This window comes from Cornus florida, unplaced genomic scaffold (genome assembly GCF_030987335.1).
Source record: "Cornus florida cultivar Cherokee Brave unplaced genomic scaffold, ASM3098733v1 CherokeeBrave_3.0.0_Hap2_Chr04, whole genome shotgun sequence".
In the NCBI taxonomy this organism is placed as follows: Eukaryota; Viridiplantae; Streptophyta; class Magnoliopsida; order Cornales; family Cornaceae; genus Cornus; species Cornus florida.
Genome location: NW_026775574.1, coordinates 666,314 through 738,402, shown reverse-complemented (window position 1 = coordinate 738,402; position 72,089 = coordinate 666,314). Strand labels below are relative to the sequence as shown.

The following is a 72,089-nucleotide window of genomic DNA, read 5'->3' as shown; positions in this document are numbered from 1 at the left end:
TGGGTGGGGCATAGGGTTTGGCATTCCTGCATTGTTTATGGGCATTGCTGTTGCAAGTTTTTTTTCAGGCACAGCTCTCTATAGATTTGAAAAACCAGGGGGAAGCCCTCTTACAAGAATGTGCCAGGTCTTGGTTGCATCAATTCGCAAGTGGAGTTTTGAGGTCCCTACTGACAGTAGTATCCTGTATGAGACACCAGACAAATTCTCAGCAATTGAAGGAAGCCGGAAACTGGAACATACTGATGAGTTGAAGTGATTTTCTTTTATATTTCGTTGATTTTAAATTCTGCCATCTATTCTTACCCAATTATTTTTAATCCACTGGATGTATACTTTGAGTCTTGATGATCCCAATAGCTAATTTATTAATAATTTTTCATGTTACATAGTTCAGGGATCTTTTGGTCGTTCTTTACATAGGTAATTCTAACAGGGTCATGATTATAGTTACTACTGTACTGTTAGTAATGAAATTATTAGATGGACTTATAGACTCACTTATTATCAACAAAAGTAGTAGGTTCATTTTAATTGCTACATAAAGTGAAAATGGAAATTCTAATCTCCATCAGATGTTCAAATAACCTCACTTTTTTTGTTTCTTCCAAATAATTCCTTTATGGTTATGTAACCTTAAGCTGAAAAAACGCCTTTCATTCAAGTGTTGCTGTGTTTAATACAGACACCTATCTTCTTAAACTTCTACGTTCATTTTTTATTTTTTGTTTTTTTGTTTTCTTTTGTTTTTGTTTTTTTTTTTTTTTTTTGTTTATATATATATATTCTATTATTGTAGTTATGTACTGAGTTACTAACATCATTATTTCCTAAAGAATTAATTTCATATTTAGCTAGGAGGGAACTACAACATTGACGTTCCATTTAGTTTGATGTGTCTGAACATCAAATGATTTTATTAAGGTGGAGGACTTCTGTAATTTTGTGGTCAATTGGAGAAGAAAATTGAAGGACTTTTGATTGTGTGGTCTTTGTAGACTTCAGTTAAATGTGTACTTAGCTCTTGTATGAATGAATTCCTTTTTGGTCCAACACAACACCATACAGAAGTTCATAGAGCTTGTAATTGTGTTTGTTTACCCTATATAATTTTAAATAAATATGGTATTTTAGTTTTTGTCTCTTGTATTTACGGGTTCTTCTCTAATGAGAATTGTGCTGGCTGTTTTGACCCCTGTATGCTTGTAATTGAAAGTGCCCCCTTTTGTTTCTTCATTCTTGGGCTCGTGTTCAATAGCAGAACAAATTCTGTCCAAGAAAAATGTGCAGTTATTTTTATTTCTTCTACAGGTACCTTGATAAAGCTGCTGTCGTCTCGTGTGCTGAAAGCAAAACTGGGGACTTCTCCAATCCTTGGAGGCTTTGCACTGTAACACAGGTGGAGGAACTGAAGATTTTGATCCGCATGTTTCCTGTCTGGGCTACTGGAATTGTCTATGCTGCTGTTCATGCCCAAACCACAATGTTTGTGGAGCAAGGGCTGATGATGGATAAAAGAGTTGGTTCCTTCACTGTTCCTGCTGCTTCTCTTTCAACCTTTGACATAGTCAGTGTTATGTTGTGGGTTCCAGTCTACGATAGGGTCCTTGTTCCAATTGCACGGAATTTTACTGGCAAAGAGAGGGGCTTCACTGAGTTGCAACGGATGGGAATCGGCCTCTTCATTTCGGTCTTGTGTTTGTCGGCCGCTGCTTTGGTGGAGATGAAGCGACTGGAGCTTGCAACAGACCTTGGTTTGGTAGATAGAGATATTGCAGTACCACTCAGTATCTTGTGGCAAATACCCCAATATTTCTTCTTGGGGGTGTCGGAGGTATTTATTTCTATTGGGCAACTGGAGTTCTTCTATGAGCAATCACCAGATGGTATGCGGAGCTTGTGTAGTGCATTGTCACTTCTGACAAGTTCCCTGGGCAGTTACTTGAGCTCTTTTATTCTGACTACAGGGACATCTATAACGGCTACACCGGAAAAGGCTGGGTGGATAAGTGAGTGTTGGGATTTATATGCCCTGGCATAGCAAATTCCTATCTGGGTTATAGTGACATATGTTCCTGACATATCTGAAATATTTATGATTTATATAATTGGTGAATTCAATGTATTATGTTTCGATTCACTATGAAATTGATAGTGTCCATGTAATTACAAGAAATATTTATATATATGTATGTGATGGCAATCAATGCATGATATATAAATAATAATTATAAATTGTTCATAGTCGGTAATTATGGATGGACTCATAATTAATTAAGACTTGAACTGGATCCGCGTTAGGTTGAGATATATTGCGAGAGCCGTCGTATGCAATTACTCCCTATCACCGTCATGGCATTTGACTCTTAAGCATGAGAAAAGTATAGACTCTTTTATTAATTAATAATTACTTTGATTTGTTCGGCGGATTCTTCGGGATCCTTAGACCGACACTTTGGGTAGTTATGTAATTAATAGTTAGAGGGTTATATTTTCAATATTTGCATCATTGCTACTTGTATTTATTTTGTATTGATTATGGTTGATCACAAAGTAAATTCGAAGGCCTTCGTGTGTTTTTAGACAAAATGATTTATTATATATTTATTTATTTAAATTATTATTTTTGTCAAACAAATGTTTTATTGTGATCGAGCCAGAAATAATCAGAGGTACCAAAATAGATATATTAATTAAGTAGTCGGATTGATGGCTTTATTTATCCGATAACTAATTATGCATAGAGGGGTCAAAGTGCAATATTGACTTAGAGGTTATTTATTATTTAATTGGAGTTCAATTAATTTCTTTTAGTGGAGTAGAAATTAATTTATGAATTAATTGAATTGGGTCCATGGACCGGGCCAATTATTAATTCATTATAGCCAATAAAATAATAGGCCCAATGGATTCTCACTCATAGCCCAACTTGATATTGGAATCATATTAGATTTGAGACATATGAAATAGAGATGGAGAAGGATTTGTTGTTTCCTTTTCTTTACCTTTATGTTGCCTATAAATATACATGGTCTATGTATATTTTGGGGGTGATTTTGATGAGAAAAAAAAAAAAGGAATAAATTTTCTCTCTCTAGAAAATTAGGGTTTATGTTCTCATCTAATAGAGGCTCCCACAAGCCTAGTTTTCCAAGGTAATTCATGGAGGCTTATGAGTGATTCCTAAAGGCAAAATAATTACCAAGAAGATGGAGATCCAAGGAGAAGGCATCTTGCTAAGGGATGTACAATAAGTGAGAACATTCACTTTAGAGGAAAGTTTTAAAGGTTTACTCAGACCTTTGATGTAAGTATTCAATCCATTAATTGAATGATATATCATATTTTTATTTTTGCATGAAACTTGTCTCTATGTAATGAATCAAGATTTATGAATTTAAATCCCTCGAAAAGTTTTTTTAAAACTAGCACGTTTCCCAACAGTGGTATCAGAGCATGGTTTGATTCATTACTAGAGATCATGTTTTTATCAAAATTCATCATTCATGGATCCAAAATTATATTCATATATATTTTTATTGATGTATGTTGATGTATGATTTAATATGTTGATATATATTGATACATGATGATGTATGGATAATTGTGAATGAATGATGATGTATGGTTGGGCCATGGATGAGACTTATAGGAATATTGAATGTAATTTTATCTTTGGATGAATGTAATTAAGGCTTTGATTTAGCCGTTTGAAAGTTCAATGATGTAATTTATTTTTCCCATTGTATTTCAAGTTGTAAATATTTTTAAAGCCATGTAATATTCATCAAAGGATGCTATGAAGCTTCAAGAAGGTCCAAAAGGGTTAAATTATGCTTCAGTAATTTTCTGAAATTTTTCCGAATTTTTTGGAATTTTTCTGGAATTTTTTGAGGCTTAATTTAATTTTCTGGGAATTTTTCGGATTTTTTGGACTTTTTTCGGCGTTTTTCCGGTGGCCGGAGCTTCGCCGACGGCGAGAAGAGGCGTCGGAGGTGGCCCGGATCAGGTGTGGCAGCGGTTAGGTGAGCCTGGCGCGTGTTCCACACGCGCCAGGAGTGGACTAGTCAATGGGCAAGCTGGCGCGTGGATCTCACGCGCCAGCCATGGAGGTTTTGTCCTCCACGCGCGTGAAGGCGCGTGGAGGCGCGTCCCACTCGCCCCAGGCGCGTGGGAGCGCGTGAGGGCGCGTCCCACGCGCCCCAAGCGCGTGTCGGCGCGTGGGGACGCGTGGGAGCGCGTGCACAGACCTGCAGCATGCCCCAAGCGCGTGTGAGCGCGTGTGGGGCCCTCCAGGCGCGTTCCAAGCGGTGTTTTGCTTCTCCTGGTGCGTACCAGCCTTATGTGGGTGTTTGCAAGCTGATGGAAGATCTTCGCGCAGTGATTAGAGCAATTAAATGTTAAAAGCTGATTCCATTGGCCATTTTATTTGCTTTATCTGTCATTTATTTATTTATGCGATGTATGAAATGCAAGGAATATATAATTGTTAATTAATTATTATTCATGCATTGGATCCATGATATTTATTTAAATGGCTTGATTTATATTAGTTAAATTATGAAAATTAATTGGATTTGATTACTAATTAATTAGAGGGCACTTATTGGGAAACGAAAAATTATTTTTATAAATTATTTTTGAAGTGTGCCTCAAGTTAAATATTAGTGAATCGTTTAAAGTCCAAATATTTTCTAAATTTAATTGGATTAAAATCAAGACGTTTTGCATGCATTATATCATGTAAATGAATAAAATGAAAACCCTAATTATGAATGATTAAAAATTGAGTGGAAGCGGGGATTTTTATACATTGCCCCATGGCCTTCGTTATTAAAACCATTGTAATTAGATCTTCAAAATAAGGCCCCACGCATGATTTGAAGAGTCTTAATATTACAAGAATGGTTGTCTCATGAAAATAAAAATATTAAATGTTCATTGTAATTAGATCTTTAAAAATAAGGCCCTACGCATGATTTAAAGAGTCTAGATTATAATGACAACATATTTAATGTTTTATTTTTCATTAGAGCATTAATAATGTTATACACTCAATCTAAAATCAATAGTGTTAGCTCCCCAACGGAGTGGTCTACACTAGGTGATTTTAGAAAGGCTAAACATAATCGGGAGTCATTTCATATAGATAGACAAGGCATTGTCTTAAGAGATATGGAGATGATGGGATTTGCCCGCCAATAGCAATAATGAACTTCGCCAACCGAATAAGTTATTGGTGTATTGGTTATCCGATTTTTCATGCAGTGGTTAAGGGACCCATATACTATTTTAATGGAAGTGCTCACCTAAGAGTAAATGAATCTCAACAATAGTAATAATGAACTCCTCCAACAGGATAAGTTATTGACATATTGATTAGTTGATTTATTTTGTTACAGAGTTGAGGGACCCGCATTAATTAAAAGGGATTGTTTACCAATAATGATAATGATCTCTTGTTCAATTGAGATTTATTATATTATGTGGTTAACAAACTCATTTTAATTTTAAATATGCATGACAGTATTAACAATTCACCTTGCATATTGTATGAATGCATTTATATTCAGATTAATTATGTCTAATCCAGTTTATCTGTTTGCTTACATATTCAATGATATTGGACCTTATTTATAATGACTGGAAAATGAACTTAGATATTTTATTCACAATGTAAGGGTACAAATGTGTTTATTACTCCTATACCTATCTCTTTTACTTTGAGATACCAAATTTGACATTAATGCGTTTAATAAATTAGATAAGGCAAATGATATGACTTGGTGCAATATTCTAGAGTTTAGCTCGAATACACTCCAAAGCTAACATTTACATTATTTTATTTTCTTCAAGCATCATATTAAAATTTAATAAGATGTTTTAGTGAGATTAGATAGAGAATATGCCAAAGTACTATGTCAGACTTGAATAGCATCAAGATAGCCTAAGGAACTCCAGTATGAAATCGAATTTTGAAAAATGATTGCTTATTATTTAAAAATTAGCTGGAGATCAATAAGCCTGACTTGGGTGGTAAGTTTCAAGTTAACATGATTATTGCCTTGTTACCAAACTCATTCGACTCTGTTAGAGTGAACTAAATAAGGAATCAGTTTGAGTTCACACTCGCTGATATTCTTATAGAATTGGTAACAGATGAAGGGATAATCAAGAGTATGGGCGTTCATATCAATCTAACCTAGTCTATACCATCTTCTTCTAGGCCCAAGTGGACGAGCAAAGCAAAGAAGAAGGATGATAATAGAACTAGACTAGCACAAAACATGGGTATTCAAAAAGGTTAAAGGGAATAAGGCAGTGTATGTTGAGGGCGAAGAAAACTGTTTCTTTTGTCGCTAACTAAAACACTAAAGGACGAACTGTTTAAGCAATGACGTGGCATAGGAAAATATATATTTAATCATTGAGCCATGTTATATGGTTGTGTCTATTAATTCCTGATGGATAGATTCTGGAGCCACTAAACATGTTTGCAATTTATTGTAAGGATTTCAGGATTCCAGAAGCCTCGATGATATGGAATATATTTGTACTTAACCTGATGTCAAGGTTGTAGCTAAGTCAGTGGGAGTATTACATCTGAAAATAGAGAGTATGAGGATATTAGTATTAGAGAACTATTTTTATGCACAGAAGTTAGACGCTATCTTATTCTTGTTTCACTTGTGGTTTATAAAAACTGTGTTGTTATTTTGTAAAACTGGTTTTATAAAATTGAATAGATATGCGATTGCTTCTGGTGCGTTGAAAGATGGTTAATATACTATAATCACAAACTCTTAAGATTTGCAGGATGTAGAAACTAATGTTGCATCTTCTAGATTGAATGTTAAGAGAAAATTTGTTAGTCCTGACTTATTGTATTTTTGGTGTCTATTTTTGGGTTATAATCAATCAAAATGAGATTTAAAAATTGGTTAAAGAAGGTTTATTACCTAGTGAGGCAGAGGAGCCTAAACCAAACTTGTGAACCCTGTTTTGAAGGATAGATAACTCTTAGGGCTTAATCGGCCAGATGAAATAGACATAAAGGACAATTGGAGTCGGTACACACTGACACGTGTGGTCTTATGAACATCCAAGCAAGATTACTCACGTTTTGGATAAGTTTATCTGATGCAACACAAGTCTTAAACTCTTGGTATTTTCTGAGAAGGTTAAGACTGATGTGGAGCACAGATTAGGTAAACTTATCAAGACACTTCGATCTGATCGAGTATTTGAGTATTTCTTGGGATAATGCAAAGACTATATGGTCAATGAGGGTGTTGTGTACCAGTTTTCCGCAATTGACGCTAAATTAATTTAGGTGTCAAATAGGAATAACAGAATTCCACTTAACATGGTTAGATGTATGATCAGTAATGCCATATTATCTCTTTCATTTAAGAGTTTAGCGTTAATGACATCGATACGCATTATGAACTGCATTCCATCTTAGTCTGTCTCAAGGATATCGTTGAGCTGTGTTTTTGACTAAATATTAGTTTGAATCATATGCACATATGGGGTAGTCTTGCACATGTGCGTTTGATATGGACAAGTAAGTTGGAATCAGATCGTAGGCATGCTAGATTTGATAGCTACTCTAAATGTCACTAGGATGGATTATTTTATAATCTCAAAGATAAAAGTTGATTGTTTTCACTCACTGTTTATCTATAGGAGAATCATATTATGAATCACATACCTAGTAGCATAATGTTAGAGAATTTGGTATGAGTACCAGATGTACCACATGTGAACACACTTATTATAGAGATTGAGAATAATATATGAATTCCCTATTGATGCGTTAGCATCATCTACTACACAGATTATTGCATCGGTACATTGATGTAGTGGGAGGATTATCATCCAATTCGACAGAATCATGTTTTTAGGTGAGACCATTATGGACATCCCTGTTAAACATGAGTTGGACCCAGTAAGCTACACGGAAGCGTGAACCGATGTGGATACAGATCGTTTTGGTGAGTTACTATGAAATCAGAGTTGGAATCTATGTATTCTAATAAATACTGGGATCTTGTAGAACTTTCTAGTAGGGTGATTCCTATGGAAGGCAAGTTAATCTACAAAAAGATACCAGAAGATTTCTTAGTGAATAAATCATGAGTGTACAAGGGAATGTCATTATTTTTCTAATTCTATATATATTGATGACATCCTACTCATTTAGAATGATGTGGAAGTTTTGTCATTAATAAAGAGGTAGTTGTTCAATTACTTTTAAATGAAGGATTTTCAGGATGTAAGCTAGATTCCTAGGATCAAGCTTTTGCAAGATCAGGTTAAAAGGAAAATAGGCTTATCTTAATAATCCTACATTGATAAAGTTTTGACCAGGTTTGGTATGCATAACTCAAAGAATGAGTTCTTGCTTTATTGATATGGATGGCTCTCTCTAGTAAGTAGTTTTTCAAGACTATCAAAGGAGATTGAGCAAATGAGACTGGAACAATATGTTTCGGCATATGAGAGTCTCATATATGCCATGGTCTATACCAAACAGGACATCCACTACATAGTAGGGATAGTCAGTAGAGATCAGTCCAATACTGGACTTGACAACTGGTTTATTGTGAAAAATATCATTAAGTACCTAAGGAGAACCAATGATATCATATTCATTTATGGATGTGATGATATGATCCTAGTCAGGTATGCTAGTTCTGATTTTCAATCAGAAGTAGATACTATGAGGTTCATGACTTAGTGTATGTTCACTTAATGGAAGGGAGATCAGTTGGTAGATTGTTAAGCAGATTTCAACTGCTGACTCAAACCTGTAGGTGGAAGATATTGCAGCCTTAAAGGCGGCAAAGGAAGCCTATTAGTTTGATCTCACTGATTTAGAGGTTGTGGAGTATACTAGCCTGCCTATTGAGCTATGTTATGAAAATAGTGCAGAAGTAGTCCAAACCAATGACCCAAGGTTCCATAGAGGAACAAGATACACTGAGAGGAAGTATCATGTTCTACATGATGTTGTCCGGCAAGAAAATGCACTTATAGTTAGAACATTGCATTGGAACACAACTTTGTTGATCCATTATCAAATGTGTCATTGATCAATAATTTTGATCATTATCTAGATAACATTGGAGTTAGGTGCAATTTGAATTGGCTATGAGGGCAAGTGGGAGCTGTTGGGATTTATATGCCCTGGCATAGCAAATTCCTATCTGGGTTATAGTGACATATGTTCCTGACATATCTGAAATATTTATGATTTATATAATTGGTGAATTCAATGTATTATGTTTCGATTCACTATGAAATTGATAGTGTCCATGTAATTACAAGAAATATTTATATATATGTATGTGATGGCAATCAATGCATGATATATAAATAATAATTATAAATTGTTCATAGTCGGTAATTATGGATGGACTCATAATTAATTAAGACTTGAACTGGATCCGCGTTAGGTTGAGATATATTGCGAGAGCCGTCGTATGCAATTACTCCCTATCACCGTCATGGCATTTGACTCTTAAGCATGAGAAAAGTATAGACTCTTTTATTAATTAATAATTACTTTGATTTGTTCGGCGGATTCTTCGGGATCCTTAGACCGACACTTTGGGTAGTTATGTAATTAATAGTTAGAGGGTTATATTTTCAATATTTGCATCATTGCTACTTGTATTTATTTTGTATTGATTATGGTTGATCACAAAGTAAATTCGAAGGCCTTCGTGTGTTTTTAGACAAAATGATTTATTATATATTTATTTATTTAAATTATTATTTTTGTCAAACAAATGTTTTATTGTGATCGAGCCAGAAATAATCAGAGGTACCAAAATAGATATATTAATTAAGTAGTCGGATTGATGGCTTTATTTATCCGATAACTAATTATGTATAGAGGGGTCAAAGTGCAATATTGACTTAGAGGTTATTTATTATTTAATTGGAGGTCAATTAATTTCTTTTAGTGGAGTAGAAATTAATTTATGAATTAATTGAATTGGGTCCATGGACCGGGCCAATTATTAATTCATTGTAGCCAATAAAATAATAGGCCCAATGGATTCTCACTCATAGCCCAACTTGATATTGGAATCATATTAGATTTGAGACATATGAAATAGAGATGGAGAAGGATTTGTTGTTTCCTTTTCTTTACCTTTATGTTGCCTATAAATATACATGGTCTATGTATATTTTGGGGGTGATTTTGATGAGAAAAAAAAAAAAGGAATAAATTTTCTCTCTCTAGAAAATTAGGGTTTATGTTCTCATCTAATAGAGGCTCCCACAAGCCTAGTTTTCCAAGGTAATTCATGGAGGCTTATTGTAACACCCCCACATTTTCCACGCATAAGTTGATCAGGCTTATACACGAAAAACGAGGGATATCAAAAACAATTGGCAATATACAAGCATGGAATACAAAATGATGATAATAAAAGAATTTAGACAGGAAATGAACACTAAATAATACAACATCCGTCCATCCTTTATTTAATACCATACTTCATTACAACTTGGAAATCCTATGTCAAGGATCCCTAAATATAACCCTGAGAGTTCAACGTCAAAAGTAAATAAAAACTGAAACTGAAGTATTACATAAAACTTCTACCCTGCACTGGATCGTAAGAGTAGATGAGTTCGGATGATGGTCCCACACTGCTAACCTCAGCCTTGAAACGGATACTGACCGTATCCTGAAATAACAACAATGGTGGGTCAACCCCACGAGCAAGTCCTCTCTACTATGACCCAAATCAGAGAATCAAATAAATTAATCATTATGAATCGGTTGAGTACTATATCTGTATACATCCTACGGGAACTATCCGATGTATAACATGACCTCAACCAGAATAGACGGTGATCACTTAGACTCACACTAGGTGGTCAAGTGTCGCCTTTCCCTACCCGGGAAATTAGCTATTATACATGGTGCACGGTACTGACAACACAGACTATAACGAACTACACAATGATAACACCTCGCAAAGTACTGATGAATATACTGAGCATATAAATTAGGCAACACATGCCAACATTATTAATAAATATACCTAGTATGTCAATTAGGCAACACATGCCAATAATATTAAACCACATACCCCGACAGCCACACATCTGTCTATCGCAACGAATGCATAAGGTATAAATGAGTCTAAACTTATTAGTCAGCTCACATGGTTCTATATGGCAACACATCCATATAATATAAATGCGACATAATAAACAGTCCATTTATTCCCTGAAATGCACACAGCATAATAATCATGGTTTATATACGATTAACAGTATAAATATTCCATAATATATAATGGGTTATTTATATGAATAAAACCAAGCACTAATTAATTTAACATTAATGGTTATTACAGTTTACTAAAATAATACCATTAATAGTCGTTAAATCAATTACATATGTTTACTAGCGATTCGCACTTTAACTGATACAATTAATATTTAGAAATATTAATCGGACAATTATAATAATTAACGAGAAATAAAATAATAATATAATGTCCCGTTAATTCCAAAAATGCCAACCCGAGGCCCCAAAATGTATAGTGAAGGTCCTGGTAATGACAAAACAGTCCCTAGGGGTATTCTGGACTTTTCCAGCAGCCGCAGAGGCCCTTCACGCGCCCCCACGCGCCTCCCAGAGCTCCCCACACGCGCCGCCAAGCTTTCCCACTCTCCCACGCGTCTCCACGCGCGTCTGGCGTCAGCCACGCGCGCACACGCGCTCCCACGCGCGTCTGGAGCGTTCCACGCGCGCGTTGATGGCTTCCTGCTGACGTGGCGTCCTCCGGTTGGTTGGCTGCATCAGCTTTCCTACATGCGCGCCACACCGGATCAATCCACCTACATCTCCTCCATCCAACGTTCACGGATCCGGGTGTACCGCGGTAACATGGACCGCGGTGCACCGGATCAATCGCTGCTATTTAATGGTCCAGATGCGCGCGCATACCCTCCTATGGTGCGCCGCATCACACCGGATCACTCCGGTCGTCTCCCCCATTGCCGGCGACCGGAAAACTCGCCGGAAGGTCGCCGGAAATTGCAGAAAATGCCCGGAAAAATCTAGAAAATTCTAGAAAAATCCCTAAAGTCTTATTTAATTATTTTTAGCCATTATTAATTTCATAGGACATTAAATAAATATATACCATCCTATATAATTAAAATTCCATTAATTTAATAAAATAAAATTAATAATTTATTAACCTCCAAACCTTGGCTCTATGCATAAAAATAAGCTAAACAATTAATTTATTAATTCAAAGGGGAAAAGTAGATAATAACTTGCCTTTTTGGATTTAAAATAAATCCGCCGGTCTGCGCGTAGTCGGGTAAAATCGCCTACACCGGTCCAAGCTTCTTTCTCTCTCTTTTTTCCTTTCACTCTTATAAAATAGCTCTCTAGAATTTATACTTTGCTTCTAACTCCCTTTCTTTTCTTCTAAGGTAAGCTAGTTAATTTATATACAAAATATATAATATAAATATTACAAATATCTAATTTTTTCATCAACTAACCATCCTCCCAACCATAAGGCTTCAATTCCACCCATAAACATTGATGCAATCCTATCCTAATCTCTAATTTCATCATGACATTGGTTTAATACTATTATTATTATTATTATAACTATTATTATTATTATAACTAATATTATTATTAATAAACTTTTATTATTATTATTATTATATTATTATTATTATTATTATTAAACTAATATAATTATTATTATTGTTATTACAAAATAATATATTATATCATCATAACACTTTATAACACAAATATAATATTCTAATTAACTAATATTGCTTAATTAAACATAATCAACAAATAAAATTAATTATAATAATACATGCACAATTAAATGAATAAATTTACTATGTTAACATACACAATTAATTTACATGCACCATTAAATGAACTTAATATAATAATGTAGTATGCACAAATAAATAAAATTAATTAACCTAACACAAAATTAATTTAAATACATTCTTTAAAATTACGGGGTATTACATTCTCCCCCCCTAATAAAGGAATTTCGTCCCCGAAATTCACTACATACCTGTCTTAAAAAGTTCTGGATACTTGGCACGGATAATATCTTCCCGTTCCCAAGTAGACTCTGTAGCACTATGATGACTCCACTGTACACGTACTAATGGAATAGTCTTCGTGCGCAGTATCTGATTCCTACGATTGAGAATACAGTAAGGTTGTTCCAAATAGGTTGCATCGGGTTGCAACTCAATCTCACCCACATCAATGTGTTGGTATCGATCTTCATCCCGTAGAAATTTTCGCAGCATAGATACATGAAAAACATTATGTACTCTATGAAGATTATCTGGTAGAGCCAGACGATAAGCTACTGCCCCAATCCGATCTGTAATCATAAAAGGACCCACAAAACGAGGCGATAACTTACCCTTTGACCCAAACCGCATTACTCCCTTCATAGGAGAAACCTTAAGCAAAACCTGATCACCAACCTTAAACTCCAAAGCACGAGTTCGACGGTCAGCATAACTTTTCTGTCTGCTTTGAGCTGTACGCATCCGATCCCTAATGATAGCGATCTTTTCTGACGTGTCCTTAATAAATTCAGGACCCAAAAAGCTGTTCTCACCAACTCCAAGCCAACAGACAGGAGACCTACACGGTCTACCGTACAAAGCCTCAAATGGTGCCATACCAATAGTTTTCTGATATTTATTGTTATAAGCAAACTCTGAAAGCGGCAAATATTCCTCCCAATTGCCCTTAAAATCAAGAACACATGCCCGCAACATGTCTTCTAAAATCTGATTAACTCGCTCAGTCTGTCCATCTGTTTGAGGATGATAAGCAGTGCTAAGATATAGTTCTGTACCCAAAGCCTGCTGAAAGCTCCTCCAAAATCCTGATACAAACTTCGGATCTCTATCTGATACGATGGACAATGGTACACCATGAAGTTTCACCATTTCTGCAATATACAGCTTAGCATACTGTTCTGACGTAAAGTTTGACCGAACAGGCAGAAAGTGAGCGGACTTGGTCAATCTATCAACAATGACCCAAATAGAGTTGTGATTATGCTGTGAAGTAGGTAATCCCTCTATAAAGTCCATGGAAATACTTTCCCATTTCCACTCTGGTATGGGAAGTGGCTGTAACGATCCTGGCGGTCTCTGATGATCAATCTTAATCATCTGACAGGTGCTACATTTAGAGACAAAGATAGCTATATCTCTTTTCATGCCGGCCCACCAAAACTGGCGTTTCATGTCCTGATACATCTTGTCTCCCCCTGGATGTACAGAGAACTGAGAAGTGTGTGTCTCTCTCATCACAACATTTCTCAAATTGTCAGCTGAAGGCACAATTAAACGTCCCTTGTACCTCAATCCTCCATCAGTCCCCATAGAATAAAAAGGAACATCTCCGGAGGCTAACTCCGAAACCAAATCAATACACTGTTGATCTGAGAGTTGCGCTTGAATGACCTGATGAATGATAGAAGGAGTTACTACCACACATGCCATAAAAGCGTCTGCTAACTCATCCACAGTCTTCAAAGCATCCCACTCCGTTGTAAACAAAGCTGAAAGGCTGACATAGGGTCGGCGGCTGAGTGCGTCTGCTACAACATTCGCTTTCCCTGGATGATACTGAATAGAGAAATGATAGTCTTTCACGAACTCCAACCATCTGCGCTGTCTCATATTCAGTTCCCTCTGTGTGAACAAATACTGTAGACTTTTATGATCGCTAAACAATCGAAAAGTCTCCCCCAAAAGATAATGTCTCCAAATACGCAAGGCAAAAACCACTGCTGCGAGCTCTAGATCGTGAGTCGGGTAATTAAGCTCATGAGGCTTAAGCTTCCTAGACCCATAAGAAACTGGTCGCTCTTCTTGCATCAACACACAACCCAAACCCTTCAGAGAAGCGTCGGTAAATACTAAATACTCGATTCCACTCTGAGGTGTGGCTAAGACAGGTGCAGAAGTTAACTTACTCTTCAATTCAGCAAAAGCAGTCTGACAAGAATCATCCCATACAAATGGTACATTCTTCTTAGTCAGATGAGTAAGTGGACCCGCAATTTTGGAAAATCCCTGGATGAACCGGCGATAATACCCCGCCAATCCCAGAAAACTGCGAATCTTCGTCGGTGAGGTAGGCTGTCCCCACTCCATAACGGCCGCAACCTTAGCTGGATCTACTGCTAACCCTTCTTCTGACACTACATGTCCCAGAAATTTGACCTCTTTCTGCCAAAATTCACACTTCTCAAACTTCGCAAACAACTGATGTTCTCGAAGTGTCTGCAATACTGTGCGTAAATGTCTGGCATGGTCCTTCTCCGACTTAGAGTAAACCAGAATATCATCAATGAAAACAATGACAAACTGATCTAAGTATTCTCTGAATACTCTATTCATCAAGTCCATAAAGACAGCTGGAGCGTTCGTCAAACCGAAAGGCATAACACGAAACTCATAAGATCCGTACCTTGTGAGGAATGCTGTCTTTGGAACATCTTGTTCTCTGACTCGTAGCTGATGATAACCAGACCTCAAATCGATCTTTGAGAAGTAAGTAGCTCCCTTCAACTGATCAAACAGGTCATCAATTCTGGGCAACGGGTACTTGTTGCGAACAGTGACCTTGTTCAGTTCTCTGTAATCAATACAAAGACGAAGAGATCCATCCTTCTTCTTGACAAACAGTACTGGTGCTCCCCATGGTGAAGTACTCCTGCGAATAAATCCCTGGCTGAGCAACTGTTGAATTTGATCTTTCAACTCTCGCATCTCCACTGGTGCCATTCTGTACGGCGCCTTAGCAATAGGCGTAGTGCCTGGAGCTAAATCAATAACGAAGTCTATCTCTCGACTCGGTGGCAAGCCTGGAATTTCCTGGAATACATCCTGGAATTCTTGTACTACCGGGATGCTGTCAAGAGATACCGCAGTCGCTTCCTGTGAGTCCTCCTCAAGAACGAATAAATAAGTGCTAGGCCCTCTATCAGGTTGTGGTACAACGAGAAGATACATCTCCTGTCCTGGTATAGAAAATACAATAGACTTTTCGTAACAGTTAACCTGAGCATGGTACTGAGATAACCAGTCCATCCCAAGTATAACATCATACGATTGCATATCTAATACTAACAAATTTGCAAGAAATCGAAGCCGGCCCATATCTATAAGGATATCACCGCTATACTCTCGTAAAATTGCGCCAACTCGCAATGGTGTATAAATATTAAGAGGTTGGTCACATAACTGAGTCGTCATACCAGATAAGATAACAAAAGATCTAGACACGAAAGAATGTGATGCACCAGTGTCAAATAGTATACGAGCAGTTCTACCATGTATAGAAAACATACCCTCAATAGCCTGAGGAGCCTGCGCATTATGTGGCATGAAGTTATAAACTCTGCCATGATGCAACTGCTGTGGAGGTTGTCCCGGAGGAAATGGTGGTGCTGGAAGTGCCGGAAAATTCTGAACTTGCCCACGTGGCATCGGTGGGGCCGGTAGAGGTAACGGCTGATTAGGTCTCGGCTGCCCATACTGTCCCTGCTTAGCTTTGGGACACATCTTGGCCGGATGCCCAATCTCTCTACAGTGATAACAACGTCCCATAAAAGGACCTGTCTGCCTCCTCTGTTGACTTCCCGACCACTGTTCCTGTCCGGTCTGAGGTATCCCACCTTGTCTACCCTGATTAGGGACTCCATCCCTCTGCACATCTAGGTTTCCTTTGTTTTTCTTCCAAGGTTGATGTCCTTGAAATCTGCCCCGATCATTGGACTTGGCACCACTGTTGCTTCCTTTCTCCACTGTCTGGTAGTCTCGGTTAGTCCGCTTATCTCCCTTGGACTTCCGGTAATCACTCCTCATCTGGCAGTGCTGTAAGGCGGCATTAACCACCTGGATATAAGTAGTATATGCCGGACTACCTAAGATCACCACTTTAATCGGCCATATCAACCCCTTCACAAAGCGGTCTCGCTTTTTTTCTTCCGTATTGACCTCCTCTGGTGCAAATAATGACAAATTAATGAACTTCTGTTCATACTCAGCCACAGTCATATCTTCCTGTTGCAGATCCAGAAATTCAGTCTTCATCGCTGATCTTACTGACATAGGAAAATATTTGTCGTCAAAGCGAGTCTGAAATTCAGCATACGTCAATCTGGTCCTCTCATCGACAGTAGTAATAGACTCCCACCACTGCAATGCATTGCCTATCAGCATAAACGTAGCCAGCATCTGTTTCTGCACTTCGGTACAGATTACCATCCGAAGATGACGCTCGCTCTCCTGTTTCCACTGATATGCTAACAGGACATCTGTGGACCCTGCAAATGTCGGTGGATTTCCCCGGATGAACGAGTGACGAACTTTGTCCTATGACATTGGCTGTGCCACTGGTTCAGGAACAGGTACTATCGGAGGAGGTTGCTGGTTTCGTAGAGCAGATGCTACTCCTGCTGCTACAGCTCGTGCAATGATATCAGCAACTTGAGGAAAAAATTCCTGATTCTCATTTTGAGTTGGGGAAATACTGCGATGACGGTTCGCATTCCTTGTCCCACGCCGAGACATCCTTCTTTTAAATTCAGAAAAATCTAACGTCAGTACATTATAATGGACCGACTAAAAGAATACAAAGAACCCTAATACTTAGGCTCTAATTATCAGAATACACAACGCGGAAGTATAGTAATCACAGATCCCTAAGACACTCGAACCTGGAATGCTCTGATACCAACTGTAACACCCCCACATTTTCCACGCATAAGTTGATCAGGCTTATACACGAAAAACGAGGGATATCAAAAACAATTGGCAATATACAAGCATGGAATACAAAATGATGATAATAAAAGAATTTAGACAGGAAATGAACACTAAATAATACAACATCCGTCCATCCTTTATTTAATACCGTACTTCATTATAACTTGGAAATCCTATGTCAAGGATCCCTAAATATAACCCTGAGAGTTCAACGTCAAAAGTAAATAAAAACTGAAACTGAAGTATTACATAAAACTTCTACCCTGCACTGGATCGTAAGAGTAGATGAGTTCGGATGATGGTCCCACACTGCTAACCTCAGCCTTGAAACGGATACTGACCGTATCCTAAAATAACAACAATGGTGGGTCAACCCCACGAGCAAGTCCTCTCTACTATGACCCAAATCAGAGAATCAAATAAATTAATCATTATGAATCGGTTGAGTACTATATCTGTATACATCCTACGGGAACTATCCGATGTATAACATGACTTCAACCAGAATAGACGGTGATCACTTAGACTCACACTAGGTGGTCAAGTGTCGCCTTTCCCTACCCGGGAAATTAGCTATTATACATGGTGCACGGTACTGACAACACAGACTATAACGAACTACACAATGATAACACCTCGCAAAGTACTGATGAATATACTGAGCATATAAATTAGGCAACACATGCCAACATTATTAATAAATATACCTAGTATGTCAATTAGGCAACACATGCCAATAATATTAAACCACATACCCCGACAGCCACACATCTGTCTATCGCAACGAATGCATAAGGTATAAATGAGTCTAAACTTATTAGTCAGCTCACATGGTTCTATATGGCAACACATCCATATAATATAAATGCGACATAATAAACAGTCCATTTATTCCCTGAAATGCACACAGCATAATAATCATGGTTTATATACGATTAACAGTATAAATATTCCATAATATATAATGGGTTATTTATATGAATAAAACCAAGCACTAATTAATTTAACATTAATGGTTATTACAGTTTACTAAAATAATACCATTAATAGTCGTTAAATCAATTACATATGTTTACTAGCGATTCGCACTTTAACTGATACAATTAATATTTAGAAATATTAATCGGACAATTATAATAATTAACGAGAAATAAAATAATAATATAATGTCCCGTTAATTCCAAAAATGCCAACCCGAGGCCCCAAAATGTATAGTGAAGGTCCTGGTAATGACAAAACAGTCCCTAGGGGTATTCTGGACTTTTCCAGCAGCCGCAGAGGCCCTTCACGCGCCCCCACGCGCCTCCCAGAGCTCCCCACACGCGCCGCCAAGCTTTCCCACTCTCCCACGCGTCTCCACGCGCGTCTGGCGTCAGCCACGCGCGCACACGCGCTCCCACGCGCGTCTGGAGCGTTCCACGCGCGCGTTGATGGCTTCCTGCTGACGTGGCGTCCTCCGGTTGGTTGGCTGCATCAGCTTTCCTACATGCGCGCCACACCGGATCAATCCACCTACATCTCCTCCATCCAACGTTCACGGATCCGGGTGTACCGCGGTAACATGGACCGCGGTGCACCGGATCAATCGCTGCTATTTAATGGTCCAGATGCGCGCGCATACCCTCCTATGGTGCGCCGCATCACACCGGATCACTCCGGTCGTCTCCCCCATTGCCGGCGACCGGAAAACTCGCCGGAAGGTCGCCGGAAATTGCAGAAAATGCCCGGAAAAATCTAGAAAATTCTAGAAAAATCCCTAAAGTCTTATTTAATTATTTTTAGCCATTATTAATTTCATAGGACATTAAATAAATATATACCATCCTATATAATTAAAATTCCATTAATTTAATAAAATAAAATTAATAATTTATTAACCTCCAAACCTTGGCTCTATGCATAAAAATAAGCTAAACAATTAATTTATTAATTCAAAGGGGAAAAGTAGATAATAACTTGCCTTTTTGGATTTAAAATAAATCCGCCGGTCTGCGCGTAGTCGGGTAAAATCGCCTACACCGGTCCAAGCTTCTTTCTCTCTCTTTTTTCCTTTCACTCTTATAAAATAGCTCTCTAGAATTTATACTTTGCTTCTAACTCCCTTTCTTTTCTTCTAAGGTAAGCTAGTTAATTTATATACAAAATATATAATATAAATATTACAAATATCTAATTTTTTCATCAACTAACCATCCTCCCAACCATAAGGCTTCAATTCCACCCATAAACATTGATGCAATCCTATCCTAATCTCTAATTTCATCATGACATTGGTTTAATACTATTATTATTATTATTATAACTATTATTATTATTATAACTAATATTATTATTAATAAACTTTTATTATTATTATTATTATATTATTATTATTATTATTATTAAACTAATATAATTATTATTATTGGTATTACAAAATAATATATTATATCATTATAACACTTTATAACACAAATATAATATTCTAATTAACTAATATTGCTTAATTAAACATAATCAACAAATAAAATTAATTATAATAATACATGCACAATTAAATGAATAAATTTACTATGTTAACATACACAATTAATTTACATGCACCATTAAATGAACTTAATATAATAATGTAGTATGCACAAATAAATAAAATTAATTAACCTAACACAAAATTAATTTAAATACATTCTTTAAAATTACGGGGTATTACACTTATGAGTGATTCCTAAAGGTAAAATAATTACCAAGAAGATGGAGATCCAAGGAGAAGGCATCTTGCTAAGGGATCTACAATAAGTGAGAACATTCACTTTAGAGGAAAGTTTTAAAGGTTTACTCAGACCTTTGATGTAAGTATTCAATCCATTAGTTGAATGATACATCATATTTTTATTTTTGCATGAAACTTGTCTCTATGTAATGAATCAAGATCTATGAATTTAAATCCCTCGAAAAGTTTTTTTAAAACTAGCACGTTTCCCAACAGTGATAACTTGAATGGAGGCCATCTTGATTATTTCTTCTGGCTTTTGGTCGGATTCAGCATATTGAACATGGTGGTGTACATCTTCTGTGCCAAAATGTATAAACAGAAGAAAGCCTCTTAAGATCATCTGCGCGGCGGCGATGGAATGATTCCACTTGGATAAGAAACTGTGGACTTACTGTCATTGTGTGCTGGAATTCCAATATATGTTAATAATTCAAATTAATTAAGAAAATATTGTTTGTATCATAAATATATAGGGGAGAACATTTGTTTGGCTGTAGCATTTATTAATAAACACAAAGGATATTGTTTCTGTGCTGTGTTGTAAATTTTTTAAATAATGTGAGGATTATGATGAAGAATCATGATGCAAGCCATTTACGCCCGTCTTTATATCCTCACACTAAATTAAGCGGCCATGTACGAAGTACATATATTAGATCTTCGGTTACATTGAGGAATCTTTTAAATGGAGTGTTTCTATTCTATTCACGTATTTATTAAATTTACTTTCTTATAATCGGTTTTCGTTGGACTAATTCTCAATCCTTCCAATTATTGCATTTGTTCATATTTCTAGTTTTATTGTTAATTTCTCTTTATAGGTTTCTAAGAGTTAGATATGATTGACAAATACTTTCACCCTAAGTTACACAATACGTCCAAAGGGTTTATTTGGTTAGCATGAAGTTGATAGAAAGGAAAACAAATGAAAATATTTAACTTTTTTAGGAGTTTTGTTAACGTGAAAGAGAAAATTTTTAGGAAAATAATTTTCTTACAATTGCTTAATTTTTCTCAAAATTTTTCTGACATAAAACACAGGGAAATTTTACTTTCCCGTGAAAGTGGTGCATGCACATCTTAATTTCCTATTATGCCATGTTAACCTCCTCAAATTCTCCACAAACTTCTATAACAAGTAAGTTTCATTCTTTTGTAAATTGCATATAAGATCATGTAAATACTAATTTAATTGTATATAGTTTTATATCAAAATTAAATTTTTCAAAGTAGCTGACTCCCACCACTGTAGTGCATCTCCAACTAGCTTGAAAGTAGCAAGCATTTGCTTCTGAACCTCCGTGCACTGAACTAGACGAAGATGTCGCTCAATATCATGTTTCCACTGGTGAGCTACTTTCGCATCGGTAGAGCCTGAGAACTCAAGTAGGCTCCCCTTTGTGAAATAACTCCTAGCCTTATCCCAAGAATCCGTCTGAACCACTGGTGCTGGTATAGGGGCCTGCTGAACCTGTGGTTGATTCCAGAGTGCAGCGGTTACCCCTGCTTCTATAGCCCGAGCAATGAGGTCATTGAGATAAGGAGGATACTCTGGATCTCTAACCTGATCCTGAGCCTGTTGAATTCCCTCTTGCTCTTCCTAAAACTGACCATCATCATCCTAAAACTCTGGCATTTGCTGCTCTTCCTCCATCTGCTGACGCTGTAGGAGAAATTGTTGTTGCCTACGTGCCGCTCTCCTTTGCCTGTTGTTCTGTCCTCCTCTCCTAGCGTTAACTATCTGTTAACACGGAAAGACAGACATCAGTACAATTTTAAACGAACCGTAAACGAATACAATGAATCCTAAACTTAAGCTCTAATCCAGAGAATACGCTACGTGGAAGTCTTAATACGAAATACCCTAGAGACACTTGAACCTAGAGTGCTCTGATACCAACTATGATACCCCTCGAATCCGAGAAATGGGTTGATCAGGCCCAAGCCCAAACCCGAGGGAATATGAAACAATTAATATTTAACAAACACAGATGACAAAAGATTTAAGAAAAACAAATTAAAGCTGAAGGAATTCTAAATATAATATCCTAAAATAATAAAGATTAACAAAATCCAACTCTCCAAAACCTCCAAGAGTACAACTCGGGAATCCATCTAGTGGACCCCTAAACAAAATCCCAACTGAACATAACCAATTGAAAATAAAAGCCAAATCTAAAACATTGAATGAAATCCTACATCGTCAGCAGAGTGAATGACCGTCTCTGCTCAGCCCGAACAAGCCCTAGGTCTGGAACTGTCGAATACTTGAAAAATATAAGAGTGGGTCAGGCCCACGAACAAGTTCTATCATAACTACAATCCAAACAGAGACCCGATACGCAGATACATCCTAGATATCTCAACAATATCTATCTAGTCCATACATACATATATCCACACTAAGGGACTTTCACTAGACTACAAAGGGGTCTCAACCTGAATAGAAGGTAATATGCAATACGCACCAGAGGTGGGCATGAGTACCTAGACCTAACATGGTACACCTCAACCACCATAGCCAGTTATGCATCCCAATGCATATACGCTCCCTAACCAACGATCCTAAGACTCAAGCTCATATCGTGGTACCATAATCATATATATAAAGTCCGTCTGAAACCAGAGTATGTCAGTCTCTTGATTTTTGATCTGACATAAGACTTGTAAACCAGCTAGTCATTCAACTTACTCAGTCGATCTGACTTAACCGCGAATAATAATTAATCCAGGTAGTCATTCAACTTACTCAATCGATCTGACTTAACCACAAATAACAATTAATCAAGATAGTCACTCAACTTACTCAATCGATCTAACTTAAATATAAGTAGGATTCTATTTTTACAATCCATTCCCTTATTCCAATAGGGTAGGTCTTAGCTAAACCATCCCTAGTATGCCACCGTCCCATACCGGTGCATACAATCCTCAACATCCATGTAAATTACAAAACATAAATAATAGTTCAGCAATTTAAAGTTCAAAACCATAATCCAAATAATTGCAGAATAGTGTTTAATATTTCCGCAATTAAAATCTAAGCGTTAATCCATATAATTGCATAAAAGAGTTTAATATTTCAACAATTAAAATCCAGAGCATGCATAGATCAAATCTAATAAATAAATGACCCTATCATGCATTCAAAATAAGATTTATAATCATACTATATCCCATTAAATTGCTAAAATTAAACTAAGCAATTAATTTCCTTCAATCCGTTAACAGCATGAAAAGTAATTTAATTTTATACTGTTCGTTCCGTTAACTTAGAGGTAAAGCTTATTCAATTAGAGGTCTGAATAACACCTAACATTAAATATTAAGTTCCCCAGTAAAGTCCCAAAACAATTCGGGAAAAACCAATTGCTCCAATAGTACCCGGTAAAAACTCCAAAACACACAGACTTGAGAGAGCTTGCTCTCAAAACTGGAGAGCAGGCTCCATTGAAGCACGAAGCCTTCTCCATACACTTGGGAGCCTCTCCATTCACTTGGGAGCCGTTTTCTTCAAAACTGCTCATCTTTTTCGCGTCCGGCGAAGTTCAAAGCCTCCGTATTGTTTTATTTAACTATCTAGGGTTCAATTTATGTCCTAGAATTAATTATATGCAAGTGTCATACATCATCGACATGAATTAAAACTAGTTTAGAAATCAACTAAGTCATAATTAAAACAAGAACATGTACAAACCATTAAACCTTTTAATTCAAAGCATTTAAATTCACTACAACCATACTTAAAAGATCAGTTTTAACGTTAATTAAAACCCTGGAGACTACCTAGGCATGCACAGAACACAGGCCAAGGGAAGAAAGAAAGAAAAGAACTTGCCTGTATGGTTTTGGAATCAAAACCATGTCGCCGTCTTTCTAGGTTTTCTGACGACGTCTGATTCCCTGTCAATCTCCTATTGCTCAACCTTCCCTTCTCCTAACTCCGTCCTTTAATCTTCAGCCGAAACCTCGACTGTAAACTCTCTGTTTTTCCTCACAACCTCTCTCTATTTCTCTCTATTTCTCTGTCATGTCGTTTTGCCTTCACTGTGCTGTGAATAGGGTTCTCAAACCCTAGGCAGCCGTATTGCTCTATATAAATAGGCTTTAACCAAAACCTAATTCCAATTATAATGAAAACCAGAAACCCTAACTAAACCCTAGTCGGCCCAACGTGAATCACAAAAGAATTAAAACAAAACCCTAAATTACAATTAACGCATTTAACTTATTAAAACAATTACGTCTATGAAAGAAAAATAATAATAATACAATTAATTTAACTACAGAAAATTAAAATACAATTAAACAATTAATTAATTCAAATAAACACAATTAAAGAAAACAATTCACATAAATAAAACAATTAATTCAAATAAACATGCAAATACACAATTAAACAATTAAAAATGCAATTAACTAATTAAAAATGTAATTAAATCATTAATTAAAATACCAGGACTATCCTTTTAAAATTAGGGGTATTACATAAGCCTAAACCGTTAGTTGTTTAACGGCAAGGGAGATCCGTGTTATCAGTATATAAACTTTAAGGGAGGTAAGTATTATTTGGCAAACAAGAGGGGAGGTCAGTGTATGATGAAAAAACCTCATAGGAGGTCAGTGTAATTACCCCTATAATATATATGTCATTACTTATGACTGATGACCTAATATAATTTTATTTAAACCCCACTCTAAAAAATTTTAGACCTTGACGCTTTCTTGCTCTCACTCTATGTGACTTAGCTTTCACTATTTATTATTATTTTAAAATTATTTGTTATTTTATTTAATATGGATGTTAGTCCTTGATTCATTGTTGTGGTCGTGGCAAACTAACTAGTTTCATCGCAAGTATGAATTTTAGTTTTTGGATCCATATAAAAAACTTGGATACTTTTTAGGGTAAAGTGCACTAAACTCCCCCTAAGTTTTCTTTTCTCTCTCAAGAAACTCCCCTGAACTATAAGAAACACACTTAACCCCCTAAACTATTCCATCTGTTGCAAATGTTATGTCACAGTTAGAAATCTAACGGAATGTCTGTCACGTGAGGGACACAAATTTTTAAAAAACAAAATTAGCCCTTATGGCAATCGAGAGAGATAAAATATGATATATATATATATATACACACACACATGCATGTAGCTGTGTATATATACTTGCAAAGTAGGTCATTCTTTGACTAGGTCCTCTTCTTTCCCTCAACCCAACTTTCCATCTTCAAACCCTCTTTCCAGTTGTTGCAGGGACATATTCGCAGAGAACTATTTTATCTATTATAGTCATGAATGAAATAAAAGAAAGAGAAGAAAATCTCAGTTTTGTTCGATACATTCATGATGGGTGTAAGTTACCATATTGATAAGTTAAATAGTGAGGCAAAAAATTTCAAGCATCCAAAAAATTTCATGGATGTCGCTATCAAATTGCAGCCAACAGTTTGGGATTTCAGTGACTGGAAATGAACTGCCTCTTCCTCACGTCATCGAAGATGGTAGTTTTGTCCACCGTCTGAAAACTTTCAGGAAAAAGAAGGAAGAGAGAGGAGAGGAACAAAAAAGGAAAAGAAAATCAAATAACTAAACAATTGTGATAAGATTGATATGTTGTAACTTTTATATTGGCATGAAATTGTTTTAGCACATCAGCTGCTGAAGTTCAATGGAACTTAAAACAATGCCCTTCAATTTAAGGATGAAAAAGTAATTTACTTTTTCGTTAACGGCTCACTAACGTTTTGTCTTCATATGCAACAAAATGATAATTCAAAGGGATTTTATTTACTTCAAAGGGGTTTATTGCAATGGGGTTATAGTTTAAGGTGGGTTTAGTGCAATTTACCCTACTTTTAATAATTTGTAATAAAATTTATTTTATTTATACAACCCACCAAATTGTATCTCTTTGGACCCTTTTTCTAAGTCTATTAAAAACACAGGCTAGATTTGTTACTAATTGCAACATTCTTTAACTAATTGTCCGAGTATATGGTTTCCATACAAGTATATAATTTTCATTGGATACGTGGAATCTCTTATTTTATTATACAACTCATTAATTTAATTACTTTGTTACTAATTGCAACATTCTTTAACTAATTGTACGAGTATATAGTTTCCATACAAGTATATAATTTCCATTGGATACGTGGAATCTCTTATTTTATTATACAACTCATTAATTTAATTATTTTACTCAATCAACAGCTTTATTACTTTACAACTTTTAATAATACCTTCATTAACCAAAAAAAAAAAATTAATAATGCATTCTAACTTCTTATTGGTATTTTTATTTATCTCACTGAACTACAATTTGCGTAAATTAGAACAGAGTGATAATATTTAATCTAAATTATCGAATCAATTGAATGTCAATGCCTCAATGGACGTATAACGTATTCATAGGGGAAAAAAAAAATGGACGTATTGACAATTTAACCTGAATTGCCAAGAGTCATAAAAAATGTACCAAGTAAAACCCTTGTGAGGTACCGTCATTCCACTAACTAATTCTGATGTCACTGACGAATTCCTTTTGTCTTGATATAATGTAACGATATAATGTAAAATAGTCTATGTTTATTATAAAACACTCTTATACTATTAATTCGGTGCGAATTACACCTTAAAAATTTAAAATAACAATAATACCCCATTTCAGCATAATAACTCAATTGATTGAATTAATTATAATAATAATAATACTTTTTTACCCTTCATCTTTTATCTTCTTGCTCCCCTCCTCCCCCAACCCAAACCCTAGCTGAAGAACCACCAACTTGGCTGAATCCAAAAGCTCATAATATACAATGCTATATTCATCAAACCATTTATATTTTGAAAATATTCATATATAAAGTTCATAAATCTACAAAAATATTACTGGAATGTAGCTGGGCTAAGGGTAGGGCTGAGTAAGGCGTTGCTCAAGCACAAATCAAATTGAGAAAGTGAAAGCATGGAGGCGGGCTTGGGGCTCACTGGGACTGATAACATTACCTCTAAGATATAAAATACATGGAATATATTTCCACCTAAACAACTTTTCAACATCTTATCCTCTTATCCAATATGATGGGCTAACGTTAATTTGGAATCTCAAAATTTAGGCGATCCCCAATTCTTGAATGAAGAACAAAATAATTGAATCCCAGAAACCAAATTAATTGCATTCAACTCATAAAAATATGATCTTACTGTGACTATGATCCAATTATGACAACAAAAAGAGTATTACAGGAAAATTAGGGAGTACATCAACACATATAATCTTCCCCGCCATATACACTATGAATGCATATTTCTTCGAAAATTAGAAACCCAAACACCAAAAATTACATCTCACTTGCATTTTATATTCTGGAGCAACCTGCTCTGGCGAGGTTAAGATCCATGGTGCAAAGCGTATCGACGGACTTCTTCTTCTTGACGATCTTCATCAGCTCCACCTTTCCGCTCAATCTCGACTGGTCGTTCAGAGGCAAGATCCCATAGCACAAATATTCTCCCAAGCGCGGATCGCTTGGTAAAGTGCCTGTCTTGTAGGTTGGCTGAGGAGGTGGTTGTCTCGTGGCTGACTTGAATCTAGGGAGTCAGGCGGCGGCTGTCATGTTTGGGTCACTGCTGGTCACCACCAATTGTTGTGGCGGCGGCTAGGAATCCCTTAGAAAAGGTATAATAGGAAGAAAGAAGGGTAAATTAGGATTTTTATTTTTTTTTTTATATCAATTTTGACCCCAAAAAAATGGTCAAAATGACTTATTTGCACTTTTTTTTGCAATTTATGAACTGAATTACACATTTTCAAAAAAGATGACTATTTAGGGCCAGTTTGGAAATTGTTGTGTGGTGTAATGTAATGCTCTAACCTATAACAAAACAAATGTTTTGTGATGTAGTGTTCTGAAATGAGAACAAAACATATTTGGAATGAAAATTTGGAGTGAGAATTTTGGAATAGAAATTTTATTATTATTATTTTATGATTAAAATAAATTAATTACAGAGCTTGATTAGTTTGCAAAACAAGAATTACAGAGCTTGATTAGTTGATTTATAAAAAAAATTAAAACAAAACCCATACACACAGATTAGCAGTTGCAAAGAGAGAGAAGGGGCAAGCTTGAGAGTTGAGAGAGCGACTGAAGCTTGCGAACGGCTGAAGCTTGTAGATTTTGTAGTTTGCAGTTGCAGAGCTCTAGACTAGGGCAATTGGGAGGCTGAAATGATTTGCCCTAAAAATGGATTTGCAGAGTTGAGACGAGAATAGAGATGGAGGCGTTTGGGAGGCTGAAATGATTTACCTAAAAAAAATTAAAATAAAACCCATACAGTTTGCAGTTGCAGAGAGAGAGCGAGAATAGAGATGGAGGCATTTGGGAGGCTGAAATGATTTGCCCTAAAAAAAATAAAAACAAAACCCATACATTTGCAGTTGCAAAGAGAGAGAACGAGAATAGAGATAGAGGCGTTTGAGAGGCTGAAATGATTTGCCCTAAAAAAAATTAAAACAAAACCCATACATTTGCAATTGCAAAGAGAGAAAGAATGAGAATAGAGATGAAGGCGTTTGGGAGGCTGAAATGATTTGCCCAAAAAAAAATTAAAACAAAACCCATACATTTACAGTTGCAGAGAGAGAGCGAGAATAGAGATGGAGACGTTTGGGAGGCTAAAATGATTTGCCCTAAAAAAAATTAAAACAAAACCCATACATTTGCAGTTGCAGAGAAAGAGAACGAGAATAGAGATGGAGGTGTTTGGGAGGCTGAAATGATTTGCCCTAAAAAAAATTAAAACAAAACCCATACATTTGCAGTTGCAGAAAGAGAACAAGAATAATGATGGAGGCGTTTGGGAGGCTGAAATGAACGATGAGATGAATGAACGATATTAGGGCCTGTTTAGCTACAGTAAATATTGGGCTAGAACAACATAGAATATCAAAATCTTGTTCCAGCTTTTGGGCCAAATAGTGGATTTGTTTTAAAAGTGTTCTGGTACTGTTGAGAACAAAACAATGCAGGCCAAACATGTTGTGGACTCAAAATGGGCTACTGTAGCGGGCCTGGAACACTACAAAACAAACACCAAATAGGGCCTTATGCACAAAACCAATATTACAGGGGTTTCTGCACTTAAACCTTTGTCTTATATAAAGAGCACAGGAGCACATAAGTCACACACTCAAACAACATTTCTTCCATACTTTCTCTCTTTACCTCACAATCCTTCCATCACCGCTTTCTCATACTCTCTCTCTAACTCGTTCATCATGTTCCATCATGAGCTGAAATCATTCGCAATAACCAATTCTGACGTCATTTCGCACTAACCTCTTATATAAACAGCACACAAGAGTGCTTGAATCACACACACCGCATTTCTTCAAGCTGCCTTCTCATACTTACTTTATCTCTCTACCCTCGAGCATGGTGCACGTTCTGGCGATCCGATGTGCCTTCGCCTTCAATCGTTGGTGGATCTTATCATTCTCGTGATAACCGACATAACCTTCGTTTACTCTTCGTGCACCTGCACTTTGTTAAATTCACCGCTGCCGTCCATTCTCTGATGTCCACCACCACCTTACCGATCACAATATTCGCACCTCCTGACGCTTCTATTGTAATCAGCCTTCCTGCTTTGTTTCTCTCTTACTTCGAGAGTACACTGTCCATGACGCCTATCTCCTGCATAACCAATCGAGATCTAGAATCACGTAGATATACATTTGATTAAGATAAACTAAAAAAAGACTTCCTATCATAATTGGTCACTTTAAAACCAACATCACTGCTACAGCAGTAACGGGATTTATATAATTCATTAGCTAGGTAAGAAAAAACATACATTATTTTCCTTTTTCCCACTCCACCCATTCCTATCAACTCTCTTCTTTCAGAAAAGAGTCAGAAAAGAAACCTACATTATTAAGACAAAAGAGGAAAAGTTTTAAAAGCATTAAAAAACTTTTAAAACATATATTCTGAAATTGAAAACTAAACTTCCAAGTCTTTAATTACCAATAATAAATTGTTCGAACATCATATCATAACAATATTATATATATGTATGTAGAAACAAAAACAAAAACAAAAACAAAAAATGAGTATGTAAAATATGAATAAATAAGGGTAAATTACATTCACATCCCCTCTAGTTATTTAAAATATCATTTTCCTACCCTAAAACAAACTTCCGTGAAGCTCAATTAATAGATTATGGGATTTTACTAAAATGACCTCACATTTTAGCCTATTATTTTAATATAATATAGTAAAATTTTAATAAGACAATCTTGCCCTTATACATATATCAAAACACCTACAAACGTTCTAATTGAAAAACCACCAACACACTCCATTTAAACACGTTTTCATTCTCAGAACTCTCTAAGGAACGAAGGAGAGACAGAGACGAAGACAAAGAAAGAGAGTAGTGCGCAAGCAAAGGAGAACGAAGAAAATCGAGAGCTTCCATTCGTGTTTGAGTAAGTTCTTTGAACTCGATTATGTTAATGTTTTGAAATTTGGGTTTTGGGTTTTGTTTAGAGTTTTGGATCTTCAAACTCGTTGGGTTTTTTTGGGTTTTAGGTCATGAAATTGAATTTTGGTAATGTTTTGAAATTAGGTTTTGGATTTTATTTTCTGATTCATTTTTTTTTTTTCAAATGATGGTTATAGTTATGCTTTGAAATTATGGTTTTTTTTTTTTGGTGATCTTCGAACTGGTAGTGTTCATTTTTTCCAAATGAAGTTTCTTGTGATGTTGAAATTAAGGTTTTTTCCCATTGTTTGTGTTATTGAAAATAGTGTAGCAAAATAGGATATTAATATGTTACTTGATCTCTGGTTTGTACTTGTTTTCTGAAAAATAAGTTGTTGGTTATGTTAATAAGTTCTTTAAGGTTTGTAAGATTTTGTATGTGTTTGTGTTGATTAGGGTAATATTGCTCCATACCTATATGTTTATGCATTATATTATACTCAGTTGGTTATTGGCAATCTGCAAATACGGTTGAAAAGTTAGGGCTTTCTGGAATTTGGGTTTCTTTGTATTAATTAGGCTAATTCCTTTCTTGTGTGATGTTGAAATTATGCAATTTGGCCAAGATATCCATTTTTTAGGTTTTGCAATCTCTGTTAATGTCTAAGTGTTTCTGTATTCTTTATAATTTTTTCCTTCTTAATTTTCTATTTTACAATGATGGATGCACCCATTGTTTATGACTAAGTTGTCCATTACGGTGAAAATGTCAATGTGATAGGGAATATAGATCTACAGTTACTTAGAGTTCATGGATCACATTATGGAGCTTGCATTACCTAATGTATTAGCACAAATTGGGATATACATTAACATATATCATGACTAACCTAACAACAATGAAAGGATTTTAGTTGACAATGATCAAAAAGTTGAGAACATGTTTATGTTGAATTGGCTTACGCATAGGATTAATGTGTGTGTTGAAACTAAGGAGCCTGTAGGAGTTGATCTTGGTTTAGCTGAGTTATTGTCAGGTCCAGCAAGAGTTTACCCTCCAGGGGTTGGGCCTTCTCAACCTGTAACAAGTTCTGCTCATGTTGATGTAGAAGATGGATAGAGATGAGGAAGATGAAGATGATATTTCAGCTTATAACCTATTTTATTTGTTTCAATTAATCATATAAAGAGGGGGGAAAGGAATGGAAATTGGTGTCAGTGCGAACCAGCAACAGGTATAGTTTTCTTTCTTTTTTTCCCTTTGTTCATGTTTTTTTTTTTTTTTCCTTCTAGCTTATAACCTATTTTATTTGGTTGAATGAATCATATAAAGAAAGGTAAAGAAAAGGGAATAGGAGTCAGTAATATGAGTCAGCCACATATTGGGGTCAATGTCACCCGGCAGCAGGTTTAGTTATTTTTTTTTCTTTTTTCAGGTTGTTTTTTTTTTCACATATTATAATTGAATGAATCATATACAGAGAGAGAGAGAGGGATGGAAAATCTGAGTCAGCCAACACCAGTTCCACCAACAGCATATTTTGCAGGAAGGGGAGTTAGCAATATGAGTCAACCACCTGCAAGGATGAATGTTAACCCAGCTGGTATAGTTTTGGAGTTTGTTATTATTGGTTTTTAAAATAGTTGTATATATATTTTTTCAACTTATAACATATTTTAATTAGATGAATCATATACAGAGAGGGAGAAGGATGGGAAGTCTGACTTAGCCAACACCAGTTCTACCAATGGCATATTCTGCAGAAATGGAGTTAGGAGTATGAGTCAACCACCTGCAACGGTGAATGTCAACCATCAACTGGTATAGTCTTGGTTTTTTTATTTATTTTTTAATTCTAAAAGTAGTTGTATGTATATATATATATATTATATTCAGCTTACAACGTACTTCAATTAAATTAATCATATACAGAGAGGGAAAGGAATGGAAAGTCTGGGTCAGGCAACACCAGTTCCATCAACATCTTCTGCGACAAGGGGAGTTAACAATGTCAACGAACAACATGTATCTATTTTTTTTTTTTTTTTTTCCTTTTTGCATTAAAAAATAACTAATCACCATTTCTATCATGCATGCATAGGTTGAAAGGGTTAACAAATTACTAGTACAGAGGGAGGGGAATCAATGGAGGAACTTTTCATGGAAGGATAGTTGGCAGAGGAAGGACACATTTAATCATGGGTAGCAATGTTGGTCATGGTGCAAGCTCCTGAAGCCAAACCAATATGTGACAATTCCAGTTGCAACAATCTTTTATGTTTATAAACTTTATAGATGAAACCTAGATACTGATGTGTAGCTCCTAAACCTAGGTTTTTTGTGTTGTGGTACAAAAAATTGTAAATGATGTGGTACAGTGTTTTTTTGGGGGGATGCAAGTGACTTGGTTTTTTTTTTTTTTTTTTTTTTTTTTTTTGTGGTGAAATGAAGTTATGTAATGACAAATGTAGAACCTATTGGGTCTTTTATTAATGAAGTTATGTAATGAAAATTATGTTCACTATTAATTACGACTTTTCATTATATGTTTGGTTTTACTTCTCTTGTGAATTTTTATTATTTTATGTTTTTGTTTTAACTTATAACAAGTTGATCTAATTTCATTGAATTGTCATATGTGACAAACTTAATTTTTGCAAGTGGGGCAAGTTCAACTAAGGTGCTATTTGTAAACAAATTAATTAAATAAACAAATTAAATAAGACAAATAATCAATATAAATTGCCAATATATTTAGTAAAAAATATCTAATGCAATTCAAATCATTAGAAAATAAACAATATAATACATTAATATATATAGAGAAAACGGAGGAAAATGAAGCTGTTAGATGGGACCTGAGAAGTGGAGGGAAATGTGTGCTCCATTTTGGCAGGAGCATATTGTTTAGGCAAAATGGTCTTCATATATATTTGGAGGACAATAAGGGATTTTTGGAATTTTAGATTGCTGACATCATCAATTAATTGACGGAAGTTTGTTTTAAGGGAGGCAAATGATATTTTGAATAATTGAGCGGAGTAGTTTGAGCTTTTAGCTAACTAGGAGGGAGGTAAATGTAATTTACCCAATAAATAAACGTAACCAATAGCTAAAAATGCCAATTAAAAATTTAGAAAAAGTAAGAGTTTGTTACCTGATGACTGAGGAGGAATGTTTCTTGAACCTTGTTCTTGCTAAATGTTAAAGCCCAATGTTAACCCTAAAAAAAAGAAAACACTCAAGTTGTGAGGAAGAGGTTTCACAATCTCATTCATAACAATTAAAACACCACCATTTACATATTATATGTATTATGTATCAATCCAACCCAACTATGCTTTTAATCAAAATGTTGGACACCTATCCGTAAAAAGAGATGTGATTACGGATAGGTGTGATTAGCACATATTATACTCAACTCTTACGTTAAATTAATCCAATAATAAAGTACAATGCATCAGTTCAGGAATAATCTTCAAAATTAACAAATCAATATCCTGATATTCTGCATTCGAATAACAAAAGAAAATTAAAAAACCAAAATTTGAAAATAAAAATATGGCAGAAAGATTGAATATATCCTTAGTGAATTACACAAATTGTATTTCTATGTAAAACAAAACATCCAGGATTTCTCAATGAGGTGGGCTAAATCAATATATATCAACCAAAATCAACAGTTGTTTAATTCAATTTTAGTTAACTAACAATGTTTTTTTAGACAATTGACTGATTAAGGCATAGAAAATCCTATTTGGGTAATTAATAATAAAAAAAAAATACCAATTTATTTCTGAACAATTCACCACTCAGTACCCCATCTCCTCTTTTGACCAATTTACTAATCCTAGTTGAGAATCTACTAGTGGAAGCAGAGTGTGAGGTAGTTCATGGCAAACCCCTTCCAACACCATGGAATTCACTCAAAAGCATGCTTTTTGTAAGTATTTTAATTTTCAAGAAGTTACTTTAGAGCTTTACCCTACATTAAGTACTTCTGCTTGTCAAATTCTTGTTATGATTTTCGTTTTGTTTCTTTTTTTTTTTTTTTTTTTTTTTTTTTTTTTTTTTTAATTCTGAAAAGATTTCTATCTTCAAAAAGCTTGGCATGTTGATAAAAATTATTTCAAATTCAATCTCTACAGATTTCTAATCCAATTCAAGTTCTTTTTTTTTTTTTTCTTTTTTCATGCCCAGATTTGCAATTTAATTGACGAAAAAAAAAAAATTTGTTTTGCTAAAATAAAGTGTAGATTACGATGATTACCTCAAAATGCAATGCAAATTTTGTTACTTTGTATTGTAAAAAATATATATTATATAAAAAAGATCATAAAAATTTTCACCAAATAGGATTTAGTTTGCAAAACAAGAATTACAGAGCTTGATTAGTTGATTTAGAAAAAAAATTAAAACAAAACCCATACATACAAGTTAGCAGTTGTAGAGAGAGGGGGGTAAGCTTGAGAGTTGAGAGACAGTAGGCCAGCGGCTGAAGCTTGCAAACGACGCACCCGAACTGGAACAGCGGGCGATGGAAACTAAAAGATATGGGTTTTGATTTTTTGAACAATCTAAAATGATATGCCGATATGGGTTTTCATATAGGTTTTGAACTTTTGATTCAAATAGATAAACGAAAATATATGGGTTTTGAACTTCTGATTCTTGTGGATTTTGTAGTTTGCAGTTGCAGAGATAGAGAGAGAGAAGGGGCAAGTTGGGAGTTGAGAACAAGAATAAAGATGGAGGTGATTGGGGAGGCTGAAATGATTTGCCCTAAAAATATTGATATATATATATATATATATATATATATATATATATATATATAAGCAAAAACTACCAACCAGTCAAATGGTCAAATTTACCAGTCAAAGAAAACAGGTTTAGTACTAAAATTGTAAGATTTGATTGATTTGATTCTGATACAGTGATAATGATATTCCGTGTTTGGAAGAGTTTTCAAACTCACAAAGTTCAATAATTTATTACCAAATTAAATAACTATGAAATTTTTGAACTTACTGTAATTTTTTACTTTTTAGTTATTAGAAAATAAAAAAATTATTATTATAATACTAAAATAAACATACTTTGCAGTTGAGTGTGTTAGAGAAATATATATGCTTCATGTGACTTTTAAGATATAACAACTCTTATACTAATATGATATAAGATAATTAATAATATGCTAAGAAATGATTAATCAAATATACAATTATATATTTAATTAAATATTCAAAATAAAGTAATAAATAGTAAATAAAGAACCTAGACCGAAGCTAATGTTGAATACTATGTCCTTAAGACAGATTCGCCCCTCTATGGTGCTAACGGACTCAGTGGCGTCTATCTCCTAGGATACAACAGTCTACATCCACCAGTTGCAGCACTACAAAAGCGTAGATACGGCGAACCTTCTTCGTGTAATACTTTCTCTAACTCAAAAATGCATTTATACTATATAAATGCTGAATTGGGTGCAATCCAAACCAAATGGTTCGGACCAATCTTAATATGGCTCGATGAAATTGGATTAGGGTCTAAGTGGTTCAAACCACTTAACCTATGGTTTGAACTCACTTGTGTTAGGTTCAAGTCTAGAGAGGGAGATAGAAGAAAATGAAAAAATGAACAATTTGCAAATGATTCAAAGGGGGTATTTATAGGCAACAAGGTGCCTTTTCTGGTAGGTGTAACCTTTTGGAAAAAACTAAAAAGTAATTTTTAAGTAATGTGCCTTTTTGGATTGGGTGCAACCCTTTGGAAAAAAACTAACTTTTAATTTAAATTCAAAAATCAACCACCCATTTAAATAAGCCCAGACAAAAAATAAAGGCCCAATCCAAAATTCCATTTAGTAAAAAGAATAATCGAACTTTACAATTAGACCCAAGTCTAAGCCCAAATCTGGCTTATTTAAATTTCAATTGATTTCAACATTTTTCCATATGGGACAAACACTTCCCACATTTTGCATACCCATTTTGGCTTATCAAAACACCAGACTTTGGAGCTAATTTCTCATTCACCCGAAAACGGATTTGAGAAAGTAAATATACCACGGTCATCTCCTTGCGGAAAGAAACGCGATTGTCTAGAGGTCCACAAAAAATTCTTAGCGGAATCTATTCTAAATCTCATCCAAAGTTTATGTTTTTAATGTCCCCGTTTCCAACAATCCCCCACATGAATGAAAATTGGCTGCTTAAATACAAAAGATGATCATGCAAACACTAGAGAAAGTATAGTTGGAAAGTTACTGCATCAGGATAGGTAGCTTTTGGCTATCGGATTTACTGGCTAACTAGTGAATGCGATGTCTTAAACTGTTCAGCCATTTGTGTAAACCAAGACAATAACAAACACACAGTACCTTTCCTTACAAAGTTGGTTCTCATTATTATGTTCATTTTGGCCTTGAACAAGTCCTGGTATTCAATCAATGCTTCATAAAACTTAGCCTTTATAGTTCTCATAGAAGCGGCCCCACTTCACACTCATATAGGTGACTTCTTATTAAGAGTATCCTACCATACCCCACTTGAATTTTCAAGGTATAAGAGTCATTAAAAGCATAGCTTATCCTAATCATCGCTGTAGGTAGCACTGTCTGATCATAGAAATTGGTAGAAGATTTATATATCTTCCCAGTGCTTCTGGTGAGTCACTCAGAATTTATGTTATCCCTTTGAACCTAGATCTTGGGATCTCCAGTCAGCTAGGTTGGGTTTCCATTAAGGTGACTCGTTAGCTTTCGGCTTTAAACCACATTCCCCTCGATAATCTGTACAATTGTTCTCTAATACAACCCTCAATTTTATATGTGGCCACAAGGTTGTGTTTAGAAATATTACACTCTACAGAGATTTCTCCAGTTGAGAGCAACTGTATACTTTGTGCCCAAAATTGCTTATTGTTAGCAATATCATTTTCTTTAGTGGCACAGGTGTAGACTTATTTTGAAATGTCATCTAGGTGAAGTCTATTGACTTTCCTAATTGATTTATTCAAAGTTTCTAACTTTGAGTTATATTAAGAACATATAACTATACCTTTAATATTAAAGACATATCCACTCTTGGATTTGAAATCTTTAAAATCCCACATCCAGATTGCATCACTGTTACACCTCCAATTTAGTTAGATACCTCGATCTATGAAATATTGGACTTAGGGTGTATCTCAACTACCCAATTTGTTACTTTTCAATGATCCTATCTTGGATTGAAAATGTGTAATTAAACACAGTTATTAAGATGCCTTGCAATCTCAACCAATGATATACTTTGACTAGTATATATATTTGAGATTTACATTTACAAAAGTTAAATAGGCTTTTGTTATCATAACTAGTATTATCTCAATCTCACTCTATTGAGAATATACTATGTTATCAGATGTCAAATCTTTTATATCAAATATACTAATTAGTATATCATTAATTTTTAAGGTATACAATGACTTATGCATCACATTTATGTCATTGTCTTGGTACCAGCTCTAATCCACTCAAGGATTTATAAACTTGCACACTTTACTCTTTAACTAGAATAAATAACTCAGTTCTTTCGCTGGAAAAAGAACTCTAGTTGTTCCATAATATTTTCCTCATAAGAAACAACATGCACTATTGTTATAATACTATAAATGATTTTTTGTTCTATCCTAAAACTCTTAGGACTTAGAACCCCCTACATTTATAAGTATTTCTCTTAAGATGAGTGACTCGTAACAAATTTCATTTATGGATAATATCTCCCCACAACTTTGGGATAATTCTAAAATTCTATCTCTAATGTATTTATTATGATTTTTCAACTATGGAAGTACCATATATTAAATACTTCACATCATCTAACTTTTCAAGGTTCCATATTCGCTTCTCAACAAGCATATATAACAGTCTCTAGTGCAACAACGATCTCCCAAGGCATAACACACCTTTGAGACCCTAAGATAACCTCCTGTAACGACCCGGTCATTTGCCTTCCTTTCCTTTTTTTTTGAAATTTTACGAATGAATTTTTTTCGTTTAATTTTCTTTTCTGAGCTCTGTTTCGTGTCGCTTAGTGTCATCTCGAGTGCTCGGAATTGATTCCTGAGACTCTTTTCCGTGGATTGACAACTTCCTTTGAGGACCGAGTCATTTCTGCATTTTCACTTTTCGGACATTATGCGCCTTTCGTCCTTTTCCCTGTTTCGTCTTTTTCCCTATTCTGTCTTTTCCCCATCTGTCACATTGTTGGCACAACCTCACTTCTCATGCTCGGAGTTGGTTTTTGACTTCACGTGCCTTCATCTTGAGTGGTTTCTTCGAAATACGTATCTTTACTTTTGCAATAAAGTACTCTGGTTGCTCCCGGTGTCCATAGGGACATAGATGCAAAGTTCTTTGAAATTTTTTTCTTTTCTTGGGGTATTTTTCGTAAATATCTTTTGAAGATATTTTATTTCAGGGGTTTTTAAGAAAATATTTTTGGAAGATATTTTCATTCTGGGCCATAAGTGCAGTTTTTACTTTTTGGAGGGGCCATTATGCAATTAATGAAAGTTATTGCAAAATATCTTGTTTTAAGCCTGGATCCTCGTACAGGATTCATTTTCACATTTCGTCGAGTTGTGTACTCTTGGAATTTCCTCCTGGTCGATGTTTTCCAGTTTCAGGGTTTTTGGCCCCGGTTTGCGCCAAACTTGTTTTGGGCATAATTTTCTGCTCGGGACTCAGTTTTCAATGCCGTTTCTTCCGTTGTTCGTATTTTATCATTTTGAATCTTTTTCATTCACAAAGTTTTGCCATTTGAGCGCGTCTGCTCAAATTTTACTTTTTCGGATCCGGTAGGGCCCGTTCAGGGCACTTTTGAGATTTCTATAAAAGGGGGGTGAGATATTTCATTTTTCATCTTCTCGCCTCTTCATGCACGACCTGGAGCTCCCATGGCAGCCCAAGGGGTGTTGCCATCTTCTCTCTCCTCTTTTGGTTCATTTTTCCTTGATGGAAAGTCTACGGCCTAAACGTTTGTTGTTCCCTTCGCCGTGCTCTACCCTTCCCCCTTATTAGAATTCAGTTTTGACCATTTCTTGAGTTTGGTTTTGAGGTCAAGTTACGATTTTGATGGGGCTTTGATGGGGGTTATGTTCACGGCGTTGTCCCCAACAAAACCTAGTAGTTTCGTCAGATTCGGAGCAGTTCCATTTTGATGGCTTTTGAGATTTTCATCTCAAATTGAGGTAGGAGATGTTCAAGGTTTAAATTCTTGTTATATAGCATGCTTGTGATGCTTATACTACTTGTTTGCATTACTAAATATAAAATCTAGAGATTTTATTATTTATTTTTCTTGTACGGGATCTAATTTTCCCGGTTACTCATGACTTGGTTTTAACATGTAGTATGATTTTATATTGCCCCTTGATATGCTCATTGTCGTGTATTAAAATTGGAACATTTGAATAAGTATTAAAGATTTATTTAATATTTATCTTAGGTGAAAGATTAATTCACATGGCCTTAACTAGCTTGAAATTAATATGTGTTAGCATATTATATTAGGCCATAGCATGCTCTTCAACATAGTTGAATTTGAAAGTAATTGGAGGTGTTTTGAAGATTAGTAATTATTAATTAATTTGATTAATTAATTTGCCCCGAGTGCACTATTCATTCCATTTGAATTCCGACTTGATATTCTTGATCTACATGCCATATAACTTCACATATATTTGATTTAGAATATTCGGTGAGGTTTTGAAACCTTTCATTTAATTAATTTCCTTGTTTAAGATTTAATCCTCATGGTGATATACAACTTGGAATTGAATTGTGGCATACTAGAAAATTAAGCTCTGGTGTGGTTGTTCACATATATTAAATTGGGATTAATTGCATGAGAATTGCAACCTTTATTTTATATTTAACTTTAGTGAAAGTTTAATTTACATAGGTGTAACTTGCATGAAATAAGCTTGTAATATGATATTACATTAGTCCTTGGCATATTCTCTAAGATATGTTAAATTGAGAGCATTTGGTTAAGTTTGAAAATTTAGAGATTTTAATTAAAAGAATTAATTAAAATCTATTTTGTGGTCCCATTAGCTTAATTAAGGTTTTAACTTGATATTTGTATTGGCCATGACTTGTTTACTAGTATATATTAATTTGGGACTATTTGAAGTTGTTTTAGAACCTTGGGATTTAAATTAGCATGATTTAATTAAGGTTCTACTTTGTTGTTCTAACAACCTAATTGAGTTTTAGAATGAATATAGGTGATGACCTTGCCATGCACCTTAACATGTATTAAATTGAGGTTAATTGAAATTGAATCGGAAATCTAGAGAATTTAATTGTGTTTATCTATTTAAATTCTATCAATTTACTCCATGATCTAGTTGTGTTTTAGAAGTGGTTTCTATATTCAAATCGTGGACTTAGACTTATTGTATATTCATTTGATTATGTTTTGAACATTGGATAACATAGTTGCTATGTTTGTATTCATGAGAATATGTTTTCCTTATTGAATATATTGTTGCCTTGTGTAATGATTTGCACACTTCGTGTTTAACATCTTTCATGCATAGCGTGTAACGAATCGCACACTGAAGATTCGACATTCATCATATCATATTAGTTGTGGATTTAGAGCATGTATTGTATAGGTTTCCAAATTTGGTTGTGCTTAGTAGATAGTTGATTATCTTGCATATTCCTGTTGATATATGCGTTGTTGCACAACTTGTTGATTTTGGAAACTTGGGGATGTCGTTGTTTGACTATGGCTAGGACGTGGTTCTAGTACGGGGGATAGTCCCTCTATATGGTCTAGTGCGCACATAGGGAGGTTACCCATGGGCTACTAACCCTAAAGTAACTATGTTGTCGGTCTGATTCGACGTGACGTCCGAGTATCCACTTTGTTTGATTTCGCATTTCATTTTCAAGTTGATAACTAGATGATGTTGTATCTTGTTGTTTCTTATTTGTCGTTCCATTTTAAGTTACAGGATGTTAACTTTGCAAAATTGTGCTTTATGCGTTGTAATGGAAGTTCCAATGTTGGTTAAACTGCATCGATATTGAAAATCGTGTTTTGACGTTCTAATAAAGCTTAGGATTGATCCTATTGATTCATTTATAACATAGACGTTAGGTGGCATGAACCACTACTGTTATTTTGTGCTTTAGATTCTAAGTTGATAGCTTTGAGAACTTAAACCTTGTTGCATTGTATAACATGCTCTTTTGTTGTTGAATTGCATGGATAATGTGATTCTTGTTAACTTGTATTCAAATATGCTTTTGTCATGTTATATGGATTACTCTAGACCTAGTTCAATTGTATTGCAAATGCAATTCATGTTAATCTATGCTTAAGCATTCTTCTTGTCGTGTTCTTAGATTATCCCAACCATGATTCGTTTTATACACGTATGTATATCATGATTCTTGTTACTTAGACTCTAAGGTAGCTTAGGATGCTCCCGAAGTCTCATTTGGACATAGACGTTAGGTGGCATGAGCCCCTTTAACATGTTTCACCTTAAGGTGATAAATTTATAAAATGCTAGGTCGATGCATGCTCATCTCCTACGAGTAGCTTTATGTTACTCACCTCTACGATATTGGGGCATATTTCAGGTACGAAGACTTGGTTCGTAACGCTTAGCATTCCTTGGATGTCGTGTAGCTTTCAAGTTTCCATTTCATGCAAATGTTAGCATGAAATGTCATTTTGTAGACTTATATGTCAAAATATGTATATTTGATTCCATGTATGTAATGTGTACTTAAGTACACTCCTTTCAATGTATTTGATATGTATGAGATGAGGCCGGAGGCCAATGACCATTATATTGTATCCTATGTATCTTTTGATTTCTTGAAATCCTATGAAAACCTTGAAAAATCGCAAGTCATTGGTTCACCATAGTTACATCGTGTGTGGGAATTCCGTTTTCATTCTTTCATAGGGTCTTATAAAACATTTTTGAAGTGTGGCCAAGGGCCAAACGGTCATTTGACCCCATTTTGTATTTTTGGATTCCGAGTTTTCATTTCAAGTTCTATTTTTGCCTTTTTGCTCGTTGGGGGGTCGGATTTTGTATCGGTGGTATTTTTAAGTTGTGGACCATTGTAGCACGTCCAAATAGGTAAGTTACGTTTGCGTACATGGTCGTTTTCGGGCAAAACCTTATCGTTTGTGTTTTGAGCCTCTTGTGAATTCATTTCGCACTTTTTTTGCATATTCTGATCTAGGGGCATTATGAACCTTTCACGGTGGTTTTATTTTCTTCTTTTAACATGGTTGAATAGAAAACATGATTTTCGGGGGGCTTTCTTTTCCGTGTTTTTCCAGAAAATGTCGTCTTGATATTGGAAATCACTTACGAAGTTCAGCTCTCAGTTTTTCAATTTAGCAGCTTTTTGGACCTCCATGACCAGATTTCATGGAGGGGCATTTCGGGCATTCTACATTGTATTTTTTTTTAATTCTCTAATGGGTCACGTAGAAAATTCAATTTTGAGGGGGGTTTCTTCTTTGTGTTTTTCCAAAAAAATTCAACTTCTATCCCGTTTTTGCTCTCAGTTGCAGACAGTCACTGTAGCAACCTTTAACCCTCTTGTTCAGTTCTGATCTAGGGGCATTTTGGAGATTTCACAGTGAGTTTTTTTCGATTCCGTCCACGATGTCGGGTAGAAAACTCAATTTTAGGGGGGGTTTCTTCTTTGTGTTTTTCCAGAAAAGCTCGTCTTGACCTCAATTTTAAGCCTCAGTTCTGGGCAGATAAAAAAAATGTAGCAGCAGCCAAGGGCTGCCACCAGCCATGTCTTTGGGCGCCGGTGGGCTCGCTCATGGGCACCATGTGCGCCATGGCCCTCGTCGGGCCGCCGCGACGTCAACTCTTCTTTTGGGCTTTTCTCCTTCGTCCAAACTCCGATTCAAGTGATTTTTTTTTTTGAACTTGACTAATTTTTCACTGTCTTTCCAACAGTGTCCTCAGTTGCACCCGGTTCTTTCTGGATAATTACCAGTTTACCATTTTTGCCTTAAGTACTCTTTTTTCTTCGTCATGTCGTTTCTCCTTCGTCCGGACTCCGAATTATATGATTCTTAAGTCCATCTTGATTAGTTTTTTATTGTCCTTCCAGCGGTGTGCTCGGTGGCACCCGAATCTATAGTTTTCAGAAATGACTATTTTGCCCCTGGGGGCTTATTTGTCATGTTTTTTATCTTTTGCTTACACATCAGTTCTTGTTGCGTTCGACGACCTCATGGAAGGTCACTTTGACTTCTTAGAGTCTTGTTTTCTGTTTTTGCTTCCGCATTCGGATCCGTTATCGGATCATCCTTACGGTTCATCACAGGACACGCTGGCCTAAAAACCAGGGTCGTCACAGGTGGTATCAGAGCATCCGGGTTCGAATACCTTGGACGACTGGTTTTGGGTGCATATCATGCTCATGTTGTTTTACTTTGATTTGTCATTTGTATCTTGATAATATGTCTTGTATGATAACATGTTCACATGTTCAAGTGTTTTGAGACATCTATCATTGGTTGAGCATGTTTTTGTGTATATATGTTTCCTGATAACATGTTCTGTGTCACTATCATGTTCTGGTGTGATAACATGTCTGCGTGCTTCTTGATAACATGTTTGATTTGATAACATGCCTATTTGCTTTTGTGGCAACTTGTTTACTACTTGTGTGAGTAGATAGTTATGCTATGTTGCATGCTACTTGTTTACTTTATGTCAAGTTTTTGCATTGTTTCTTAGGATCTGTCGTATCCCTTGGATGCGTTCTTGTTTCACGAGTTTCTTCCTTGGATAGGAGAAATTCATTCTGTGAGGACCTATGTCGAGTACTTTCTTGTCTGTTTTGTCGATTGATGCGAGTAAGGCTCATGTGAGCGTAGAGGACTGCGATTCACTTTTTTTTCTTGTCTGGTGGACTGAGACGTGGGCCAGGGAGGCACCGTTTCATTTCCTTTTCCTTCGTGGCTTCTAGATCTAAGGCCTTAAGCGTAATGGTGCCAGTGTCATTGTTGTCAGAGTTTTGGGATTAGCTACCCCAACTCTCGCAGATGCCTGGTTTCCGTAGTGCCTTTGGTAATAATCATTTTCGACATTGATGTCATTGGTATCGAAAAGTTCCATTCTGGGGCATGTTACGAACTAGTGCCTTATACTGTCATGCTACCTTGTTGACGAGTAAGTGTGGGCGAGTTCTGGTCACTGTTCGTACTGCCTTGTCACTCTCTTTTTCTATCATGTTTCAATGTTTCATTGTCTTAGGATTCTCTCGGTAGTTGACGTTGAGTTAACGTGCTGATTCGTATGAGGCGTTGCCTCAGTTCTTGGTTTCGCGTTCCTTCAGTTGATCTTTAGACTTCAGGATTTGTCCTTCAGTGCGTTGTAAGCTGTCCTTTGATTTGACCTTGTGTTCGGTCATTATTCTGTTCTCTCTGGTATGTTCCTAATTTCGGGGACGAAATTCCTTTAAGGAGGGTAGGTTGTAACGACCCAGTCATTTGCCTTCCTTTCCTTTTTCTTGAAATTTTACGAATGAATTTTTTGCGTTTAATTTTCTTTTCTGAGCTCTGTTTCGTGTCGCTTAGTGTCATCTTGAGTGCTCGGAATTGGTTCCTGAGACTCTTTTCCATGGATTGACAACTTCCTTTGAAGACAGAGTCATTTCTGCATTTTCACTTTTTGAACACTATGCGCCTTTCGTCCTTTTCCCTGTTTCATCTTTTTCCCTATTTTGTCTTTTCCCCATTGGTCACATTGTTGGCACAACCTCACTTCTCATGCTCGGAGTTGGTTTTTGACTTCACGTGCCTTCATCTTGAGTGGTTTCCTCGAAATACGTATCTTTACTTTTGCAAGAAAGTACTCTGGTTGCTCCCGGTGTCCATAGGGGCATGGATGCAAAATTCTTTGAAATTATTTTCTTTTTTTGGGGTGTTTTTTGTAAATATCTTTTGAAGATATTTTATTTCAGGGGTTTTTAAGAAAATATTTTTAGAAGATATTTCATTCTGGGCCATAAGTGCAGTTTTCACTTTTTGGAGGGGCCATTGTGCAATTAATGAAAGTTATTGCAAAATGTCTTGTTTTGAGTCTGGATCCTCGTACAGGATTCATTTTCACATTTCGTCGAGTTGTGTACTCTTGGAATTTCCTCCTGGTCGATGTTTTCCAGTTTCAGGGTTTCTGGCCCCGGTTTACGCCAAACTTGTTTTGGGCATTCGACGCTGTTTCTTCCGTTGTTTATATTTTATCATTTTAAATCTTTTTCATTTACAAAGTTTTGCCATTTGAGCACGTCTGCTCAAATTTTACTTTTTCGGACCCGGCAGGGCCGTTCGGGGTACTTTTTGAGATTTCTATAAAAGGAGGGTGAGATATTTCATTTTTCATCTTCTCCCCTCTTCATGCATGACCTAGAGCTCCCATGGCAGCCCAAGGGGTGCTGCCATCTTCTCTCTCCTCTTTTGGTTCACTTTTCCTTGATGGAAAGTCTTCGGCGTTAACGTTTGTTGTTCCCCTCGCCGTGCTCTACCTTTCCCCCTTATTAGAATTTAGTTTTGACCATTTCTTGAGTTTGGTTTTGAGGTCAAGTTATGATTTTGATGGGGCTTTGATGGGGATTAAGTTCACGGCGTTGTCCCCAACAAAACCTAGTAGTTTCGTCGGATTCGGAGCCGTTCCATTTTGATGGCTTTTGAGATTTTCATCTCAAATTGAGGTAGGAGATGTTCTAGGTTTAAATTCTTGTTATATAGCATGCTTGTGATGCTTATACTACTTGTTTGCATGATTAAATATAAAATCTAGAGATTTTATTATTTATTTTTCTTGTACGGGATCTAATTTTCCCGGTTGCTCATGACTTGGTTTAAACATGTAGCATGATTTTATATTGCCCCTTGATATGTTCATTATCGTGTATTAAAATTGGAACATTTGAATAAGTATTAAAGATTTTATTTAATATTTATCTTAAGTGAAAGATTAATTCACATGGCCTTAACTAGCTTGAAATTAATATGTGTTAGCATATTATATTAGGCATTAGCATGCTTTCCAACATAGTTGAATTTGAAAGTAATTGGAGGTGTTTTGAAGATTAGTAATTATTAATTAATTTGATTAATTAATTTACCCCGAGTGCACTATTCATTCCATTTGAATTCCGACTTGATATTCTTGATCTACATGCCATATAGCTTCACATATATTTGATTTAGAATATTCGGTGAGGTTTTGAAACCTTTTATTTAATTAATTTCCTTGTTTAAGATTTAATCATCATGGTGATATACAACTTGGAATTGAATTGTGGCATGCCAGAAAATTAAGCTTTGGTGTGGTTGTTCACATATATTAAATTGGGATTAATTGCATAAGAATTGCAACCTTTATTTTATATTTAACTTTAGTGAAAGTTTAATTTATATAGGTGTAACTTGCATGAATTAAGCTTGTAATGTGATATTACATTAGTCCTTGGCATGTTCTCTAAGATATGTTAAATTGAGAGTATTTGGTTAAGTTTGAAAATTTAGAAATTTTAATTAAAAGAATTAATTAAAATCTATTTTGTGGTCCCATTAGCTTAATTAAGGTTTTAACTTGATATTTGTATTGGCCATGACTTATTTACTAGTATATATTAATTTGGGACTATTTGAAGTTGTTTTAGAACCTTGGGATTTAAATTAGCATGATTTAATTAAGGTTCTACTTTGTTGTTATAACAACCTAATTGAGTTTTAGAATGGATATAGGTGATGACCTTGCCATGCCCTTTAACATGTATTAAATTGAGGTTAATTGAAATTGAATCGGAAATCTAGAGAATTTAATTGTGTTTATCTATTTAAATTCTATCAATTTGCTCCATGATCTAGTTGTGTTCTAGAAGTAATTTCTATATTCAAATCGTGGACTTAGACTTGTTGTATATTCATTTGATTATGTTTTGAACATTGGATAACATAGTTGCTATGTTTGTATTCATGAGAATATGTTTTCTTTATTAAATATATTGTTACCTTGTGTAATGATTTGCACACTTCGTGTTTAACATCTTTCATGCATAGCGTGTAACGAATCACACACTGAAGATTCGACATTCATCATATCATATTAGTTGTGGATTTAGAGCATGTATTGTATAGGTTTCCAAATTTGGTTGTGCTTAGTAGATAGTTGATTATCTTGCATATTCCTGTTGATATATGCGTTGTTGCACAACTTGTTGATTTTGGAAACTTAGGGATGTCGTTGTTTGACTATGGCTAGGACGTGGTTCTAGTACGGGGGATAGTCCCTCTATATGGTCTAGTGCGCACATAGGGAGGTTACCCATGGGCTAGTAACCCTAAAGTAACTATGTTGTCGGTCTGATCCGGCGTGACGTCCGAGTATCCACTTTGTTTGATTTCGCATTTCATTTTCAAGTTGATAACTAGATGATGTTGTAACTTGTTGTTTCTTATTTGTCGTTCCATTTTAAGTTACAGGATGTTAACTTTGCAAAATTGTGCTTTATGCGTTGTATTGGAAGTTCTAATGTTGGTTAAATTGCATCGATATTGAAAATCGTGTTTTGACGTTCTAATAAAACTTAGAATTGATCCTATTGATTCATTTATAACATAGACGTTAGGTAGCATGAACCACTACTGTTATTTTGTGCTTTAGATTCTAAGTTGATGGCTTTGAGAACTTAAACCTTGTTGCATTGTATAACATGCTCTTTTGTTGTTGAATTGCATGGATAATGTGATTCTTGTTAACTTGTATTCAAATATGCTTTTGTCATGTTATATGGATTACTCTAGACCTAGTTCAATTGTATTGCAAATGCAATTCATGTTAATCTATGCTCAAGCATTTTTCTTGTCGTGTTCTTAGATTATCCCAACCGTGATTCGTTTCATACACGTATGTATATCATGATTCTTATTGCTTAGACTCTAAGGTAGCTTAGGATGCTCCCGAAGTCTCATTTGGATGTAGACGTTAGGTGGCATGAGCCCCTTTAACATGTTTCACCTTAAGGTGATAAATTTGTAAAATGCTAGGTCGATGCATGCTCATCTCCTACGAGTAGCTTTATGTTACTCACCTCTACGATATTGGGGCATATTTCAGGTACGAAGACTTGGTTCGTGACGCCTAGCATTCCTTGGATGTCATGTAGCTTTCAAGTTTCCATTTCATGCAAATGTTAACATGAAATGTCATTTTGTAGACTTATATGTCAAAATATGTATATTTGATTCCATGTATGTAATATGTACTTAAATACACTCCTTTCAATGTATTTGATATGTATGAGATGAGGCCGGAGGCCAATGACTATTATATTATATCCTATGTATCTTTTGATTTCTTGAAATTCTATGAAAACCTTGAAAAATCGCAAGTCATTGGTTCACCATAGTTGCATCGGGTGTGGGAATTCCGTTTTCATTCTTTTATAGGGTCTTATAAATCATGTTTGAAGTGTGGCCAAGGGCCAAACAGTCATTTGACCCCGTTTTGTATTTTTAGATTCCGAGTTTTCATTCCAAGTTTCACTTTTGTCTTTTTGCCCGTTGGGGGGTCGGATTTTGTATCGGTGGTATTTTTAAGTACTGGACCATTGTAGCACGTCCAAATAGGTAAGTTACGTTTGCGTGCATGGTCGTTTCTGGGCAAAACCTTATCGTTTGTGTTTTGAGCCTCTTGTGAATTCATTTCGCACTTTTTTTGCATATTTTGATCTAGGGGCATTATGGACCTTTCACGGTGGTTTTATTTTCTTCTTTCAACATGGTTGAATAGAAAACATGATTTTCGGGGGGCTTTCTTTTCCGTGTTTTTCCAAAAAATGTCGTCTTGATATCGGAAATCACTTACGAAGTTCAGATCTCAGTTTTTCAATTTAGCAGCTTTTTGGACCTCCATGACCAGATTTCATGGAGGGGCATTTCGGGAATTCTACATTGTATTTTTTTTTAATTCTCTAATGAGTCACGTAAAAAATTCAATTTTGAGGGGGGTTTCTTCTTTGTGTTTTTCCAGAAAAATTCAACTTCTATCCCGTTTTTGCTCTCAGTTGCAGACAGTCACTGTAGCAACTTTTAACCCTCTTGTTCAGTCTGATCTAGGGGCATTTTGGAGATTTCACAGTGAGTTTTTTTCGATTCCATTGGCGAAGCCGGGTAGAAAACTCGATTTTAGGGGGGGTTTCTTCTTCGTGTTTTTCCAGAAAAGCTCGTCTTGACCTCAATTTCAAGCCTCAGTTCTGGGCAGATCAAAAAAAATGTAGCAGCAGCCAAGAGCTGCCACCAGCCATATCTTTGGGCGCCGGCATGCGCGCCGGTGGGCTCGCACATGGGCGCCGTGTGTGCCATGGCCCTCGTCGGGCCGCCGAGACGTCAACTCTTCTTTTGGGCTTTTCTCCTTCGTCCGGATTCCGATTCAAGTGATTTTTTTTTTGAACTTTACTAATTTTTCGCTGTCTTTCCAACGGTGTGCTCGGTTTTTCTTCGTTATGCCGTTTCTCCTTCGTCTGGACTCCGAATCATACGATTCTTGAGTCCATCTTGATTAGTTTTTTGTTATCCTTCCAGCGGTGTGCTCGGTGGCACCTGAATCTACAGTTTTTAGAAATGACTATTTTGCCCCTGGGGTCTTATTTGTCATATTTTTGATCTTTTGCTTACGCATCAGATCTTTTGCTTCCGCATTCGGATCCGTTATCGGATCATCCTTACGGTTCATCACAGGAAATGCTGGCCTAAAAACCAGGGTCGTCACACCTCCCATGTGGTCACGGAACCCAAATGAATAAAGTGCGAAACCAAAACAAAGACAAGTCCTTAGAGATGTACGTCATCCCTAAGACACATGAATTGACTTTGAAATAGTTTCGAGGCTCAATGGAAACAAAACGAAGACAAGGGCATTAAAACCCCTTTGAAAGAATGACCAAGGGTAAAATGGTCATTTTACCCAAGGAGGAAGGAATTTAACTTCCAAGAAGTCAAATTAGATTAAAAACATCCAAAATCATCCTTTAGAAACTTCTCATGAAGTCCCAAGGCCAAAGGAACTGAAATCCCAGTTGAACTCTATCCCGGTTCGAACCAAATCCGCACCCTCTCACTAAAATAAGGATACCTTGAGCTAGGAAAATAATCTGAAGCTGAAATTGGTACCATTGGAAATCTTACTTCGACGCGGTCAGTTTAGACTCAAGAACGGACCAATTCCGAGTTGAAACGAAGAAGTTACGTTAGATTGAAGTCGAAAGTCCAAAACTAAAAACTCTGGAAGACTTGAATCGGTTCAACATTGGCAGTACGCCAAGCTGAACCAAAATGACATCTTAAACCGGTTCAACTATTCTTGAACCGGTTCAACTTGAACAGAATGCTAAAAATTCAGCAGAAACAGTGTTTTAGCAGAAAAATGAGTGTGGAACACGATTTTCGAGGTCAAGATGACATTTTTCGAAAAAATGTCATGAGGAAACTCCCCGTAAAATCATATTTTCTGCATGACGGAGTCGAGAATGGAATTTATTCCCTAAAGGAAATCCTTAAAATGCCCTTGAACAAGATTTTCAAAAAAAAAGTGTGAAATGAGTCCAGAGGAAGTTCATTTCACCAAGGAAGGAGTTTTTCATAAAAACGATCATGCACGAAAACGTAAATGATGATTTTGAGCGCGCGGGAATGGTCCGCAACTCCCGAAAATGGCCGAGTCATAATCTGACCCCCCAAAGGCGAAAAAGGCGAAATTGAACTTGAAACGGAAATTTTGAAAACCAAAATTAACAAATGACTTTAAATGACTGTTTGGCCCGTGGCCACACTTCATACATATGAAATAGGTCCTAGTGGAAGTGCCGTAACACGCGTTACGCCACCCGATTTGAAAATAAGCAATATGAAAGAATGAAAATAGAATTCCCACACCCGATATAACCATGGTGAGACAAATACTTGACATTTTTTAATATTTTCATAATATTCCATGAAGTTAAAAGTTACATAGGATACAAGATACATGTCATTGTCCTTCGGCCTCATCTTATACATGTTGAATACAATGAAAATGTTGTACTTATGTACACATTACATAAATGGAATCAAATATACACATTGTGTCAAATAAAGTTACAAAAGGCATCTCATGCTAACATTTGCATGAAATGGAAACTTAAAAGCTACAAGTCATCCACAGAATGATCGACAAACATCATGAACCAAGTCTTCGTACCTGAACAAATCCCCCAGTAACTTCGGGGTGAGTAAACAAGTTTACTCATAGAGAATGAGCATGCATCGACTCGATTTCTTTAGAGATTTTTAGACTAACATGAATCAATTCAAAATGGATCATGTCACCTAACGTCTATGTCAAAGGTGAGACTCAGGGAGCATCCTAAGCTATTCTAGAGCAATGTCAACAAGAATCATGATACATATACATGTATGAAACAAGTCAAGGTTGGGGTAATCCAACGGACACGAGAAGTTTATATGTTAACATGAATTACATTATCAATGTAGTTAAACAGGGTTTGGAACAATCCATACAACATGATAAGAAAGATGCTTGAAAATAGATTAACATGAATTGCATTATCAATACAATTAAGCAAGATTGGAACATACCAATTAACACGACAAAAAACATACTCGGATACAAGTTAACAAGAATTACATTATCAATGCAATAACATGGTTGGAGCATTCTAATTAACATGATAGGAGTAACACACGAAAACAAGAATAAGGCATAATATCTATGCAATTAATTAAGGATGGAACATTTCCTATAACACGAAGGAGTTTTAAAAATTCGAGGAATGCAACACTTGCAATCTAAAGAGTGAAATCAAACAATGTGGAAACTTGGATATCGCCCGGATTAAAATCGTACTCTTGGGATCACTTTAGGGTTATCAACCCAAGGTTACCTTCCCCCAGTCTTGGGATCACTTTAGGGTTATCAACCCAATGGTACCTTTCCCTATTCTTGGGATCACTTTAGGGCTATCAACCCAAGGGTACTTTCCCCTGTACTAGAACCAAGTCCTAGCCATGACAATTCTTGATTGATATCCCAAGTCCCAAAATCAACAAGTTATACAAGTCAAGATTGTATTAAAATACAAGAAATGCATTAACCACGTTTCATGCACAACCAAGATTTTGGAACACACAAGTCATGCCCTAAGTTCATCAACTATAATGGCATGTGAAATGTCAAGAAAACATAATATGCATCTATATAGATTAGAACCAAGATATATAGTATAAGAAATCCATTGAAGTAAATATACCACAAGTATAAGACACATGATTTAATTACTTATTTAACAACACATGAGTAACTTAAATCATTCTAAAACAACCATGCTAGTTCATTAACTACCTTAATGAGATCAAGATATAAGGGGTCTAGATACATGATAAAAAGCTAAAAGCTTCATGAATTGCAAGTCCAACATCAAGTTACAAGTTCATTTTATACGAGGCACGACCATGTGATTTAAATTCCATACAAAGGAAATAAGCAAATGTAAGTCTCAAGACTTATCAGATTATTCTCAATTGATACATGTGAGGAACTTGTCAAAAAAAGCATGAATTCCAAGTTAGAAACTTAACCAAGACCAAGAAGCTATTGAATGGATTTTAATTATTTCATTTAATTAAAATCTCTAGGTTTTGAAATTCATCTAAATGATCTCAAATTAATATATGTTATACAACATGTCAAGACTTGATTTATTAACACGATACAAATGATTTCATGCAATGTACGGTCATTAGTATTAAACTTTAACACTAGAAAAATAATAATTGAAAGGTTTCAAAACCTAATCAAATATTCTAGATTTAATATATGTGAAACTAAATGGCATGCATACCAAGATTATCAAGTTGGAAATCCAATGGAGTGAATAGTACACTCGGAATAAATTAATTAATCAAATTAATCATTTGTCTCTAGATTTTAAAACATCATCAAATACTCTCAAATTCACATATGCTGAAAAGTATGCTAGGGCCTAATTTAATATGCTAACACACATCGATTTCAAGCTAGTTAAGGCCACATGAATTAAATATTTATTCAAGATAAATATTAAATAAAGTCTTTATTCCTTGTCCAAATACTCTAAATTTAATATATGTCAATGACCATATCAAGGGGTAATATTCTATTATGCCACAAGTTTAAAACATGATATAACCCACCGGGAAAATCAAATCTCACACATGAAAATTTAACAAATAAAAATTCTAGATTTGATATCCAAGCATGTATATGAGTTGTATATGCATCATAAGCATGCAATATAACAAGAAAGTAAATTATAACACCCCCTACCTCAATTTGAAATGAAATCTTAAAAGCCCACCGAACAAAAAATGCTCTGAATCCGACGATACTCCTAAGTTACGTCGGGGACAACGAGAGGAACATTAAATACCAAGGAGGTACCATGAAAATCCAAACTTGAACTTGAAACCTAAACTCAAAATTGGTCAGAAATCAATTTTGATAAGGGGGAAAGGTGCGCGTTATCAAGGCGAGCAATAAACACCAAGGCACGATGACATTTCACACGAAGGTAGGGCTTCAAAGGAGGAGAGATAAGGTGGCAGCCATGGGAGGGAGCTTGGCCGGCCATGGGAGAGGAAGAAGAAGAGGAAAATTTTGATTTTTCTCTTTAAGTCCCCTATTTATAGAAAAACCCTAAAAGTGCCCCGAAAGGGCCCCGTCGGGTCTGGAAAAGTGGATTTTAAGCAAACGCGCTCAAACGGAAAAACTCCGTGAACAAAAAAGATTCTAAATGAGAAAATATGAATAATGGAAGAAACAACATCAAAAATCGAGTATCGAGTAGAGAGATATGCCCCGAACAAGTTCGGCGGCAACTAGGGTCAGAAACTCTGAAACTGGAGAAAAACGATCAGAACGGAATTCTAAGAGTACACGACTCAACAAAATGTGAAAATGAATCCTGTACGAGGATCCAGGCTCCAGATGAAATATTTTTGCAATAACTTTCGTTAATTGCACAATGACCCCTCCAAAAAGGGTTAACTGCACTAATGCCCCAAAATGAAAATATCTTCTAAAAATATTTTCTTAGATACCCCTGAAATAAAATATCTTCAAAAGATATTTATGAAAAATACCCCAAGAAATGAAAAAGATTCTGAAGAATTATGCATCCATGCCCCAATGGACACCGGGAGCAACCAGAGTACTTTCTCGCAAAAGTAAGGATACGTATTTCAAGAAAACCACTGAAAATGAAGGTACGTGAAGTCAAAAACTAACTCCGAGCACGAAAAGTGAGGTTTTGCCAAACAAGTGACAAGCGGAGATAAGACAAAATAGGGAAAAGGACAAAATAAAGCATAGTGTCTGAAAAGTAAAAATGCAGAAATGACTCGGTCCTTAAAGGAAGTTGTCAATCCACAAAAAGAGTCTCAGAAATCATTTCTAAGCACTCGAGACGACACTAAGCGACAAGAAACAGAGTTTAGAAAGGAAAATTAAACGAAAAAAATTCATTCGTAAAATTTCAGGAAAAAGGAAAGGGAGGTAAATGACCGGGTCGTTACAACTTCTCAACTATCATTACTACTTAAAAGTGAGTTCTTAACTATCATTACTAGCTTAGATTAATTACACTCTTCTCATATCTCACTATTAGGTTATGATGAACACCCACTTTTCAGCTATTACCGCTAGCTTGAAGTTAAGTTTGTTTAGCTATCAATTCTAGTAGTTTATAGCTTTAGTACACACTTATCTAAGTAGTCTACCTTAGTAGTAGAGTAATTTATTTTGAAGAATATTCTTCAAAAATTACTACTTTACAAGTAGTATTATTCCCTCCTACATGAGCAGATATGATGTATAGCTCAAATAGCTTATGGCTAAAATAGCTACTCATCACCCTCATGTGTTTTTACTACCAAGTTGAGAGGTAGAACCAACTAACAGATTTTCATCTTCCTCTTAAGTTATGTGCACCTCATTAATCATTTTAGCTTATAGCTAAGATAACTAGTTTGCAACTCAGTAACATTTTAGCTTTTAACTAAATTGTACTCCCTCTGTCCCAAAATAAGTGTCATGCTTTCCTTTTTTGTTTGTCCCAAAATAAGTGTCCACTTTCCTTTTTCAAATAATATATTTCACATCATTCCAAAAATGTCCTTTGAGTTTAAATTTCAAACTTCAATATTCAAAACTTAAAAGGGCAACTTAGTAATTTTTCAGGCAGACAATACATGGTCCCACATGTCCCCTTAAAAATTATTACTCCCCATAAGTGACACTTATATTGGGACGGAGAGAGTACATTATAGCTAACTAACTTGATTTAGCTTGTCTCGGTGTATTTGCTTAGTGAATCCATAACATTTCCCATTAAACTCTTTTAGAGTTATTAGAAAATCTTCTCTTATTCAGCACATTCACAGCTATATGTGTCTTAAACACTAATATAGATCTTTTTCCCTCGACTATCGAAAAAATTGACATGGTTGGACTAGTCAATTTTTGTTTGTTGTATTACATACACAAACCAGTCATGAACCCATACAAATTTAATAATATCACATATTAAATAAACTATATTGTAAAATTGAATTACAATGCACACTAAGTAATTCAACTACATAGTTCAATATTATAGTAAACATTTATAAAAACAATATTGAACTTGTATAAATAAATATAGTTTAATATTATATCACATGATTAATTATATCACATAATTAATTTAAGAAATAGTAATAATCAAGAGAAGAATTTGCTTCCTTAAAACTTTGTGGCTCATTCTCCAATAAACATGCTAGAAAAAGATTTAGACGTTCTAACCTTCTTACTACTTCTAAGCTCATCTTTATTTTCATTGTATGATTTATGAACAAAAAAATGATATGCAATACTGTTATGATCTTAACCTATCAAAGGTTTTATGTAACGATCCACTCCATCACTTGGTATGATATTATCCGCTTTGGGCCCGAGCCCGCATGATTTTATTCTTAGGTTTTATCCCAGAAGGCCTTCATACCAATTGGAGATAACGCCACCACATAAAAACACTTCACATTTCCTTTCCCTAAGTGATGTGGGACTATGCACCAGTAGCTCGCCCGGTGTGGTAGCCTATCGGTGCCTCTTGCACTCGCCCATGGCACACCCACCCACAAGATTGCCACATTTTAGGTCATACTTTAACTTTCTTAGGAGTAGGAATTGCAACCTTAGTTAGACACACTCACACTTTTAAGAATTTATAGGAAGTTTTCGACATTTTCATAATTCATGTGGTGTCACATTAGTTTAAGGTATTTTATTGAGAGCATAATTTGCGGAAAGCAAAACTTTCCCCCACTAATTCTGAGTTAAACTACAATTTATCAATGTAGCATTTATCATATCTTCATGAATGATATCATGTTTTGAACAAATATTAGCACAAGTGTTTTGATCTTTTTGCTAAGTTGATTCTCAACCTCATTTTTGTAATGTTTAAAACATTTCTAAGGTTTTAATTTGTTTCATAGCAAATATACATAACAGTATCTTATGCAGTCATTGATAAAATTAACGAAGTACTCTTTTCGATCTCTTGTTGATACAAATTTATAATATACTACATCATATTACAAAATTAAAATAATTCAATATTCTACTTATATAACATGCTTCAATTTCATATAATATTGAACACATCAATATTTAGCATATTATTATATAATAATCTATATAAAATTATTTTATTAAATTTCAATTATTAGTACAATCTCTACTTATTTATATCTTAAATAGAAGCATATAATAAAATCTACGCAAGGAACGAATCTGTCTTAAGATTGTTAGAGATATATATATGCTTCATGTGACTTTTAAGATATAACAACCCTTATACTAATATGATATGAGATAATTAACAATATACTAATAAATGATTAATTAAATATACAACTATATATTTAATTAAATATTGAAAATAAAGCAATAAATTAATAAATAGTAAATAAAGAACCTGGACCGAGGCTAATATTGAATACTATGTCCTTAACATAGATTCGCTCCGCTATGGTGCTAACGGACTCAGTGACGTCTATTTCCTAGGATACAACGGTCTACACCCACCAGTAACAGCACTACAAACTCGTGGATATGGCGAATCTTCTCCGTGTAATATTCTCTGACTCAAAAATGCATTTATACTATATAAATGCTGCATTGGGTGCAATCTGAACCAAATGGTTCGAACCAATCTTAATATGGCTCGATGAAATTGGATTAGGGTCTAAGTGGTTCGGACCACTTAACCTATTGTTTGAACTCACTTGGGTTGGGTTCAAGTCTAGAGAGGGAGATAGAAGAAAATGAAAAAATGAACAATTTGCAAATGATTCAAATGGGGTATTTATAGGCAACAAGGTGCATTTTTGGGTAGGTGCAACCTTTTAGAAAAAAAACTAAAAAGTAGTTTTTAAGCAATGTGTCTTTTCGAATTGGGTGCAACCCTTTGGAAAAAGATACAACACTTTAGAAAAAATTAACTTTTAATTTAAATTCAAAAATCAACCACCCATTTAAATAAGCCCAGCCCAAAAATAAAGGCCCAATCCCAAATCTGGCTTATTTAAATTTTAATTGGTTTTAATATTTTTTTCATGTGGGACAAACACTTCCCATATTTTGCATACCTATTTACGTTTATCAAAACACCACACTTTGGAACTAATTTCTTATTCTCCCGGAAACGAATTAAAGAAAGTAAATATACTACATTCATCTCCTTGCGGAGAGAAACGTGATCGTCTAGAGATCCGCAAAAAATTCTTAGCGGAATCTATTCCAAATCTCATTCAAAGTTTATGTTTTTAATGTCTCTGTTTCCAACAGAGTGATATTCCATCAACCTCAACAAAATAGATGGTAAAGACCATTCAATTTTGTAGTAGACAATTTTCTTCTATTTTTTTTTTTTATTTCTTCTAAAATTAGCTTTTTGTCCAAGAAAATTATAATAAAAAAAAATCAAAATTTTGTCCGTTCTCCACCGGAGCCGCCTGACTGTCCAAATTAGGGCTCTGCCCTTTCATCACGTGGTACCGGATTGTTCTATGTCCAAGACAGGCATAGTCTACAAACCCTAGACTAGAAGTGTCTTGGTCATCATTTGGGATTGGCCCTGTTGTATTTGTTGTGGTTGGGCTTGGTCTACATTTTGTGGACCGAGGACCCTCGTGGCCCTATTTGAAATCACTTTTATATTTAATCAACATTTACTTTTCGAAAAAATATATATATATATCATTAAAAATTATATAATATAGTGGTAAATGGTAGTAATTGCAATCATTAGTTTATAGACAAAATAGTAACTGACACTTAAAATCTATTGTATCCCACCCTCATTTAAAAAGCTACAAAATCAAACACCACTCATTTAACAAGCTACCAACTCAAATGAAAAATGTTATTCCAATCGTAGCCTTTGAATTGTTTGATTCCCCTTCTGCTCTGAACTGTGATCCTACACAATGGGATTACTTTCCAGACCTGAACTGTAGACAAAAAATAGTCCATAGTATCCCTCCGGCCATGAGTACTTTGCAACCTTTGAATGGTTTGATTCGTTGATATTGTGCTCCAAAAGATACTTTGCAACCTCTCCTTGGAATTGTTTGTTTCATTGATTTTGTGCTCACATAAAGTACTCAACTCCACTCTCAACAAACTCTTTAATTTTCTGGTAGAATCTGAATCTGAATTTAAAAAAGTTGTGTGCCCTCCTCGATCAGCATAGAATTAGATTGGTGATTTGGGATAATGGGAACTCCGGAAGAGGAGAGATTACTCTTGGAAGTGGGTCTTTTACAGGTTAATTTCTACCTTTTTCTCTGCTTCGATCTCTATCTATCTATATATATGCACACACACTTGTGTGTTTTGTTATTGTACTACCCATTCACGTCTATGGAAGCTAAATTGATACAGATTTACGAGTGGTAGTTATGGAAGAAGATTAAGTTTTTTTTATTGATGTCGATGCTTTAGATTATATACTTAAGATAGGAGTCAAGCGAAGACTCCGTTTTTTGCTACGGACCTTGAAATAGGGACTGGAATGTGAAGTTCTAATTCGAATTTTAGTGTTCGTTTCATTTATGAATATGCTGATCGTTCTCGTATTGGAGGCTTCTTCGTACACCTCAACTTTACAAATCAAACTCCAGAATGAATACATTGTTCTTTTACTTTAGGGGTTTCGAAATTCCAAACAAATTCTGCTCTGTGACAACATGCTCACATATAATATTAGACCCTGATTTTGAATATTCATACCATTCATTGGGTCTGTGATATGAGGTTGGGGATATTCATTTAGTACTTAGGTTGACACAATTGTCATGCTTGCCAAGATGGTTTCCTTTTCTTTTGTATGGAAAATTGAGAAATCAGACTCTGTTTTGACTTCATTTTATTGAGAATCAGTTAGTTGACTTTAGCACATTTGGTTTCTCTATTCTTTTTTTTTTTTTTAATGGGTGCATACGTTTGAAATGATAGTTTCAGAGTCAATAATTAAAAATTAGTCTATTTCATGTAATCCACTAGGACTTTCCTTCATTTGAATTGAAAATCTGAAGTCCCATAGGAGAGGACAGGAGAGGAACGAAGTTCTAAAACTAACATGAACTTTCATCTTTGATTGAAGAAGTAATGATTTAAGGTTCTAACTATATTATAGGGAATAAAGGCAGATGGAAAGAAAATCTGAAGTCCCATAGGAGAGGAGAGGAGCGAAGTTCTAAAACTAACATGAACTTTCATCTTTGATTGAATAAGCAATGATTTAAGGTTCTAACTATATTATAGGGAATAAAGGCAGACGGAAACCTAGGTCGAGACTTGAGATGAGAGTTGGCATTAAGTTCTGAAGCTCATTGTTGGAATTGGCTATCCAAAATGGTTGAGTGCAAACCTAGGAAATAAAAAATAATAATAAGAATAAATAAATAAATAAACCTATTGACCCTTGTTGTATTTTTGTGGAAACATATAATGCTATACATGACACTGTTTCCTTTAATAACATAGTTGCTTTATACTTCTGCGGCTGCTCTTTGTAAACCTCGGATTATTTAAAAAACGCACACAATCCATGCGGATAGAATTGGAGGGGAATATTTTCTTTAGCTGTGATTTTGCTCAAGGGGTTTGGAAATGGCTGTCTGTTTTCTTTTGGTGGGACTGGTCTGTTGTGGATAATTTTGATCAGCTAGTTCATTGGTTCATTGATCACTCTGTTAGAAAGGAGTTAATGAAGGTTGTATTCACAGCTACTGTTTGGCAGATTTGGTGGTGCAGAAATCAGTCATTGCATGATGGCTCTTCCTTTAATGTTGACTTGATATCCAAACAGGTGATTTGGTATGTTCTTGATATTATAGGGTTATAGATGCAAGAGCTGGTGGACATGGTTGAGGTTTGAGTTGGGGTATTTAATCTGCTACATGGATGTGGGTTTTTTATTTGGTCTGTTTGCTTTGCTATTCTGTTCTTGGAGTGGTGTTTTTGTTGTTATGATTGTTTGTAAGCTCTGCATCTTGTTGATATAAAATGATACTTAGGAAAAAAAAAAAAAAAAAGAATTGGAGGAGAATAGTTGCAAGCAAAAAAGAGTGTGATCACTTCTTAGTTCCTATGAATTGATGTAAATTCTCAGTTTTTAAAGGCTTCAAAAGTTCTTATATCTCATTGTGCTTCTATCAACGGATAGAAGAGAATGCGATTCATTAAACTATAAAGTTGTAGGTGCTGAACAAATTGCGTTGATTCGAACAATTAAATTTCTTCTCAAGCTTGGAGGAGCATATTAAGCAGATCATTTGCGTCTTTAAAACCATATTACATATCTGCCTTCTAGTTGACCAAAGGAGTTATACACACACATATACATATATATAAGTTAGATTTGGGGGATGGGGATGAGGATATAGTTTAAATTTTCATACAAGGGATTGGGGTGCATTATACTGCGGTAAGGAGTTGGGGAGAGAAACTAACAAAGATTTAGAACCAGGCAATTAACGTTTGAGGTTAATCAACTATTTTGCACCATGTATTTATTCTTGTAATTTACAAGCATGCTTTCAGTTCTAATGGACTTGAATGCCAAATGGGATTCTTTCCAAACTCTTAACTTCTTGTTACTGGTAGTTGAAGCAGCAACAACAGTAGCAAAGTAGGGTTGGACCAAAGCAGAGTGTTATGTTCACACATGTAATATCATATAAGGTTTTCAAAAGCCAATTATAGGTCAAAGAAACTGTTGAGTTGTGGCCTGAATTCTGAATGCGACGCCACGACCTGAAAAAAATTTTACCCTTTTTTTTTTTCCCTTGTCTTGGGTGAGTTTTAACCCGATTCTTAGTCTCTATTGTAACCTGGTATATATGAGGGTGCTAGGGTTTGTATTGGCAAATTTCGTTGACAAAGCAAGTCCGATCAAGTTGTAATTTTCAAGATCGAGATCGGAAGCGGAATTGATGAAGTTGTTCGTGTTCAATAGCTCAATGACTTCGAAAAGGTAAGAACAACACTTTAGGAAGTTTAGTTTGAAGTTTAGGACAATTGCATATTTTTGGAAACTTGAAATACTAAATTTTTCTAGGTTTAAACCCCTATTCAGGTATGACCAACTTGAACCGGTTCAAGTCTTTCAGCAGATTTTGGTAACTTTGTTTCCTACTCTGTTTCAAATTCCTATTTTGCATAGATTTTTTCCTTAAAACTCATGCACGAAATTGACTTGTTTTCCAAGTTCAATTAGGGTTTCTAAAGTCTATAAAAACATTTTTTTATCACTTTAGTTGATACGGCTTTTTGCATCAAAATTCATATTTTTATAAAGCTAAGTTTGTGAGATTTTTCTGAGAGCTACACTACATACACACGAGTGAATTAGGGTGTTGTTCAAATTCCTGATCGAGTTCGAGCTATTGAATATTGCATCTACAACGATCAGAGAAAGTAGATCTTTTTCCTTCTACAACAAATTCATATTTGAAGAAGAAGATTTTTTTATCACACTTTGAAGGGATCAAGGCACTTGCGGAGTATTGTTGATCTACCAGTAATCCTTCTACAAGGTTCAAGACATAAGTCTGAAGTCGAGAGCTGTTGGACTGGAAGTTGCAAAGGCAGGGGTGTTCAGCGGATTGAGTCTTGGTAGACTAAAGGGGTGTGATCTTGAGTCAAAGTTCGGTATACTTTGCTTCATACATAGTGGATCGTTTTATGTTCGGGATAGCGCAAAAATCCTCGAGGTTTTTCAATTGGTTTCCTCGCTAAAATCCGGTGTCACTCTAAACTTTACTTGCTTTTAATTTGTGTGTGATTGTCTAATCAACCGCTAAATTGGATAAAGAAACACATGATTAATCCCCCTGAAAAACTGTTTTAAAACTTGACTTTCCACAACCTATTCCGCTGCACAACTCACATTGTGTTGTTCAAATTGAACAGAAAAAAAATCCGAGAGAGAGAGAGAGGAGAATACACATTGGAGACTCTTTTTCAAATAGGGAAGAGCCACAAGCAACATCGGAAGCTACCTGAAGTCCATGAGGAGTCCCTCACTGCCCAACTCCATAAAAAGAACGAGTGGGGTCAGAAATCTAGACTTTCTTGGCTTAAACAAGGATATCAGTGCACTAAAGATTTTCACAGGAAATGCAGAGAAAGAAGGGCTATCAATTCAATCACGATGTTGCAGAATGATGAATCCCAAGTCACTATGGATCAAGAGGTGATTAGATCGTGGGTTGTTGACTTTTATTCTAAGCTATATACTGGAATTCCTACTGAAGATTTGCCTTCATGTCATCCTAAGAAGAGGATCAATGAGCTAGAGATGGAGATGCTACAAGCAGAAGTCTCGAGAGGAGGAGATCGGAAATGTATTGGGGTTAGGGTTTGAGAGTGTTCTATATTTCCTTTCTTCTTCTCATAGTGAAATCTTTTTGTCATTTTCACCCGTGGACATAGCTTATAAGCTGAACCACGTTAAATCTATGTGTTGTGCAGTTTTCATTTATGTTTTTTCTTGATTTTATTATTATTATTTTTTTGGTGCATTGTCGTGGTTTGTCACAGCAGAAACTAGCTTAATATGGAGACTGCTAAGTGCTAAAATGTTAACTTCTGTGAAATTGCCCCTGATTTAAAAATATATCAATTATATTTACTCTATTAGAATTGGTAGAGGTTTTTTCTCTGTCACTAATATGATTTAATTCTGCCAGTTTAGTATTTAAAAAAAATTGGATTCTCTGCCTTAACCTCACCTGTTTTCTGTCTCCAGAATTATGAATGCAAGGGACCGTACAGGGGAGAAGGTCCAGTAGGCATTAAGGGGAAGACTGTTTTGAACAGCAATACTGGAAATTGGAGAGCATGCCCTTTCATTCTCGGTAGTCACTAGTTTGTCATCATCTTTTACATTTCTTTCGTGTATTTGATATCCCATCTTTTTCTCTAACAGTTATGGAATCAAACAACAGGTACTGAATGTTGTGAACGTTTAGCCTTCTATGGGGTTGCCATGAATCTTGTTAGTTATCTCATAAAAAATTTACACAAAGGAAATGTCTCTGCTGCAAGAAATGTTATCACTTGGGGAGGCACTTGCACCCTTACACCCCTTATTGGAGCCTTCTTTGCAGATGCATATTGGGGACGATATTGGACAATTGCGGCCTTCTCCACAATTTACTTCATCGTATATGATCTGAAGTTTTCAGACTTTTTAATTTATTTTAATTTTATTAGTGTGTTTTTTTCATGAAGAACTGAAGATTATACGTATTCTTTATCATTCTTACTTGATCCTTCTCTCTGTTGGACATGCAGCAAATCAAAAACCAAAAAAAACGTGTGCAGTTGTATTTCACCTTACAATTTTGAGCTCAACAGTTCTTTATATTTATGTATGTATATGTGTATATATATATTGTTTTCAATTCTACCTAAAACTTCTGTTTGTGATGACCTTTGGCTTCCAATTCGTAGGGAGAGATAGAGGGAAATTGTTATGAAATAAGTAAGTTGTTAGCTTATATTACTTAATGCGTTATGTTGGAAATATGCATTATACGTATTCTTTATCATTCTTACTTGATCCTTCTCTCTGCTGGACATGCAGCTTATAATAATTGTATTTCACCTTACAATTTTGTGCTCAACAGTTCTTTACTTCTTCAATGCTACCTAAAACTTCTGTTGTGTGATGACCTTTGGCTTCCAATTCATAGAGATATAGAGGGTAATTATTATGAAATAAGTAAGTCGTTAGCTTGTATTACTTAATGTGTTGTGTTGGAAATACATATTATACGTATTCTTTATCATTTTTTACTTGATCCTTCTCTCTGTTGGAAATGCAGCATATCAAAAACCAAAAAAAGGGTGTGCAGTTTAATTTCACCTTACAATTCAATGCTACTTAACACTTTTGTTGTGTGATGACCTTTGGCTTCCAATTCATAGAGAGATAGAGGGTAATTATTATGAAATCAGTAAGTAGTTAGCTTATATTACTTAACGCATTCTGTTGGAGATATCTACTTATTAAGTGTTGAACAATAATGAGCTTACTTTTGATCCAATTTCGAGTTTTGATTCTTGCGTGAAAGATTAGAGTTTTGATTAAAAATTTGCCATTTTTGTTTCAATGTCAATCCATTTAGGATCTTTTAGTAATTCAGAAAGTCACAAATTGTGACCTCCTATATTTAAATATCAATTATATTTAAAATCATTTTGACCATTTTTAAGCATTGTAAAAACTTACAGTGGTTTGTAGCAATGTGAAAATATTTAATTCATTTCAATTTATTTAGGAAGGATTTGGTTCTAAATTTTTTTTTTCATTAGCTATGGTGCTTATAGTCATTAGTGATGAATAATTGAGCTGGATTGACCGTCCGTTGGTTTGATCATACTTAAATTTGATATTTGTTTTAAAAGGACAATAAAATCTAAACAAGAAGGTGAGGAAAATGATAGAAGAATTTTATGGTAACTCTGGCCTATTCAACTTACGCGAAAGGGTGGCTAGTCATGTTGATCGTGTTTAGTGGGAACAGTAAATAGGTCTTTGTATGTTCTGTTTGCACTGATTAAATTTGTCTAAAGCTCTCAGATTTATTCTGCTTAACCATGTATGTATATTTTTGTTGCTTCGTATGGGGAACATAATTGACTCTCTCAGCATAAGATTTTTGTTGCTTTGTATAGGGAATGTGCACATTGACTCTCTCAGCATCAGTCCCTGCTTTTAAGCCTTCTAAATGTGTGGATTTAGAATGCCCTTCTGCTACTCCTGCTCAGGATGCAATATTCTTCTTTGCGCTATACCTTATTGCACTTGGAACTGGCGGGATTAAACCATGTGTTTCATCCTTTGGGGCAGATCAGTTTGATGACACTGATCCTAAAGAGAGAGTAAATAAAGGATCCTTCTTCAATTGGTTTTATTTTTCTATCAACATTGGTGCTCTTGTATCAAGTAGTTTAATAGTGTGGATTCAAGACAATGTTGGGTGGGGCCTAGGGTTTGGCATTCCTGCATTGTGTATGGGCATTGCTATTGTAAGTTTTTTTTCAGGCACAGCTCTCTATAGATTTGAAAAACCAGGGGGAAGTCCTCTTGTAAGAATGTGTCAGGTCTTGTTTGCATCAATCCGCAAGTGGAATTTTGAGGTCCCTACTGACAGTAGTATCCTGTACGAGACACCAGACAAAATCTCAGCAATTGAAGGAAGCCGGAAGCTTGACCATACTGATGAGTTTAAGTAATCTTCTTTTATATTTCATTGAGTTCAAATGCTACCATCTATTCTTACCCATTTAATTTTAATCCATTGGATGTTTACTTTGATTATCCCAATAGCTTATTTATAAATAATTTTTCATGTTACATATTTCAGGGATCTGTTTGTCGTTCTTTACCTAGTAATTATAATCATGACCCTGTTGTAATATTTTTACATGATTATAGTTACTACTGTACTGCTAGTAATTATATTATTAGATGGACTTTTAGACTACTTATTATCAAAATATAATCGGTTCATTTTAATTGCTACATAAAGTAGAAAAGTTGATATTTTAATTTCCATCAGATGTTCAAATACCCTCCCTCCCTCTTTCTTTTTTCCCCAAATCATTCCTTTATGGTTGTGTAAGCTACTGAAAAAATGCCTTTCATTCAAAGTGTTGCTGTGTTTAATATAAGCACTTATTTTGTTAAATTTTTAAGTTCATTTTTTTATCTTCTATTATTGTGGCTATGTACTGAGTTACTAACATCATTGTTTCCTAAAGAATTAATTTCATACTTACTTAGGTGTAACTACAACATTGACTTTCCATTTAGTTTGATGCGTTTAAATATAAAATAATTTTATTAAGGTGGAGGACTTCTGTAATTTTGTGGTCAAGTGGAAAAGAAAGTTGAAGGGCTTTTTACTTTGTGGTCTTTATAGACTTCAGTTAAATGTGTATTTAGTTTTAGATTTTTTTATTATTTTATTATTTTATTTTTATTTTTATTTTTTTTGTCTTGCTCTTGTATGAATGAATTCCTTTTTGGTCCCTAACACCATACAGAAGTTCTTTGAGCTTGTAATTGTGTCTGTTTACCCTGTATAATTTTAAATAAATTTGGAATTTTAGTAGTTGTCCCCTGTATTTACGGTTTCATCTCTAATGAGAATTGTGCTGGCTATTTTGGTCCCTGTATGCTTGTATGGAAAATGCCCCCTTTTGTTTCTTCATTCTTGGCCTCATGTCTTCAATAACAACACAAATTCTGTCCAAGAAAAAATGTGCAGTTATTTTTATTTCTTCTGCAGGTGCCTTGATAAAGCTGCTGTAGTCTCGAGTGCTGAAAGCAAAACTGGGGGCTTCTGCAATCCTTGGAGGCTTTGCACTGTAACTCAGGTGGAGGAACTGAAGATTTTGATCCGCATGTTTCCTGTCTGGGCTACTGGAATTGTATTTGCTGTTGTTCAAGCCCAAATTACAATGTTTGTGGAACAAGGAATGATGATGGATAGAACTGTTGGTTCCTTCACTGTTCCTGCGGCTTCCCTTTCAACCTTTGATATCATCAGTGTTATGTTGTGGGTTCCGGTCTATGATAGGGTCCTTGTTCCAATTGCACGGAATTTTACTGGCAAAGAGAGGGGCTTCTCAGAGTTACAACGGATGGGAATCGGCCTCTTCATTTCGGTCTTGTGTTTGTCGGCTGCTGCTTTGGTGGAAATGAAACGACTGGAGCTTGCAAGAGACCTTGGTTTGGTTGATAGAGATATTGCAGTGCCACTCAGTATCTTGTGGCAAATACCCCAATATTTCTTGTTGGGGGCGTCAGAGGTATTTATGTGTGTCGGGCAGCTGGAGTTCTTCTATGAGCAATCGCCGGATGGAATGCGGAGCTTGTGTAGTGCATTGTCACTTCTGACAAGTTCCCTGGGCAGATACTTGAGCTCCTTTATTCTGACTACAGTGACATCTATAACGGCGACATCAGAAAAGGACGGGTGGATAAGTGATAACTTGAATGGGGGCCATCTTGATTATTTCTTCTGGCTTTTGGTCGGATTCAGCATATTGAACATGGTGGTGTACATCTTCTGTGCCAAAATGTATAAACAGAAGAAAGCCTCTTAAGATCATCTGCGCGGCGGCGATGGAATGATTCCACTTGGATGAGAAACTGTGGACTTATTGTCAGTGTGTGCTGGAATTCCAATATATGTTAGTAACTCAAATTAATTAAGAAAATATTGTTTGTATCATAAATGTATAGGGGAGAACATTTGTTTGCCTGTAACATTTATTAATAAACACGAAGGATATTGTTTCTGTGTTGTGTTGTAAATTTTTTAAATAATGTGAGGATTATGATGAAGAAATCATGATGCAAGCCGTTTACGTCCGTCTTTATATTCTCACACTACCATGTAGGAAGTACATATAAGTGGCCACGTAGGAAGTACACCATTTATTAGTATTTTAAAATTATTTATCATTTTATTTAATATGGACTTAACATCAATCCTTGATTCATTATTGTGGTTGTGGAAAACTAACTAGTTTCCTTGCAAGTACGAATTTTAGTTTTTGGATTCATATAAAAAACTTGATATTTTTAATGATTTGTAATGAAATTTATTTTATTTATACAACCCACCAAATTGTTTCTCTTTGGACCCTTTTTCTAAGTCTCTTAAAGACATAGGCAAGCTTTGTTACTAATTCCAACATTCTTTAACTAATTGTACGAGTTTATGGTTTCCATACACGTATATAATTTCCATTGGATACGTGGAATCTCTTATTTTATTATACAACTCATTAATTTAATTATTTTACTCTATCAACGGCTTTATTACTTCTTATCGGTATTTTTATTTATCACTGAAGATGCAAGAATTTTCTCTTTCTATTTTGATTTTGACAGAGTTTCATTACACTTCAAGAAAATTTTCTCCCCCTCTCCACTCTCTTTTCCTTCTATTTATAGGCTATTTACAGTTTCCTAGAAAATTCGTAACTAACTTCTTCCATTGGGCTCATCCTCGAGGCTTTTGCAATAATGGGCCTGGTCATCTTCAGGGACTTTCAGCTTCACTCTTCAACATTGGGCCTGCCTTATGAAAGCTTGGTTCGGGAACAGATCAATCACCAGGCCCATTCTTCATCATGTGAGTTGGATCCGGCCCATACCGCCTTTGGTATCCTCAACTGCCCCCATAATCACTCCTTCATTAATTAGGGTGTGATTATTTACTGAACTAATGATGAATTGACGGCTAATGATGACTTGACGGCTCTAGGCAATCACGTGGGGCATCGAGCGGTCGGCCTCAGAATCAATATTTTTGAAATTTAAATTTCTTTAACTTCCTGACGCCTCGGTTGATGGAACCATTTTCTCTATATATACCGTTCCTTCACACCTACAGCCTTCCTTGTCGTACCTATCATATCTCGTTATCAATCCATTCATAACCCATTCTCTGCAGGCAAATCGAATCTTCTCTAGTCAAACCAAATCTTCTCCGGCGAATCTTGTGAAAGGTTCTTCATCTTCAGTTTCCTTGCAACATCCTTTGCAGCTCTCCATTTTCTCAAGGTTAGTTTCACTTCTTTCTTCTTCTTTAAATCTTTGCATATCTCCCCAATGATTGTAGTTGTTCTCACCATGCCTATAGATTTGGATGTTCTTCGCATGAAACTCCATCTCCCTTCCAATATTCATCTTAGGGAATGCCCTAAAAATGTAAATATTAAAACTGGTGCTGGCCTTCTTCCCGGTGAAACCTTGTTTTCCCTTCACCATCTCAACATTGTTAGATTCCCTCTACACCCTTTCTTCTGTTATGTGTTTAATAGGCTAAATCTTTCTTCTCTCCAAGTTAACCCCAATTTTCTTAGGTATCTATCCATTATGCTGCTTCTAAATCATGACAAAGGCCTAGATCTTGACTTAGTTGAACTTCTCCTCTATTACAAGGTCAGCAAGATCAGGTTGGAAGACGTATATTACCACTTTTATCCTATTGAGAAGAGATCCATCTGTACGGACAAACTGAAGTCTGAGAAAGGGTAGAAGAAGGGCATTGTTGGGGTTTGGAGGGCTTGGTTCGCTCCGGCTACCAAGGACTACCCTATCCCGAACGTCTTTGGCGAATGCTCCGTATCCTTTTACAAGAAATTCAAAACCCATAAAACGGACTGCCCTTGTGAAACTTGCATCCATCGCTTCTGTTCGTTTCTTTACAATTCTTTGGGTATCCCGCAAGATAATGAACTCAGTTTCAACATTTGCAGGGATAGGTTCACTTATCTGAAGGACCACGTTCTGAATGACATCCCTTCTTGTTCAGAACTCCTCACGTCCGAGAATCTTAGAGATATTTCATTCCTCGGCACCACCATGAATCAGCTTCGGATTCCTTCCTTTAGCAGGAAGAAGGACCCTCCTAAGGCCGTTGCTGCTTCCGCAGCCACTTTTTCTCTAGCCTCGGCATCCTCTTCTGCTACTACCTCCAGCACCACTCCGAACGTGGTGGTTGTTAGTCCGATCATCACTGCTCCACCTGCCAACCCAAACGTTGTTCCTCAAGTTCGGAATACCTCTACCCCCACTACATCTGTTCAGGATAAGGAGCGAGGAAAAAGGCCTCAGCCTGATAGTGAAGGCAGCCCTGATGATGTTCCTCTATCAAGGAGGGTTCGAACTTTTGGACCGGGCATGCCTATTCCTCCTCAGATCAGACCAACTGCTCATTCTGGGTTTGGCACAGCCTCCTCTTCTCCCTCTGTAAAGGCTCATGGACCCCCCGACTCATCCGAGCGGACAACTCAGTAGTGAAGCCGAGCGAGACCATATTCAGAGAAGGCCCTACGGCCATAGTCTATTATAAGAACATGTGGTTTCCCAAAGACATTGAGGTTGCCAAATCTCTGTCACAAAAGGAGGTCTTCAGTCGCTTTCCTCTGGCTGCTATGAAGGTAATTCCCTACCCTTTTTCTGATTGCAAAAAATGTCTTCATATTACAATTTCTCTGGATATACGTTCGGCTTAATTAGTACTCATGTATTGTTTTGCAGACTTTGTTTGGCATGATGGCCATGCAAAAGCATGTCGAGGCTGCCAATGCTAAGGCAAGCAAGTTCGCCAACAGCCTTGATGCAGCCACCAAGGAGAATAATATCATTGGCACCAAGAATGCTGAATTGATGTTGCAGCTGAATGAAGCTGAAAATGAAAGGGACAGTCTGAAGAAAGAAGCAGACACCCTTCAAGATGAGAGGGACGCCCTTCAA

General features: G+C 35.7%; 2 protein-coding genes and 1 pseudogene across 10 annotated transcripts; all 3 read left to right on the top strand.

Moving 5' to 3' along the window:
* LOC132304583 (protein NRT1/ PTR FAMILY 8.3-like) overlaps positions 1-2,013 on the top strand; it is a 6,684-nt pseudogene extending 4,671 nt beyond the window's left edge.
* Positions 2,014-30,959: 28,946 nt separating this feature from the next.
* Positions 30,960-33,455, top strand: LOC132302418 (uncharacterized). 8 transcript variants are annotated; one of them, XM_059799268.1, is made up of 6 exons: positions 30,960-32,324; positions 32,423-32,497; positions 32,571-32,693; positions 32,775-32,911; positions 33,023-33,115; positions 33,192-33,455. In XM_059799268.1, exons 3-6 carry the CDS (start codon positions 32,585-32,587, stop codon positions 33,294-33,296), a joined length of 444 nt encoding a protein of 147 aa, XP_059655251.1. In that variant the 5' UTR covers positions 30,960-32,324; positions 32,423-32,497; positions 32,571-32,584; the 3' UTR covers positions 33,297-33,455. The 8 variants fall into 8 exon arrangements, with proteins under 8 accessions (XP_059655251.1, XP_059655247.1, XP_059655250.1 ...); XM_059799264.1 differs by having other exon boundaries at positions 30,960-31,093; positions 32,127-32,693; XM_059799267.1 differs by lacking the exon at positions 32,423-32,497.
* Positions 33,456-59,616: 26,161 nt separating this feature from the next.
* Positions 59,617-69,168, top strand: LOC132302417 (protein NRT1/ PTR FAMILY 8.3-like). Of its 2 annotated transcripts, XM_059799260.1 has the most exons (6): positions 60,014-60,061; positions 63,713-64,154; positions 64,551-64,659; positions 64,750-64,967; positions 66,485-67,041; positions 68,104-69,168. In XM_059799260.1, the coding sequence occupies exons 2-6, from the start codon at positions 63,954-63,956 to the stop codon at positions 68,921-68,923; spliced, it is 1,905 nt and encodes a 634-aa protein (XP_059655243.1). In that variant the 5' UTR covers positions 60,014-60,061; positions 63,713-63,953; the 3' UTR covers positions 68,924-69,168. The 2 variants fall into 2 exon arrangements, with proteins under 2 accessions (XP_059655244.1, XP_059655243.1); XM_059799261.1 differs by lacking the exon at positions 63,713-64,154 and having other exon boundaries at positions 59,617-60,061.
* The last annotated feature ends 2,921 nt before the right edge of the window (positions 69,169-72,089 follow it).

What these genes read in the sequence shown, in the direction of transcription:
- LOC132302418 (XM_059799264.1), top strand. Translation starts at nt 32,585, where the DNA reads ATGGAAAATCTGAGTCAGCCAACACCAGTTCCACCAACAGCATATTTT. An exon ending in TGAATGTCAACCATCAACTG is followed by an intron (nt 32,912 to 33,022) that starts GTATAGTCTTGG and finishes AATCATATACAG; the next exon opens with AGAGGGAAAGGAATGGAAAG. An exon ending in ACAATGTCAACGAACAACAT is followed by an intron (nt 33,116 to 33,191) that starts GTATCTATTTTT and finishes ATGCATGCATAG; the next exon opens with GTTGAAAGGGTTAACAAATT.
- LOC132302417 (XM_059799260.1), top strand. Translation starts at nt 63,954, where the DNA reads ATGTTGCAGAATGATGAATCCCAAGTCACTATGGATCAAGAGGTGATT. An exon ending in AGCATGCCCTTTCATTCTCG is followed by an intron (nt 64,660 to 64,749) that starts GTAGTCACTAGT and finishes ATCAAACAACAG; the next exon opens with GTACTGAATGTTGTGAACGT. An exon ending in GACCATACTGATGAGTTTAA is followed by an intron (nt 67,042 to 68,103) that starts GTAATCTTCTTT and finishes TTTCTTCTGCAG; the next exon opens with GTGCCTTGATAAAGCTGCTG.